The 70,182-nt window shown below is 44.1% G+C and overlaps 3 protein-coding genes and 1 pseudogene across 12 annotated transcripts in view; all 4 read left to right on the top strand.

Moving 5' to 3' along the window:
- The first annotated feature begins 15,486 nt into the window (after positions 1-15,486).
- LOC122676690 (glutathione S-transferase Mu 1-like) lies at positions 15,487-24,799 on the top strand. Of its 8 annotated transcripts, none has more exons than XM_043876263.1 (8): positions 15,487-15,618; positions 15,890-15,965; positions 16,530-16,594; positions 17,171-17,252; positions 17,350-17,450; positions 18,109-18,204; positions 18,293-18,403; positions 24,289-24,799. In XM_043876263.1, exons 1-8 carry the CDS (start codon positions 15,583-15,585, stop codon positions 24,376-24,378), a joined length of 657 nt encoding a protein of 218 aa, XP_043732198.1. In that variant the 5' UTR covers positions 15,487-15,582; the 3' UTR covers positions 24,379-24,799. The 8 variants fall into 8 exon arrangements, with proteins under 8 accessions (XP_043732198.1, XP_043732200.1, XP_043732196.1 ...); XM_043876265.1 differs by having other exon boundaries at positions 17,123-17,252; positions 18,293-18,354; XM_043876261.1 differs by having other exon boundaries at positions 17,123-17,252.
- A 284-nt stretch (positions 24,800-25,083) lies between these two features.
- On the top strand, positions 25,084-35,783 carry LOC122676691 (glutathione S-transferase Mu 1). Of its 2 annotated transcripts, XM_043876269.1 has the most exons (9): positions 25,084-25,386; positions 25,691-25,766; positions 26,172-26,236; positions 26,539-26,620; positions 26,718-26,818; positions 27,537-27,632; positions 27,720-27,830; positions 34,817-34,860; positions 35,256-35,783. In XM_043876269.1, exons 1-8 carry the CDS (start codon positions 25,351-25,353, stop codon positions 34,820-34,822), a joined length of 573 nt encoding a protein of 190 aa, XP_043732204.1. In that variant the 5' UTR covers positions 25,084-25,350; the 3' UTR covers positions 34,823-34,860; positions 35,256-35,783. The 2 variants fall into 2 exon arrangements, with proteins under 2 accessions (XP_043732204.1, XP_043732203.1); XM_043876268.1 differs by lacking the exon at positions 34,817-34,860.
- Positions 35,784-41,278: 5,495 nt separating this feature from the next.
- LOC122676694 lies at positions 41,279-51,390 on the top strand (annotated as a pseudogene). The gene is made up of 8 exons (XR_006335631.1): positions 41,279-41,341; positions 41,645-41,720; positions 42,126-42,190; positions 42,494-42,595; positions 42,686-42,772; positions 43,503-43,598; positions 43,686-43,796; positions 50,878-51,390. The product of XR_006335631.1 is annotated as a glutathione S-transferase Mu 1-like (transcript).
- A 4,810-nt stretch (positions 51,391-56,200) lies between these two features.
- LOC122676693 (glutathione S-transferase Mu 1-like) overlaps positions 56,201-70,182 on the top strand; it is a 23,460-nt gene continuing 9,478 nt past the window's right edge. Inside the window, exons 1-7 of the mRNA XM_043876271.1 lie at positions 56,201-56,533; positions 56,834-56,909; positions 57,327-57,391; positions 57,700-57,781; positions 57,869-57,969; positions 58,756-58,851; positions 58,938-59,048. Coding sequence (XP_043732206.1) covers positions 56,498-56,533; positions 56,834-56,909; positions 57,327-57,391; positions 57,700-57,781; positions 57,869-57,969; positions 58,756-58,851; positions 58,938-59,048 — 567 coding nt within the window. The 5' untranslated portion in view covers positions 56,201-56,497. The remainder of the gene's footprint in view (positions 56,534-56,833; positions 56,910-57,326; positions 57,392-57,699; positions 57,782-57,868; positions 57,970-58,755; positions 58,852-58,937; positions 59,049-70,182) is intronic.

The following is a 70,182-nucleotide window of genomic DNA, read 5'->3' as shown; positions in this document are numbered from 1 at the left end:
CCAATGACTATTCAGGACTGATCTCCTTTAGGATGGACTGGTTGGATCTCCTTGCAGCCCAAGGGACTCTCAAGAGTCTTCTCCTGCACCACAGTTCAAAAGCATCAATTCTTTGGCACTCAGCTTTCTTTAGTCCAACTCTCACATCCATACATGACTACTGGAAAAATCATAGCTTTGACTATATGGACCTTCGTTGACAAAGTAATATCTCTGCTTTTTAATATGCTGTCTAGGTTGGTCATAGCTTTTCTTTCAAGTAGCAAGCGTCTTTCATTTCATGGCTGCAGTCACCATCTGCAGTGATTTTGGAGCCCCTCAAAATAAAGTCTCTCACTGTTTCCATTGCTTCCCCATCTATTTGCCATGAAGTGATGGGACTAGATGTCATGATCTTAGTTTTCTGAATGTTGAGTTTTAAGCCAACTTTTAAACTCTCCTCTTTCACTTTCATTAAGGCATTTTAGTTCTTCTTTGCTTTCTGCCATAAGAGTGGTGTCATCTGCATATCTGAGGTTATTGATATTTCTCCCAGCAATCTTGATTCCAGCTTGTGCTTCTTCCAGCCCAGCATTTCTCATGCTGTAATTTGCATATAAGTTAAATAAGCAGAGTGACAATATATAGCCTTGACATACTCCTTTCCCAATTTGGAACCAGTCTGTTGTTCCATGTCCAGTTCTAACTGTTGCTCTTGACCTGCATACAGATTTCTCAGGCGGCAGATAAGATGGGTCTGGTATTCCCATCTCTTGAAGAATTTTCCACAGTTTGTTGTGATCCACACAGTCAAAGGCTTTGGCACAGTCAATAAAGCAGAAATAGATGTTTTTCTGGAATTCTCTTGCTTTTTTGATGATACAACGGATGTTGGCAATTTAATCTCTGGTTCCTCTGACTTTTCTAAATCCAGCTTGAACATCTGGAAGTTCACGGTTCACGTACTGTTGAAGCCTGGCTTGGAGAAATTGAGCATTACTTTGCCAGTGTGTGAGATGAGTGCAACTGTGTGGTAGTTTGAGCTTTCTTTGGCATTGCCTTTCTTTGGGATTGGAATGAAAACTGACCTTTTCCAGTCCTGTGGCCACTGCTGAGTTTTCCAAATTTGTTTGCATATTGAGTGCAGCACTTTCACAGCATCATCTTTTAGGATTTTAAATAGCTCAACTGGAATTCCATCACCTCCACTAACTTTGTAGTGACGCTTCCTAAGGCCTACTTGACTTCGTATTACAGGATGTCTGGCTCTAGATGAGTGATCACACTATTGTGATTATCTGGGTCATGAAGATCTTTTTTGTATAGTTCTTCTGTGTAATTTTCCCACCTCTTTTTCATACCTTCTGCTTCTGTTAGGTCCATATCATTTCTGTCCTTTATTGTGCCCATCTTTGCATGAAATATTCCCTTGGTATCTCTAATTTTCTTGAAGAGATCTCTAGTCTTCCCCATTCTATTGTTTTCCTCTATTTCTTTGCATTGATCACTTAGGAAGGCTTTCAGAAACACAATTTTGACAGACTTTAGAAACACAATTTCTCATTTTCTTATAAAGTACAAATCTTTTCAATTTTAAGCCACATTAAAAGAAAAAAGTCAGCCAGATCAATTCATTCCAAGGCTCATTCTAGACTTTTCCTGTCTCTGGATTCCTTCTAGTTTCCTGCTAAGAAATCACTTCTAGGTCCTTGCCTAGTAAATCACTCCATATTTTTTTTCTAGGCTCTTCTGCTTAGGGATTCCTAGGCTTATTTCACTGAGGAAATGTGCGAAAAATTTCTTTTAGACCTTTCCTGCCTATAAATTCCTCATAGGTTACTTTGATCTAGGAAATGTACTGCTGCTGCTGCTGCTAAGTTGCTTCAGCTGTGTCCAACTCTGTGCGATCCCATAGACGGCAGCCCACCAGGCTCCCCTCCTGGGATTCTCTAGGCAAGAACACTGGAGTGGGTTGCCATTTCCTTCTCCAGTGCATGAAAGTGAAGACGCTCAGTCGTGTCCGACTCTTAGCGACCCCATGGACTGCAGCCTACCAGGCTCCTCCATCCATGGGATTTTCCAGGCAAGAGTACTGGAGTGGGTTACCATTGCCTTCTCCGAGGAAATGTACTAGTACCCTATCAAGACTTCATGTTTTGGGAATTCCCTGGCAGTCCAGTGGTTAGGACTTGACGTTTTCATTGCTATGGCCCAAGTTTGATCCCTGGTCAAGGAACTAAGATCCTGCAAGCCACAAAGCTCAGACAAAACAAAGCAGAACTTAAAGACTTCAAGTCTTAATATCCTAAGATTTCAAATAATAATCCTTATTAAGTGAAATTATCCTAAGATTTCAAATAAAATTACCATAAGGAGGTCCAGATATCAGGAAGAGCTCTCAGAAGCACCTGAAGTGTTCTATAAGGCTAAGGGAAGGGGGACTCAGAAGGCTGAAGCTTAGTACTGGGCACTGTACCAAGTGCTGTACTAAGTCTACCACATAGACTCCAAGTGCCCTCAGGTAGATTTTCACTTATCTTGCTGACTATGCCAAGCAATGTCTGTGGAAATAGTCAACAATCCAATCTATAATGGAAAAGTGTTTTCTTTGAGGCAAACTGAGAAATTTAGCCCAGGAAGCACGGATTCAAGAGGCACTTGAATTGTGTTCCTTTAAACTACAAAATAGGGGAGGCTTATAAAGGCAAAACCCCCCCACAAAATTATGTAAGTTGTTTGTGAAGAATTATAATTGAAGTTGGCAAGAAGTAAGGGTGCTTGTTAAGCAAGGATTGACTGGGGTCCAGAATGGTTGCATAGTTATGAGGCGAGACCTTGAGAACATAAGGTTGCAGCTGGCAGGGCTAGTGTCCTAGAGTCTGATCTTGCTCAGAGAAAAAGTTCTCAGGAGCACAGGAACATATCTGAAATTATATCCACAATGGCCATCAGGCTCTGTTTTGGATGCCTGAACCACAGTTACTGCATTTTGATCTGTAGATGCATTCTTTTCTTTAAAGATTAAAGCAGATATACAATCCATGTTTGACAGATCACAAAATAGTCTGTTCTACTGACATAACGTGTAAGTCATAAAAGCCAGGATGACTTTCTCTAACCTTAACAGGTGAAACATTTTTCCATTACACCCTTCCATGAATATTTTAAGCACAAGTTTTCTCCACCATGATTTACCTGTCACCGTTCATCTCTCTGCATTGCATCCACTGGAAGGAACTTCAAATCACACTGCCCAGTGGTCTGCTTAAGAGGAAGTTTCTAGTATCTCAGGAGTCCCCAAACTGTCCTACCACACGTAAGTAGCTGCTGCTTTTGTGGGTATGGTATTCAGGCAACACTCAGTTGGGAGAAAACATTGCAAATCAACAAAGGACATTTATCTAAAAATATAATCCAGTGAAAAAAGGTCCATGTCTTGAATGGGCATTTCCAAAAGAGAATATCCAGAAGGCCAATAAGCATATGAAGTGGTGTTTAACATCATTAGATACTGGAGAAGTTAAGAAGTCATATCTTATTACATACCTACATAGACAAAAATTAGAAGAACAGAAAAGAGTGCTTTTTTTTAATTTAATTTTTTAGGTTGAAGTATAGTTGATTTTCCCCTTCTTGGATCACAGCCTTATCATGGTAAAGAGGCTTGTGTAACTCAGTGAAGCTATCAGCCATGCTGTTCAGGGCCACCCAAGACTGATGGGTCCTAGTGGAGAGTTCTGACAAAACATGGTCCACTGGAGTAGGGAATGACAGACAACCACAGTATTCTTTCTGTGAGAACGCCATAGACAGTACAAAAAGGCAAAAAGATATGACACTGGAAGATGAGCCTCCCAGTTCAGAAGGTGTCCAATATGCCACTGGGGAAGAGCAGAGGGGAACTACCAATAGCTCCAGAAAGAATGAAGCAGCTGGGCCAAAGTGGAAAGGATGCTCAGGTGTGGATGTGTCTGGTGGTGAAAGTAAAGTCCGATGATGTAAGGAACAATATTACGTAGGAATCTGGAATCTTAGGTCCATAAATCAAGGTAAATTGGACCTGGTCAAGCAGGAGATGTCAAGATTGAACATCAACATCTTAGGTATCGGTAAAGTGAAATAGATGGGAATGGGAGAATTTAATTCAGATGACCATTGTATCTACTGTGGGGAACAATCCCTTAGAAGAAATGGAGTAGCCTTCAAAATGCAGCACTTGGGTGCAATCTCAAAAATGACTGAAAGATCTTGGCTCGTTTCCAAAGCAAACCATTCAACATCACAGTAATCTAACTAATCTATGCCCCAATCACTGATGCCAAAGAAGTTGAAGTTGACTGGTTCTATGAAGACCTACAACACTTTCTAGACCTAACACCAAAAAAACAAAACAAAAAACAAAATGTCGTTTTCATCATAGGGGACTGGAATGCAAAAGTAGGAAGTCAAGAGATACTTGGAGTAACAGGCAAGTTTGACCTTGGAGTACAAAATGAAGCAGGGCCAAGGCTAACAGAGTTTTGTCAAGAGAACATGATGGTCATAGCAAACACCCTATTCCAACCACATAAGAGACAACTTGACAACTTTACACAGATGGTCAATACTGGAATCTGATAGGTTATAATCTTAGGAGCTGAAGATGGAGAAGCTCTATACAATCAGCAAAAACAAGACCGGGAGCTGACTATGGCTCAGACCATGAACTCCTGATTGCAAAATTCAGACTTAAATTGAAGTAGGGAAAACCACTAGACCATTCAGATATGACCTAAATCAAATCCCTTATGATTAACAGTGGAGGCGACAAGCAGATTCAGTGCCTGAAGAACTATGGACAGAGGTTTGTAACACTGTACAGGAAGCAGTGACCAAAACTATCCCAAAGAAAAAGAAATGCAAGAAGGCAAAGTGGTTGTCTGGGGAGGCTTTATAAACAGCTGAGGAAAGAAGAGAAGTGAAAAGCACAGGAGAAAGGGAAAGATATACCCAACTGAATACAAACTTCCAGAGAATAGCAAGGAGAGATAAGGCCTTCTTAAATGAACGATGCAAAGAAGTAGAGGAAAGCAACAGAATGGGAAGGACTAGAGATCTATTCATGAAAATTGGAGAGATCAAGGGAACATTTCATGCAAGGATGGGCATGATAGAGGACAGGAATGCTAAGGACCTAACAGAAGCAGAAGAGATAAAGAAGAGGTGGCAAGAATACACAAAACTATACAAACAAGGTTTTAATGACCAGGATAACCACGATGGTGTGGTCACTTACCTAGAATCAGACAACCTAGAATGTGAAGTCAAGCGGGCCTTAGAAAGCATTACTGAGAATAAAGCCAGTGGAGGTGATGGAATTCCAGTTCAGTAATTTAAAATCCTGAAAGATGATGCTGCAAAAGTGCTGCACTCAATATGTCAGCAAATTTGGAAAACTCAGCAGTGGCTACAGGAGTAGAAAAGATAAGTTTTCATTCCAATCCCAAAGAAGGGAAATCCCAAAGAATGTTCCAGCTACTGTGCAGTTGCCTTCATTTCACATGCTAGTAAGGTTATGCTCAAAATCCTTCAAGCTAGGCTTCAGGAGTATGTGAATTGAGAACTTCCAGATGTACAGGCTGGTTTTAGAAAAGGCAGAGGAACCAGAGATCAAATTGCCAACATTTGTTGGATCATAGGGATGGCAAGGAGATTCCAGAAAAACATCTACTTCTGCTTCATTGATTACTTCAAAGCCTTTGACTATGTGGATCACAACAAACTATGAAAAATTCTTAAAGAGATGGAAATACCAGACCATCTTATCTGTCTCCTGAGAAACCTGTATTTGGGTCAAGAAGAAATGGTTAGAACCTTAGATGGGACAACTGACTGGTTCAAAATTGGGAAAGGAGTAACACAAGGCTGTATATTGTCACCTTGTTTATATAACTTATATGCAGAGTATATCGTGAGAAATGCCAGGCTGGATGTCAAGATTGCCAGGAGAAATACCAACAACCTCAGATATGCAGATGATACCACTCTAATGGCAGAAAGTAAGGAGGAACTTAAAGAGCCTCTGGAAAAGGTGAAAGAGGTGGGTGAAAAAGCTGGCTTAAAACTCAACATTCAAACACTAAGATCATGGCATCCAGTCCCATCACTTCATGACAAATAGGAGAAGAAAAAGTGGAAGCAGTGGCAGATTTTTTCTTGGGCTCCAAAATCACTGTGGATAGTGACTGCAGCCATGAAATTAAAAGATGCTTGCTCTTTGGAAAGAAAGCTGTGACAAAGCTAGGCAGCGTATTAAAAAGCAGAGACATCACTTTGCCAACAAAGCTCCCTATAGTCAAAGCCATGGTTTTTTTCAGTAGTCATATATGGATGTAGAGTTGGACCATAAAGAAGTCAGAGCACTGAAGAAGTGATGCTTTTAAATTGTGGTGCTGGAGAAGACTCTTGAGAGTCCCTTGGACTTTAAGGAAATCAGCCCATCCTAAAGGAAATCAACCCTGAATATTCATTGGAAGGACTGATGCTGAAGCTGAAGCTCCAGTACTATGACCACCTGATGTGAAGAGCCAATCATTGGAAAAGACCTTGATTTTGGAAAAGATTGAAAGCAAAGGAGAAGAGAGCAGCAGAGGACGAGGTGGTTAGATAGCATCATGACTCAATGGACATGAGTCTGAACCAGCTCCAGGAGATGGAGAAGGACAGGGAAGCCTGGCGTGCTGCAGTCCATGGGGTCACAAGGAGTCGGACACGACTGAGCGACGGAACAACAACAGCAATAGTTGATTTACAGAGTTGTTCCAGTCTCTACCGTATAGCAATGTGACTCAACTATACATAACCTAGTTATGTAAAAAACAGTCTTTTTTTTTTTAGAGATTCTTTTCCATTATTGTTTATCACAAGGGATATCAAGTATGACTGCCTGTGCTATGCAATAGCACAGGCCCTTGTTTTTTATCTATTGTATATATGGCAGTTTACATCTGCTAATCCCACACTCCCAGTCCTTCCCTCCTCCCATCTCACGCTGTTGGCAACAAGTCTGTTCTCTGTGTCCATGAGTGTTTCTGTTTTATAGATAGATTCATTTGTGCCATATTTTATATACCACATGTGGTATTAGTTTTTCTCTTTCTGACTTGTTTCACTTAGTATGCTAATCTCTATGTTCATCCATGTTGCTGCAAATGGCATTATTTTATTTTCCCCATCCTCATCCCAGCGTCTTCCTCCCATTTGCTTGTGGCTGGTCCCAGGTTACAGAGGTGCAGTACCACGGTGAGATTCTCAAATGCTATTAGTTTTTACTAGGGATTTTGAAACTATTGTGGCCCACTTTGGACAGCTCCCTATCATGGCTTGAAAGAGGAAATCCAGAGTTGCCTCGGGGCCCCTGGCCTCCTGTTTGAGTGGGGCTCGTTCCCTGGGGTTGGCTGGGCAGTGAGGCCGGCTCCCCAAGTGTCTGAAACAGGCTGAAGGGGTTCTGAGCCCTGTCTACAGGAAGCAGAGGACCCACACCCCTCCAGGGACATGCCAAGACCCTGTTGAGGTGGCCCAGAAAAGCTGTGTTGTTTACAAGCTCAGCACAGTTGTTATTTTAAGATGTTGATGGAGGGCAGTGTGAGGCATGAGACCCCCGGTTGGGATGGGACTGGGGGGGAGTTGCTAGGCACACCGGAGGGGCAGACTGCCACAACTCTTTTCAAAATATAGGTTCCATAAGGCCTTAGCCAGAGCATGGACCTCAGAGTGGAGTTTTTCTTCCTCCTAGCCCTAGGCAGAGGCCTAGGTATAATATGTATGTGGAATACATATATACACACACATCTTATTTATTCATTTTTCTGTTGATGGACATTTGGGTTATTTCCATACTTTAGTTATGTGAACAGTGCTGCTATGAACATGGAGTGAAGGTGTCCTTTTAAATTACAGTTTTATCCAGATGCATGCCCAGGAATGGTATTGTTGTATCATAGAGTAGCTCTTTGTTTGATTTTCTGAGGAAACTCCACCCTGTTTTCCATAGTGGCTGCACCAACTTAAATTCCCACCAACAGTGTGGGTGGGTTCCCTTTTCTCCACACCTTCTCCAGCATGTATTATTATTTTTTCTTTTTTTTTCCATTTGTTTTTTGTAGACTTTTTAATGGTGGCCATTCTCACTGGTGTGAGATGGTACCTCACTGTAGCTTGGATTTGCAACTTTCTAATAATTTTTCATGTTGAGAATCTTTTCATGTACCTACTGGCCATCTGTATGTCTTATTTGGAGAAATGTCTGTTAAGGTATTCTGCCCATGTTTTGATCGGGTTATTTGGTTTTTTTGTTGCTGAGTTGTATGAACTATTTGTATATTTTGGATATTAAGCCCTTATCTGTTGCACCATTTGCAAATATTTTCTCCCATTCTGTAGGCTGTCTTTTCACTTTTTAATGGTTTCCTTTGCTGTGCAAAAGCTTGTAAGTTTGATTAGGTTCCATTTGTTTATTTTTGTTTTTATTTCTATTGCCTTGGGAGATTGACCTAAGAAAATGTTGGTATGATTTATGTCAGAGGATGTTTTGTCTATGTTCACTTCTACCTGTGTACATATATCCTTAGCTGCTTCTTCTTTTCCTTTACCATTTCCCTTTAAATCTATACCTATTGACCATATGCTTGTCCACATACTACTAAGTATTTACTGGATGTGTTTCATTCTTTCCAACAGATAAAGTGCAATTTGCCTTGTCAGTCGCACACTATTGGACATGTGGGGTTTTCTAATTTTTTACCTTTTTTTTTTTACCACACTATAGGATTATCTTAAACTGATGTTTTCCTTTGTCTTATTTCCTTATTTGGTAGATCCCCAAGAAGATACTAGAAGGCAAAGGGTGAGAACGGTTTAAAGCTTTGATAGTAGACTATTTTATTGCTCTGCAGAGAGAGTACTTTACATGATGTGCCCCCAGCAAGGCACGTGGACCTCTTTCTGCAGTGTCTTAGGCAGCTGGGGTGTCACGATTCCATCTTATGCTAGTTTTATGGGCTCATAATCATACCTTATGGTTTTCCACCTTTACCTTTTGGCGTTTATTGGCTGTGCTTGTTTCCAGCTGATGAGTGAATCCCTATGAATCTCCCTGTGTCCAGCGCTGTTTGACTTTGTTCATCCATGACTTATTTAATTCTGGATCATAGTTAAAAGATGAGGTGGCAGCAGTCACAACCTTTTTTCATAGGCAAAGCGGAACTAATTGTGGTTTTATTTTGCACTTCTTACCACATAGCAAATAAATGTATAAACTAATTATATTAACCAATGAATCTGTTTGTAAAATTAATCATAAAATGAAAAGCTAAAGCACCCCTTTTTTTGAAGTCTCCACTATCAAACTGACTGGCTGAGATGTCTTATAATAGAACTCTAAGGAGGTTTGGAGAGAAGAGGTCCTTTTTTTTCTACTGGTCAGTCTCCTCGATCATAGGGACTGCTTTAAAGCCTTTAAAGAGCAAGTCACAAACATGTCTTCTTGCATGTTTTGCCCACCTGATGTGTGTGCGTCAGTGTCTCTAGGAGGCCTTGAGTGGTATGTAAAATATGGAAAAGGAGCTGTTTCTATGGTTACTTCCATCACTGATATCCATTAGATGCTGACATATTCAACTGTGGTCACCCTATGAGGGTGTTAAAAACAGAGAGGATCCCGGCCTAGACATCGTGAGTTGCCAGTGTCATCCTTAATAGAAATAACCCCCAGAGAAAAATGGATATCTTGAAGCAAAAGGACAGCTTTATTCTCAAGGTTTGCAAACTGAGGATAGTCAGACTTCGGCTGGAATGGAAAATATGTTGGGAGGCAGGGCGCAGGGAGAGGGAGTGAGTGATTTTTGTAAACAAAAAACACAGAAACCATGGTTTGAGAGACTTATAATGGGACCGGATGGTCCTTGCAGCCACAAATTCTGGCTGAGTGATGGCAAGATTGTTTTCAATGATTGGCTGTCATTGGAGGTTCCTGTTAGGGTGTTTGTTGTTTTTTTTTGTAAGATAGGACCCTCCGCAGAAACAGGCATCCTTGTAGATTTTGCTTGTGGTTCTCTAAGAAAACAGAGCACATGACTGAAACCCAGGTCCATTATAACTGCCTAGCTTCATTTTATTTTGGGTCCTCATTAGCCACAGGGGTCCATTTTCTATGTTTTCCTCTGTGGATTTTTCTTCATTTTCCTTTCCTTAGGGGATATTATTTTATATTTAAAGCAGTAACTTGTAAGAATTTTCAGTACGTCCTTCTCAGTCATGTGGACAGTTTTTTTTTTTCCTTTAACTTTTTCCCTTTCTCCTCAGGGCCAGGCCAGTTCCCAGCAGGGCCCCCAGAAACTTGTGTGGTCAATCTCAGCCCTTCACCTTTGGTGTAATGGGGTTGCTCCACCTCTGTTGAAGGGCCACCCGACTGGCCCAGGGGCTGGAAGATGGCCTGCAGACTGTCACAGGAGCTGTGGACCCCAGCGCCTGGCTGTGGGGAGCATGGCTGTCCAGGCTTCTGAGCACGCCACTGCTTTTCAGACAGGGGTGTCCTGACGACCGCCTGACCCAGCTCCCCCAGTCTAAGCGGGACTGTGCTATGACAGCCACACCAAAGACCTTCCCCAAACTTGCCCCTTGGTGGACACGGTGTAACAATCCATTCAGTTCTTCCCATGCAGCCATGTCAGCAGCTCCTGGAGAATTAACTGTCCTGGCGGAGGGCAGCGCTGCGGCCCTGGAATGAACCTTGGGGAGCTCCGCATGAGCCCACTGTCTGACACCCAGAGCGACCCCACACCACACTCTGCACCTGGGAGGCCCAGGCTGCCAGCCCAGCACCACATTCTCTGCCCCGCTCTCCTGCTCTTGTCCTGATCTGTTGCCCGGTGCCTGCGGAGACAGCCCCCAGAGCAGGACAGTTTCCGGTCGTCCCTGCAGACAGCCCTCCCTGCTGTTGGTCTGTGACCAGGCTCGTGGGTGCTCTGGCTCCTCCTGCCAGGGCAGTAGGAGGAAAACCAGCTGCAGGTTTTGACCTATGGCCGTAGACTAGAATATCTTAACCTCAGCACCAGACAGTTTAGATGGCGTAATTCTAGATTGTGGGGGACTGTCTTACACATATTGAGGTTTTTTGCAGTATCCCAACTCCTCACCCATTAGATGCCAATAGCACTTCCCAGTCGTGACAATCATAAGTGTCCATAGACACTGAAAATGTCCCTTGAGGGAAAGAATCACCCCCTGTCCCAAAGGAAGACAAATGATGTAGTGAATGGAGGCTAACATTTAAAAAGAAAGGAAAGTCAGACTTCCTGGAGGTGCAGTGAATAAGAATCCACCTGCCTATGCAGGGGACATGGGTTCAATCCCTGGTCAGGGAAGATTCTACGTGCTGAGAAGCAGCTAAGCCCGTGTGCCACAACTACTAAAGCGTACACACTCCAGGGTCTGAGAGCCACAACCACAGAGCCTGCGTACTGTAGCTACTGAGGCCCGAGCTCCTAGAGCCTGTGCCCTGCAACAGGAGAAGCCACCACAGTGAGAAGCTCACCGCAGTGAGAAGCTCTGCAACGAGAGAAAGCCCGCAGCAGCAACGAAGACCCAGTGCAGCCAGAAGTAAATAAAATAAAAAATACATAAATATAGAAGTGTATATATATCGAGACATAATAAAAATAAATTTTAAAAAAAGAAGAAAGGAAAATCAGAATGCCACACGTTGATAAGATCAGTCTTCCTTGATGAAACTTCTATTTTGATTAATAATATATCCATGTATGTCCTAGATCATCTGGTAAACTTTTTTTAAGCTTTGACATTTCAGACTTCTAGAAAATTTTCGAAAGTACAAAGAACTTATGTAGACCCCGATACTAACTTTCCACACTTGATTTCTCCGCCTTCTCCCCTCCTCCTTCCGTCTTCTCTCTGTTTCTCAAATGCTCCCTATGAGCACAGGGGCCTTTTATACCAAAACACCACCCTCTGTGCTCTAAGTTGTCATTGCTAATGTTTGGGTTTAGGTTCATAAGTGACAGTGATTTATAATTGTCTTCACCTGTGTTGTCCTTTCTAGGGTATTCTATGTGTCCTTTCAGGCCACACTTGTCTACAGTTTGTGACAATTTCTGTATTGCATTTCTGTTTAGAAAGCTTTGAAAAATTACCAAAAAAATTCCCAAGGACCAAGTGTTCTTTTGGGTTATTATTTTTCTTTATAATGCTATTATTCATTCAGAATCTTTGTTTCTTTAGCACATATTTTGATGTGTGTATGTTTGTTCCATTTGTTTGTAACATTAATTAGCCATTACCTGAGAGAGATTTCCCCCACCTTTAGAAATTGTTTGACTAATTTTTAGGTATCTTCCTCAGTCCTGATTTTTACTATCATGTAAAACTTTTTGTTTTTGCTGTTAGCCTACTGTTGTATTGATTTACTAGTGTTTTCAGACAATTAACTAAGGGTTTTATAAGCATTTGTTTAAATGTGGAATTTTTGTTCTTAGCATTGTTTCTTATTTTCCATAATTTTCACCTTGAACTTGGTTCCTTTTCTAAATTCCTGAAAACTGAGTTCATCTGTCTTTCGTTATTGAAAAGAATATAAGCAAGTAGTAAAAATTTGTCAAACATACAATTTGGTGGTAAATTGTCACTGGGTTTTTAATTTTGTTATTTTCAGGTTAAAAAATGTTCTTTATATCTTGGATATTCTAAGCTTACACAGACTATTTCCAAGTCTTAAAAGAAATTAACAAGTAGTGCACATTTTAATTCTATTGTTTGTATGCACTTACACTGTATAATTTAGTATTCTGAGGCTATTTCACATACAGTTTCTGTTAATTCGCTAGAGAATTCAAAAGGTCAATAGTAGAATTGGAGGGAATTATGGAAGGCCATGCAGGAGACCAGAAGCTGGAGTTCTTGACTGGATACCGGACACTATATGTTTTGATGTCCTGAACAATGTTCTCTAAAATATTAGAACTTGTCAACATGTTACAGTCAAGCAAGAGCATATGTAAATTCAGAAGACATAGCTACACTGACACTGAATATCAGCGAGACAACCACTGGCTGGCTGCATTAGGCCCTTCAGCCCCCTCTCCAGTTTCCCAAGTCCCCACTGCCCCCTACGGCCTTCCACACACCCACTGCCCCCACCAATGGGACCCCTGGGCCCGGTGGCTGAGTCTGAGAGCCTTCTCCGCCAGCCCTCTTCTTCCTCCTGCAAAACTGACATCTTCTTCCTGATGGGGCCACCTGTGCTTGGGGCCCATCCCTGTCCTCAGTTCTTTGCCCTAGCAGACTCTGCCTCTTTCTCCTGCCTTCAACCTCCCTCCCTCTCAGTGCCCCTCGGTGTTTGAACACTGAAAATCTCTTCTATACTTAAAAATTTCTCCCAGCTGACATCCAGCCTTTATTACCCAGGATTGTCTTACTCTTTTGGCTACTATATGACGGGATCACAATGATTGTTTTTTGCAAAAAAGGAATGAAGGATAGATGAATAAATTACATTATATTACAGTATCAGTTTTACCTAGTTTAAAAGTTATTATTCTCTTTGTTAATTTGAAACAGCCATTTTCTTCGTGGAATCTAGTCAGGTTTCTGTTCTAAGCTCAAAATGTGTAAAACCCAGAATGGCAACTCCTTACATTAAGGAAACATATAATTATCAAGAGGGCCAGCACTTCTGTGTTTGCATGGCCACCATCGTCTCCCTGTGGACAAACCAGACCAGGGTATCCACCTGACCTGAGCCACATCCTGAGTCTGCATCAAGAGCTGAGCCCTGAAGACTGGCAGGGTAGGGACTAGAGGAACATAGAGGGACTGAGCTCTGCTGGTCTCTGCTGACACACTCTCCCTTCTCCCCAACTTAGCAGAGATGTGCACACTCTGTGATTTAATGTGAATTAGATAAAATCTATCTGTATCCTCAACCCCTTGGTGGTTTGAAACTTTTATTGAATACCTGGTTCACATTAGTTTAATCTGAACAAAGTGTTACCTAGTTTAACTTATTTTTCTAGTGCATCAACCTTGAATTATTTAAAAAAATATTTATTCATTTATTCATCTGCGCTGGGTCTTAGTTGTGGCATGGGGGATCTTTGATCTTCCTTGTGGCCTGTGGGATCTTTTTTTTTTTAGTTGTGGCATGCAAACTCCTAGTTTTGGCATGCAGGATCTAGTTCCCCAACCAGGGATTGAACCTTGGCCCCTTGCATTGGGAGCATGCAGTCTTAGCCACTGGATCATCCAGGAAGTCCCTCAACCTTGTGTTTTAACTTGTAGACCCATTTGTTTTCAAATGTTCTTCTCATCTGTTTTCATATATCCGCTAATTTGTAATACTCTTTAAACAAAGAAGAGGAAACACAGGCCAACTTATGTCCTATTCTCCTAAATTTGAAATAGCCTTCAAACTTCCAAGAAGAACACTGACAGGTAGAAGCTGGTTTTCTGGAGGTTATATCACAGAGTGAATTTAAAGGACACTTGAACCATCCTCTCATACACAGAATCACACAGGGGTCAGGAGGCAGGATGAGGGCTGGAATCTGTGGACCTGGGCAGCTGAGGGTGTGCTGGGCCCACTCTGACTGCGGTCCTGTGCACCGTCCTTCAGGTTCCTGACTGCCATCCCTCCTGGCAACTCTCTGCTACAAGAGAGGAGACTGACTGTTCTGAGGACAGCTCTTCCCCTTTCAGTCACATTCCTTCTGTGACCACCATTCTCCCCATCACTGTATCATGTGAGGGGCATCTAGCTGGCTTTCAGGATATTTCTGGACTGCACTTTGACATCTTTGCTGGGCCTGGTTCTGGATTTAGATTCACAATCCAAACCATAAACTAGTTGATTAATTTACATTTGATCAGTTTCACTCTTAGAACAGCAGGGAAGGGCGGGGTCCTCCATAGGCCCGGAAGAAAGGCACTGAGACACATTTTCTTGACCTGGGTGATTCTTCCTATCCCAGTGATAGGCTTTTCCTCCAAGACTTGAGGCTGTTAGGGATCGTAACTGATTGAGGAGCTTTAGGATTGCCTGGAGTCCTGTTCTTCCTGTGACAGGTGCCAATTAACCTCGCAATTTGAGGGGCACCTGCTCTTGGCCTAAACTTGGTGGTCAGAGTTTCCCAGAGCTCGTGGGATCTCTGAAGCCCAAGGGCAAACCTATGCGGTTCCTGAGAGGCAAGGGAAGGCAGAAGAGCCTTGCTGCTGTTGATTCCGGTTTGTTTCCTGAGCGTCCCGCCAACTCCACCGACTTAGCAGAGATCTGACTGGGATCAGGAACCAGGTGAGCCCGACCCGGGGGTTCTTGGCATCTCTGAGCCCACACCATGTCTCTGGACACCCCTTGGCTCTGAGGCGGAAATAGGTCTCATTTTCGCTTGCCTAGGGCTGCATCTAGGAAAGGCCTCGCCGAGTTGGGGGTCGCGCTGGGGGTGGGGCCTAGAAGAGGGGCGGGTGCTTCCGGTCCCGCCTTCACCGCCGGGTCAGAGGATAAATTTCTAGCCCAGCCCCTGTGAAGTGTCTCCACTCAGCACGGAAACCAGCCCCATGGCCATGATCCTGGGTTACTGGGACATCCGCGGAGTGAGCTGGGGTCACCAAGGCGGGAAGGATGGAGGCCGGCAGGGTAGGGAGGGTTGGGGGTGGGAAATGCTGTGCAACGGGGATTGATTTCACTAGAATATTCCTGTTCAGAGCTTGGTGGAGCCAAGCCCAAAGTCCTATCCCTCTGCCCTTTTTTCTCAAGCGGGGCTTGTGTGCGGGAGTGTGGGTGGGGGTTGGTGTTGAGGTTGTGGGAACACAGAAAGTCATATTAAGACCTGACATCTGCTCTCCCTCCGGCCGTCTCTCTCAGCTGGCCCACGCCATCCGCCTGCTCCTGGAGTACACAGACTCAAACTATGAGGAAAAGAAGTACACGATGGGGGACAGTAATGACATCCTTGTCATGTCCTGTCTTCTGTCCAACTCATGCTGATTTGGTGCCAAGCATCCCATGTTCTGACCCCTGTTGTTCACGTCTGTTGCCCTCCCCTCCAGCCCGCCCAGCTGGAGCAGGGACCTGCCCCTTCCCGAACCCTTTAGGGTGCAGCTGGCCTCCAAGGAAGGATATGAGAGCCCACAGCTGGGTCCTGTATCAACCATTGGCACAGGCTCCCCCTAGTGCTTACCTAAACCCTCTGTACCCATTCCAGGGTTCTTGCCTGGAGAATCCCAGGGACGGGGGAGCCTGGTGGGCTGCCGTCTATGGGGTCACACAGAGTCGGGCATGACTGAAGTGACTTAGCAGCAGCAAACCTTTGTAAGGATTACTCACCTAGTTTCAAGAAGTTTCTAAGTTGGTTTTTCCCCTGAAAGCTCCATGTGAGACTTAGTGGTTCAGATACCAGATTCACCAGTTCAGGGGGGGTCTTGCCTCTACTCCTTGCTGGGTCCTCCTGGAAAGGAGGGTTGGATTCGTGAGAGGTTGTTTCATTCCATCTTCTTTTTCACAGCTCCTGACTATAACAAAAGCCAGTGGCTGAATGAAAAATCCAAGCTGGGTCTGGACTTCCCCAATGTACGTACAGGCGCTGGGGTGCTGGGAGGGGGAGTGGACAGTGTCTCTATCCATCTTCTTCCCTGGCTTAGAGGTTTCAGGAACTGGTGCCTTCTGCTCTGCCTCTCAACTTCCTGGTTCTGTTTTCTACCTTTCCATGATGCTCTGTGTCCCACCTCATCCCTTCATTTTACAGCATATCATTTAGTGTCTGCCAGAGAAGGCAATGGCACCCCACTCCAGTACTCTTGCCTGGAAAATCCCATGGATGGAGGAGCCTGGTAGGCTGTAGTCCATGGGGTCACTAAGAGTCGGAAACGACTGAGCGACTTCACTTTCACTTTTCATTTTCATGCATTGGCATGAAATGGCAACCCACTCCAGTGTTCTTGCCTGGAGAATCCCAGTGATGGGGGAGCCTGGTGGGCTGCCATCTATGGGGTCGTTCAGAGTCGGACACGACTGAAGTGACTTAGCAGCAGCAGCATTTAATGTCTGCAGTGGACCATGCTCTGTGAGTGCCAGGTTTCATCTCTGCTCTTACTCAAGGACGGTGATGCAGGTGGCCCAAGTGACCAGGCCCTGTTGTTCTTCCAGCTGCCCTACTTAATTGATGGGACTCACAAGCTAACCCAGAGCAATGCCATCCTTCGCCACATCGCTCGCAAGCACAACATGTGTGAGTGGGCATGGGGTTGGGGGCAGGGGCACAGGTGGCCATGCCCTGGGCTGGACTGCAGTGGGATGCTGAGGGTGAGTCTGCTGTGTGGCCACAGGTGGGGAGACAGAGGAGGAGAAGATCCGAGTGGACTTACTGGAGAACCAGGTTATGGATGTCCGCTTGCACATGGCCAGGATCTGCTACAGCCCTGACTTTGTGAGTCCTTTCACATTGGACTGGACAGGGTTTGAAATGCTGGACACGGTCCTCTACACTGGAGAATCTTAGGAAAGACTCCAGCTTCCTCTGGGTGGAAATTCAGTTCCTAGACAGGTGTTTACGTTGTTAACCCAGTGTCTCCTCCTCGACATCTCTGGCATAAACACAGGTGCCTAGTAGGCAGCCCGGGGTCAGACTTTATTCCTCTCCCTCTTGTCTTTCAGCCTCTCAGATTCTCTCCAACTGTCCAGAAACTGCTCAGGCGTCTACACCATTTCTGACTCCCAGACTGGAACATAGGACTTTTTTCCTAGTCATTCTAGTGTTTATTGGCCTGAGGTCTGAGGCCCAAGCTCTGCCAGGTCTCAGAGCACTGCTGGTCTGACCCAGGGCAGGTGTCTGGAGCTGAGTGGTGACAGGTTCAGGAACAGTGTGGTTTTGCCCTTTGTCTTCCCATCGCCTCTCACAGATGGGAGGTGGTCCCCATAGGAATCTGATGAACACAGGTGGGTTGAATTGCAGCGTGGGCACTGACCCAGGTGCAGTCAGGGGACATGGCTGCTCACCTGATAGCTGGGATCAGACGCAGCCCTGGGAGGCCTGCTCTCTGCCAGGGAGTCTGTCTGAAGGCGGTGACAGCTGTTTTGTGTCTCAGGAGAAACTGAAACCTGGTTACTTGAAGGAAATTCCTGGAAGGATGAAGCTCTTCTCAGTTTTTCTGGGGAAGAGGTGTTGGTTTGCAGGGAACAAGGTAAGGGGGATGGCTTCTGGGGAGGGAGAGCTGTCATTTTTCCCCAGGTTCAGAGTTTGGTGCGCATTCATGCTTTGTCTTCCTGCAGCTCACCTATGTGGATTTCCTGGCTTATGACATCCTTGATTTGCAACGCATATTTGAGCCCAGGTGCTTGGATGAATTCCCAAACCTGAAAGATTTCCTCACACGTTTTGAGGTCATTCCCATGCTCCCCCTAGTATTTATGTCTCTTCTCCCACCTTTCCCTGATACTTTCCTGTGTGTATGCATGCTAAGTTGCTTCAGTCATGTCCAACTCTTCGTGACCCTACAAACTGTAGCCTGCCAGGCTCCTCTGTCCATGGGATTATCCAGGGAAGAATACTGGAGTGGGTTGCTATGCCCTCCTCTAGGGGATCTTCCCAGTCCAAAGATCGAACCTGCATCTCTTTCATCTCCTGCATTGGTAGATGAGTTCTTTATCACTAGTGCCACCTGAGAAGCCTGGATGATTTCCTAGTTGGAACTACAGTGAAGAATAGCATTTATGGAGAACTTGGTTTATGCCAGAATCTCTGCTCAGCAATGACATATATTGTGTCAAATTTAATCTTTATAACATTACTATATGGTAGAAAAATTATCCTCTTCATTTTACAGATAAGGAGTCAACCTGAAAGGACAAGTAATTTTTGCAGGTCACAGAACCAGTACAGGCTGTGCTGGGCTCCTAGTCAGAGCGTCTGACTTCCATGGGCAGCATCAGTGGCTCCTCATTTGCTGTAGGAATAAAACCCTCGGGTCCCTTTCATGACTGGCTCACAGCTCTGGAAAGTGTGGAGGAAGCAGAACCTTCAGGAGGTGATATTCAGCTGGCATTAGTAGAGTGAGACACAGTAGTAGTAATATCAAGGACTAAAAAGACAGACAATATTTTCTCCTCATCTCTAAAGGGCTTTGCAGCAACTGAGTCTCTGCCTGTTGTTCTGAGATTCTCAGAGCTGTAGTTGGTGGCTTCCCTGGTGACTCAGATGGTAAAAAATCTGCCTACACTGTGGGAGACCCCGGTTTGATCCCTTAGTTGGGAAGATACCCTGGAGAAGGGAATGGCTACCCACTCTAGTATTCTTGCCTGGAGAATTCCATGGACAGAGGAGCCTGGGGGGGGGGGGGGCTATAGTCTGTGGGGTTCCAAAGAGTCCCATATGACTGAGTGACTAACATAACATTTCTGCTAACATAATATAGATGTCCTGTGCAAGGATTTTATCTTGACTTCTCATTTGGTGGGTACTTTCCTTCCCTCCTCATCTCCCATCCTGTCTTCCTTCCCGTTACTCCAGATTCTGTCTGAAAGATGGGTTAGTATTTTCATTTTAAGTCACGTTCACTGATCTGATCCTCTCCCCTGTATGAGACACTGTGTCAGGCACAAGGGGGATACAGATGTTACACAGTCCTGGTGCCCTGCGTCTGGGGCTCAGTGCAGCTGGAGAACTATAGGAACCCTGAGCTGTGTGGTGTGTGTGGGGCCACCTTGGCTCTGGAGGAGCACAGCCTGACCTCACCTCCCAGCTCATCATTCACCCAACTGGAGAGCAACAGAGTCTGCTTTGTGATGGATATGGAAATTTGAAGCTCTTGTCCAAGAGGTTTTTCAGTCTACAATCTGTTTTGTATGCCCACTTCTATCATGAAATCTGCTTTCTCAGCTAGTTCTCATCAGCTCTGGTTTTGGTCCAAGGCTTGTTGCCTTGAAAATTTTGCAAGAGCTGGGGTGACTGCCCAGCAGGGAGGATGGGGACAGATGTGGCCTGCAGTGTGTGGCCTGTTGGGGCCTGGGCTGTGGGGTACAGGCAGCCCTAGATCTTGGAGTCCTGGGACCTCTTGGGCACTGTCTGTCTTGCGAAGATGGTGCACAGGTGCACCTGAGTGTTGCTGCCTGGCTGGCTGTAGCAGGACTGAGGATGAGGTAGGTTGAGGCCCCGTGAGAGTGGGCTCAGGTCCCAGTCCAGGCAATTGGTCTGTGTCTTTTAAGTGGAAAAATTAGAGTCTGGCCTAGCCTAGTCTTGTTGCTACAACCCTCCTATCATGTTTCATCCATGTTTTCCTGAATAATTGGGTGAAATGTGGTCTCTTCTGCAAGTTGCTTGGACACTTTCTGAGCACTTTTGTTTTGCTAGGGCCCATCTCTATGGAAACTCTTGCAACTAGGAACCTTTTCTGAGAAAGAGAATAATTTTGGAGAATGAGAAGAACAAATACTCTTATGACCAGATGTCAATTGGGAAAAAACCCTCACAACTTAAGAACAGTGTTGTTCAGTTGCTCAGTTGTGTCTAACTCTTTGCAATCCCATGAACTGCTGCACACCAGGCCTCCCTGTCCTTCACCATCTCCCAGAGTTTGCTCGAACTCATGTCCATTGAGTCGATGATGCCATCCAACCATCTCACCCTCTGTTGCCCTGTTCTCTTGCCCTCGATCTTTCCCAGCATCGGGGTCTTTCCCAATAAGTCAGCTCTTCCTATCAGGTGGCCAAAGTATTGGATCTTCAGCTTAAACATCAGTCCTTCCAATGAATACTCAAGGTTGATTTCCTTTAGGATTGACTGGTTTGATCTCCTTGCAGGTCAAGGGACTCTGAAGAGTCTTCTCCAGCACCACAGTTCAAAAACATCAATTCTTTGTCGATGAACCTTCTTTATGGTCCAACTCTCACATCCATATATGACTACTGGAAAAACCATAGCTGTGACCAAACAGACCTTTGTTGGCAAAGTGATGTCTCTGTTTTTTAATATGTTGTCTAGGTTTGTCATAGCTTTCTTTCCAAGAAGCAAGTGAAAGTGAAATTCACTCAGTCATGTCTGACTCTTTGTGACCCCATGGACTGTAGCCTGCCAGGCTCCTTTGTCCATAAAATTATCCAGGCAAGAATACTGGAGTGGGTGGCCTTTCCCTTCTCCAGGGAATCTTCCCAACCCAGGAATCAAACCCAGGTCTCCCACATTAGGCAAATTCTTTACCGTCTGAGCCACCAGGGAAGCCCTTCAAGGAGCAAACATCTTTTAATTTCATGGCTTCAGTCACCGTACACAGTGATTTTGGAGCCCAGGAAAGTAAAATCTGTCAGTGCTTCCATGTTTTCCCCTTCTATTTGCCCCTTCTATTTGCCATTAAGCAATGGAACTGGATGCCATGGTCTTATTTTTTTGAATGTTGAGTTTCAAGCCAGCTTTTTCACTCTCTCTTTCACCCTCATCAAGAGGCTCTTTAGTTCCTCTTCACTTTCTGCCATTAGAGTGGTATTATCTGCTTATTTGAGGTTGCTGATGTTTCTCCTGGCAATCTTGATTCCACCTTGTCATTCATCCAGGCCAGTATTTTGCATGATGTATTCTGCATGTAAGTTAAATAAGCAGGCTGACAGTATGTAGTCTTGTCTTACTCCTTTCCCATTTTTGAACCAGTCCATTGTTCCATCTAAGGTTCTAACTCTCCTACATACAGGTTTCTCAGGTGATAGATAAGTGGTCTAGTATTTCCACTTCTTTAAGAATTTTCCAGTTTGTTGTGATCCACGCAGTCAATGAAGCAGAAGTGAATGTCTGTCTGGAACCCCCTTGCTTTTTCCATGGTCCAACAAATGTTGGCAGTTTGATCTCTGGTTTCTCTGCCTTTTCTAGACAGCTTTTACATTGGAAGTTCTTGGTTCACGTACTGTTGAAGCCTAGCATGAAGGATTTTGGGCATAACCTTGCTAGTATGTGAAATAAGTGCAATTGTACAGTAGTTTGAACATTCTTTGGCATTGCTCTATTTTGGGATTGGAATGAAAACTGACCTCTTCCAGACTTGTGGCCACTGATCAGTTTTCCAAATTTATTGACATATTGAGTGCAACATTTTAACAGCATCATCTTTTAGAACTTTCAGTAGTTCAGGTGGAAGTCTGTCACCTCCACTAGCTTTGTTTGTAGTAATGTTTCTTAAGGCCCACTTGACTTCACACTCCAGGATGTCTGGCTCTAGGTGAGTGGCCACACCATTGTGGTTATCTGGGTCATTAAAACCTTTTTTTGTGTAGTTCTTCAGTGTATTCTTGCCACCTCTTCTTAATCTCTTCTGCTTCTATTATGTCCTTACCATTTGTCTTTTTTTTTTTTTGTTACCATTTGTCTTTTATTGTGCCCTTCCTTGCATGAAATGTTCCCTTGATGTCTCCAATTTTCTTGAAGAGATCTCTAGTCTTTCCCATTCTTTCCCATTCTATTGTTTTCCTCTACTTTGCATTGTTTGTTTAAGAAGGTCTTATCTCATTTAATAGATCTTGGTATACTCTCGGACTCTGCATTCAGTTGAGTATATCTTTCCCTTTCTCCTTTGCCTTTCACTTCTCCTTTTTCCTCAGCTATTTGTAAAACCTTCTCAGACAACCATTTTGCCTTCTTGCATTTCTTTTTCTTTCAGATGATTTCGGTCACTGCCTCTTGTCCAATGTTATGAACCGCCATCCATGTTCTTCAGGCACTCTGTCTACCAGACCTAATCTTTTGAATCTACTAATCACCTCCACTGTATAATCATCGGGGAATGGATTTAGGTGCTACCTGAATGGCCTAGTGGTTTTCCCTACATTCTTTAATTTAAGCCTAAATTTTGCAATAAGGAGCTGATGATCTGAGCCACAGTAAGCTCCAAGTTTTGTTTATACTGACTGTGTAGAGCTTCTCCATCTTTGACTGCAAAGAACATAATCAATCTGATTTTGGTATTGGCCATCTGGTGATGTCCTTGTATAGAGGACATACCTCTAACATACCTTTTGGTATGTTAGAAAAGGGTGTTTACTATGACCAGCTTGTTCTCTTGACAAAACTCTGTTAGCCTTTGCCCTGCTTCATTTATGTACTCCAAGGTCTAACTTGCCTGTTATTCCAGGTATCTCTTGACTTCATAGTTTTCCATTCCAATCCCCGATGATGAAAAAAGACTGCTTTGTTTTGATGTTAGTTCTAGAAGGTATTGTAGGTCTTCATAGAATTAGTCAACTTCAGCTTCTTTGGCATCAGTGGTGGGGGCATAGAGTTGGATTACTGTGATGTTGAATGGTTTGTCTTGGAAACGAACCAAAATCATTGTGTTGTTTTTGAGATTGCACCCAAGTACTGCATTTTGGAGTCTTGTTGACTATAAGGGCTATTCCATTTCTTCTAAGGGATTCTTCACCACAGTAGTAGATATAATGGTCATCTGAATTAAAATCTCCCTTTTCCATCCATTTTATTTCACCGATTCCTAAGATGATGTTTAATCTTGCCATCTCCTGCTTGACCACAACCCATTTACCTTGATTCATGGACCTATTGTTCCTGGTTCCTATGCAGTATTATTCTTAAAAGCATCAGACCTTGCTTTTACTACCAGATACATCCAAAACTGAGCATTATTTCTGCTTTGGCCCAGCCACTTCATTCTTTCTGGAGCTTATGCATCTTAATCTAGGGACCATGTATCCAAAACATAGAAAGTTTCATCTTGTTTTTTCCCATCATGAATTGCCTTGCAGGCACTGTTGGTGGGCAACTGGGCTGAGAGTCACTTAACTGTTTGTGTAAGTGGATGATGAGTGAGCCTCCTTGATTTCAGCTATGGGGGAGGGGATGCAGCAGAGAGACTCAGAATGGAGAGGGAGAACAGGCTGCATTCTAGCCATGTTACTTCTGTGCAGTGTGAGCATGAGGGAGGTGCTTATCTTCTGTGTGCCTCAATTTCCCTTCTGATAAATGGTCTCAGTAGAATCCACTTGGAAGGGAGTTGTGTAGAGATTCTGAACCTATGTCACCATGTCTAGTGGATTACAGCACCATTTAATACAGTATAAAGTCTCTGTATGTGATAAGTCTGGATGTCAAATGAATTACAGGAAATTGGAAGAGTTAGCTTTCCAGAGCTGGGGACCCGAGAAGACTATCTTTTGCCCCAACATTTGACTCCCACATGGAAGGGCTGTACCCCAGGTCCCAAACGTGGGGAGAGCTGCCTGGGTTCCAGTGGGGCAGCAGACCTGAGGCCTGGTGTTCTTTTTCCCACCCTCAGGGCCTGAAGAAGATCTCTGCCTACATGCAGTCCAGCCGCTTCCTCCCAGGCCCTCTCTTCCTGAAGCTTGCCGTGTGGGGCAACAAGTAGTGCGTGCAACCAGGAGACGGGCGCGAGGAGCCAGGGCCCCGGAGACCAGGCGGACCTTCCTGCACACAGAACCTTTGGTGTTTTTCTTTCTCTTTCTGTTCACTCTAGAGGGCTGCTTGGCCCCCTTATCTCCCTCCCACACCCCTTTCCATCCCTACTTTAAAGATTGTTTCCCACTATTTTTGAGCAAAGTTCCTCCCCCACCCCACATTATCCCTGCTGCATTAAAGCCACCCAGACTATTCTTCCCTTCCATGATTACTTCTGCTGTGAGCAGCCCAGCCAGACTCCTGGCCTTGGAGCTGTGTTCTGAGCTCCCAGCACTACCTTGAAGACCAGACCTGGCCTGGTATGCACGCCCTGCTTCCCAGTGTTTCCTGCCCAGCCTGTCTGATCCCCAGTAAAGCCTTATCACACTTGCTGTGTCTTGTCTTATTTGTTCAGGGCTTCCTGGAGTCATGACTGACTGTGTTGGGTATGTGGGGGTGTGTATTTTCCCCTCTGTTGTCCCTTCAGGGCTCCATGGATGGGTATGGGTGTGTGTGGGATGGGGTGGAGCTGGAAGACCGCAGCTCTCATGGGTTATATTAATAAATCATGGGGGAGTGTTAGGATTGCCTGGGGTTCTCATCTTCCTGTAAGACAGGCCGATTTAATGTTATAATTCAGGCTTGTTTCCCAAGGGCACTGGCAACTCCTCCCGGGTAGCTGACGTCTAACTGGTCGGGAACCAGGCGAGCCCGACCTCGGGGGCCTTTGATCTCTAGGCGCCCAGGGATTGGCTCCCAAAGGAATCTGCTGAGACAAGAGTAGACCCCGTTCTGCCCGCCGCGGGGATGAGTCAGGGGCTGGGCTGGGGGCGGGGCCGAGAAGAGGGGCGGGTGCTTCCGGCCCGCTTTCTCCCGGATTCAGAAGACGTTTCAAGCCTAACTGCGCTGGAGCTTCTGCACTCTGAGCGTCATAACCTGCACCATGCCCATGATCCTGGGTTACTGGGACATCCGCGGGGTGAGCGGGGGTCCCCCAGGGCGGGGAAAGTGGAGGGCGGGTGGGGAAATGCTGTGCCACGCTGGGAAAATGCTGCAAAGCTGAGGCCGGTTCAAACCAGAAACTTCCAGAGGACTTGCTGCAGCGGAGCCCCTCTCCCCTCAGCCCGATCATCTTATCTGGGTGTTGGCATGTGTGTGTGTGGCGTGGGTGGGCTGGTGCAGGTGATGGTGCTGAGGGAGTTGGAGGTGTGGAAGTGACCTGGCACAGTGAGAGTTTTGCAGTCGAGACTGACGTCTGCCCTCTGTCCCACCGTCTCTCCCAGCTGGCCCATGCCATCCGCCTTCTCCTGGAGTACACAGACACAAACTATGAGGAGAGACAGTACTCGATGGGAGATGGTAATGGAATCCTTCTCCTATTCTGACTTCTGCCCTTCTCATGCTGATTTGTTGCCAAGCAACTCATATTCCGCTCTTGTTACTCCCATCCCTTAACTCCACCAGCTGGAAAAGGGACTTGCCCCTTCCCAAACCCTTTGGGGGTGCAGCTGTCCCCCAAAGCAGGACATGAGAGCCCCTTGGGCTCCACTTAGTGCTTGCATTAGCTCTCTGTAAGCCTCAACTCAGGGATGTTCCAAATCCTTCTAAGTGTGCTTTCCTCTAAAGCTCGATGTGAGATTAGAATCCAGTTCAGATTCCAGATCCAGTAATTTAGAGGGTCTTGCCTCTGATTCCTTGGTAGGTTCCCTGGGAAGGAGGGTTGGATTTGTGGGAAGTTGTTTCACTGCATCTTCTTTTTCTCAGCTCCCGAATATGACAGAAGCCAGTGGCTGAATGAAAAATTCAAGCTGGGCCTGGACTTCCCCAATGTAGGTGCAGGGGCTGGGATGCTGGGAGGGGGAGTGGACAGTTCTCCATCCATCTCCTTTCCTGGCTTAGAGGTTTCAGGAGCAGGTGCCTTCTGCTCTGTCTCTCAGCTTCCTGGTTCTCTCCCCTGCTCTTTCATGATGCTCTGTGTCCCAGCTCATCCCTCCATTTTACAGCATATTATTTAGTGCCCACCATAGTATTTAGGCTCTGTGAGGGCCAGGTTTCATCTCTGCCCTTGGTCAACGGAGGGGGTACAGGGGAGTCTGGTGGCCCAAATAACCAGACCCTGTTGTTCTTGCAGCTGCCCTACTTAATCGATGGGACTCACAAGCTCACCCAGAGCAACGCCATCCTTCGATACATTGCTCGCAAGCACAACATGTGTGAGTGGGTCTGGGGTTGGGGCAGGGGTGCAGATCATCATGCCTTGGGCTGGCCTGGAGGGGATACTGAGGTTGAGTCTCTGTTGTGTGGCCACAGGTGGGGAGACAGAGGAGGAGATGATTCGTGTGGACATTTTGGAGAACCAAGTTATGGATGTCCGCTTTGCCATGGCCAGGATCTGCTACAGCCCTGACTTTGTGAGTCCTGGCGGGACAGGGTGTGAGATGCTTGTCAGGATCTCATCTACTGGTCTTTTAGATTTTTATTTCCTTAGAGCTACTTATCCACCAAGACATTTTCCTGAAAACTCTGATTCAGTTCCCACCAATAAGAAGAGTCCGGCTTCTCCTGGATGGAAATTCACTTCCTAGACAGGATATTTTCCTCCTTACTCCAGCACCTCCTCTCCGCATCTAAGGCCTAAACACATGTGTCCAGTGGGCAGCCCAGGGTTAACCGTTATTCCTCTCCCTCCTTCCTTTCAGCTTCCAGTTCTCTCCAACTGTCCAGAAACTGCCCAGGTGTCCACACCATTCTAGTCTCCTGTACTGGAACATAGGACTTCTTTCCTAGTCATTTTAGTGTTGATCAGCCTGAGGTCTGAGGACCAAGCTCCACCAGGTCTCACAGCACTGCTGGTCTGACCCAGGGCAGGTGTCTGGAGCTGAGTGGTGACAGGTTCAGGAACGGTGTGGTTTTGCCCTTTGTCTTCCCATCACCTCTCACAGATGGGAGGTGGTACCCATAGGAGTCTGGTGAACACAGGTGGGTTAAATTGCCCCTGGGCCCTGACTCATGTACAGTCAAGGGACATGAGTGCTCACCTGACAGCTGGGATCAGACACAGCCCTGGGAGGACTGCTCTCTGCCAGGGAGTCTGTGTGTGAGGGTGGTGACAGCTGTTTTGTGTCTCAGGAGAAACTGAAGCCTGGTTTCTTGAAGGAGATCCCTGAAAAAATCAAGCTGTTCTCAGAGTTTCTGGGGAAGAGGCCTTGGTTTGCAGGGGACAAGGTAAGTTGGACGGCTTTGGGGGCAGGATAGCTGTCATTTTTCCCAGGTTCAGAGTTAGGTCCGCATTCATGCTTTGTTTTTCTGCAGCTCACCTATGTGGATTTCTTGGTTTACGACGTCCTTGACATGCACCGCGTATTTGAGCCCAAGTGCCTGGATGCATTCCCAAACCTGAAAGACTTCATTGCTCGTTTTGAGGTGATTCCCCTGAACTCCTTAGTATTTACATCTTTCTTCTCTTTCTTATTCTCCCTGATTTCCTAGTTGGAAATATGATGAAGAATAGCATTTATGGAGAATTTTGTTTACCAGAATCTCTCCTCAGTTACTGACGTGTATTGTGTCACTTTTAATCTTTATAACATTCCTACATGTAGAACAATTATCCTCTCCATTTTACAGATAAGGAATTAAGCTGAAAGGATAAGTAATTTCTGAAGGTCACACAACCAGTACAGGCTGTACTGGGCTCCCAGTCAGACCGTCTGGCTTCTATGGGCAGCAGTCAATGCCTCTCCATTTCCTGTACTGAAATGAAAAGCTCAGGTCTTTTTATTGTCTGTGTTCACAGTTCTGGAAAGTGTGGAGGAAGCAGAATATTCAGGAGATGGTATGCAGCTGGCATTCGTAGAATGAGACACAATAGGATTGATATCAAGTAGTAAAAACACAGACAATATTTTCTCCTGATCTTTAAAGGGCTCTGCAGCAATTGAGCCCTCACCTGTTGTTCTGAGATTCTCAGGGCTGTAGTTGGTGCTGGGATTTGGGTACATACAGAGGTGTCCTGTGCAAGGATTTCATCTTCACACCTCTTATGGTGGACAGTTCCTTCACTCCTCATCTCCTGTCCCTTTTTCCTTCATGTTAACTCCAGATTCCATCTCAGAGATGCGATAGTGCATTCATTTTAAGTCACGTTCACTGATCTGATCCTCTCCCCTGTATGAGACACTGTGTCAGGCACAGTGGGGTACAGAAGTCATGCAGTCCTGGCGCCCAGCCTCTTGGGCTCAGCGCAGCTGGAGAACTACAGGGACCCCAAGCCGTGTGGTGTGTGTGGGGCCACCTTGGTTCTGAAAGAGCACAGCCTGACCTCACCTCCCAGCTCATCATTCACCAACTGGAGAGCAACAGAGTCTGCTTTTTGACTGATATGAGAATTTGAAGCTATCGTCCAATAGGTTTTTTGGCCTACAATCTGTTTTGTATTCCTGCTCCCCATCATGAAATCTGCTTTCTCAGCTAGTTCTCATCAGCTCTGGTTTTGGTCCAAGACTTGTTGCCTTGAAAATTTTGCAAGAGCTGGGGTGACTGCCCAGCAGGGAGGATGGGGACAGATGTGGTCTGCAGTGTGGCCTGTTAGGCCCTGGGCTGTGGGGTACAGGCAGGCCTAGATCTTGGAGTGCTGGGAACTCTTGGGCACTGTCTTGGGAAAATGGTGCACAGGTACACCTGAGTGTCTCACTGTCTGGTTGGCTGTAGCGGGACTGAGGATGATGTGGGTTGAGGCCCAGTGAGAGTGGACTCAGGTCCCATGCCAGGCAGTTGGTCTGTGTCTTTTAAGTGGAATAATTAGAGTCCAGCCTGAGCTAGCCTTGCTGCTCCACACCCTCCTATCATGTTTCATCCATGTTTTCCTGAATAACTGGGTGAAATGTGGACTCTTGTTTATGTTGCCTGACCACTTTCTGAGCCCTTTTGTTTTGCTAGGCCCTTTTGTTTTTCGTCCCTTTGTGGGCAAACCCTGTGAACTAGGAGCCTTTTCTCAGGAAGAAATTATTTTTTGCTTGATGAGAAGAACAAATACTCCTATGATGAGATGTCGATGGAGAAACATTCGACACTACTTAAGAGCAGTGAGTTTTGACTTTATTTGGAGACCTCCAGTTTTGTTTGGAACCCAGGAGACAACTTCTCATAGAGCTCTGAAGATGTAGGGTAGGAGACAGTAGGTATATGAGTTTTTGGCTGGGATATACATGTAGCCAAGCATGCATCTTGGTAAAAGATTAGTGCTATTTATTGAAAAACAAACATCTCAAGTTAATGATCTTAGTGCTTTTCTCTGTGTAGGAAGATGGGTTAATCTGGAGTCATGAAAATTCTTTTTTTGAGATGCATCCTAACTGTCTGGGGGCCCCGTGTCTAAAACACAGAATGTTTCATTCTGGTCTTCTTCATCCTGAAATCTCCTCAGGGTGATTGTCTGTGGTTGACTGCAGTAGATTATAGCTTACCCCTTTCTATAACCAGTTAGGAGGGAATATCTTCAGGCTTTTTACTGTTCATGGAAACGACGTAAGATTTACATTCATTCTTTTATTTTCATAAATTTAAAAAAGTTATTTATTTGTTTTTGGCTGGGCTGGGTCTTCGTTGCTGGGCCTGGGCTTTCTCTAGTTGCAGGGAGCTCGGTCTGCTTTCTAGTTGCGGTGTTCTGGCTTCTAATGCAGTGGCTTTTCTTGTTGCAGAGCACCGGACTCTAGGCACTTGAGCTTCAGTAGTTGTGGCTCTCAGGCTCTAGAGCATAGGCTCAGTTGCCCCGGGGCATGTGAAATCTTCCCAGACCAGGGATTGAACCCATGTCCCCTGTTTTGGCAGGCAGATTCTCAACCACTGGACCGCCAGGGAAGTCCTTCATTCTTGACAAATCCTTTAAAAGGCTGTAAATTAGATTTTGGGTGAAGGAGCCTTTCCAACTGTTTGAGTTTAAAAACACCTCTTTTCCATTATTTCTTCTGTTTGGTGTTAGATTTATCTTATTAAGTTAATCAGGCTTAGTCTCAGGTCATTGTCTGCTATATTTGCATATCTGATATGAAGAGATTTTTAAAAATATGTAACTTTTTTGGGCTACATTGGGTGTTAGTTGTGTCATGTGAGATCTTCCACCATGGTGCTCAGGCTTCTTCTCCTTGTGGTGTGTGGGCCCCAGAGCACATGGGCTCAGTAGTTGTGGTGTGCGGGCTTAGTTGCCCCTGGGCCTGTGGGATCTTAGTTCCTTGACCAGGGATTGAACTGCCTTCACTGCACTGGAAGGCAGATTCCTAACAACTGGACCACCAGGGAAGTCCCCTGATACGTGGAGGTTTGCAGGACAAACACAGTTGCTTTCAATTCCCGGAAGAACTGGGCTGCTATCAAAATGATATCAAAAGATTGATTTGACCAACTACCTTTTTAAAAATTTTGCTTTTTTATATCAGTAGGAAAATTTCCAGCTAAACTGGAAATCAAAAGATTTCTATATTTTAGAACTTTAGGGATCAGTGTTATCGTGTCTTCAAATATTTGCAGAAGGCCCTCTTTCTGAGTGCACAAGTCAAACTCAGATCAATTTACCCTTGGTCAAAAACAAAACCAACCAACCAAACAAAACCTCCAAACCAAACTCCAATATTGCTTTTATTAGGCCCTGAATATTAGATTGCAATTTTAACCTTATGGTGTGTGGGCTCAGGTAACCCTATTGGTTTCCTCTGTTATATTTAATTAACGTTGCCTGAGAGGCAGATTATATGCCCTGTCTTATGCCAGGCAGGGGAGCATTCCCCAGTGAGACATGTTTGTATATCCCCACAGTATAATCAGGTAAAAGAGATATAACCATCTTACAGAAAGCCTGTTCAAATATACCACTTTTTAGTATGTTACTGAGTCCAAGCTTGGTCTGCTTGCTGCACAACAGGCCAATCATCTGAGAGATGAGGTGCAGACTGAGAAGATGGCAGACTAATGTCTCAAAATAACCATCTTATCTGGGTCTGGATGCCAGGTTCTTTTATAGAACAGAGATGGGGGAGGTGAGGAAGTAAAGTAAAAAGGTCATTAATCTTGCAAATATCTCCTGGAATTGCCAGCCTTGGGGAGGGGATGTGTTAATTTTTTCCTTCCTGTAGCCATCCACAGGTGGACAGGGCCCTGAACAAGGGCACTTTGGTCTAACATTCAGGCAGAGGGGCAGGGTTCCCCAAGGCAGGCCATTATTGTGGAGGGTATCCTTTTAGTGAACAAAAGCAATGGGAAGCAAAGTTTAAAGTAAAAGAAACAGATCTGGACTTCTCTGTTGGTACAGTGGATAAGAATCCGCCTGCCAGTGCAGGGGACATGTGTTCAATCCTTGTTCTGGGAAGATTCCACATGATGCAGAGCATCGAATCCTGCACCACAGCCAATGAGCCCGGCTCTGGGACCTGAAAGCCACAACTGCTAGTCTATGTGCTGCAACTACCTACCGCATCTCACGCGCCTAAGACTGTGCGCCACAACAAGAGAAGCTGCTGCAATGAGAAGACTGTGCATCATAATGAAGAGGAGCCCTCACTGGCTGCACTAGAGAAAGCCCAGGCTCATAATGAAGACCCAGTGCAGCCAAAAAAAAAAGAAAAGATACAAATCTTAAAAAAAAAAAAAGAAACAGATCCAACATGGAGGCAGATTTTGTTCTTCCCTGTAACAAAAAAACTTTCATCTCAATTCTATCAACTATTAATATTTTACCTTTAACCATAGCCCTTGTAAGGATCCTGTTAACAAGTCTTGGTCTTATAAGGAGTCCCAGAAACTTTCCTTTTTATTCCCTGGCCAATTTACCCAGTTCTGTCCCCAGTGAGGGGTTGAGCCAAGGGACCCAGGGTTTTTTGTCAGTCTTTATTGGATTGTTTGGCATATTGCCCTGAGCAATTGCTGGTGAATTTTTCTACCATCTTGCCTTTAAAATTTTCCTACACTGGGGTAAATAGAGTGGATTTGTGTGGGTCTCTTTAACATTTAAGGGGACTGATAAGGGGTCTTTTTGGCCTGTCCAAAACATCTTTTTTGGTAGTGTTGTATCAAAATCTTTGATTTTGTGCCATCAAAGTCTGTTTCATTTACCATACCTCTTAATAGCCATCTAAAGATTTTCATCCTATTGGGACCAGTTCCTTTAAAATTTCTACTTTGTAGGAAGAACTCATTTGACTTTCCTCTCAGTTTTTAACTATTCCCTTGTTAATTAACCTAATTAACTTTAGTTATTCTTTTGTTTTTATTAGCATCTGTAAGAGTCATTGAGGGGAAGCTGAGACCACAAAACTCTAGGAATAATTTTTGTTGGTTGGTTGATTGATTTGAAACTAAAGAAGTTCTTAAGGTTAACCACCATTATATATCTGTGTATCCACTCTTTAGTTTGATTTTTCCATAGGGATCAGCTAAACAAATGTTTTCAATGAGAGGTCTCTAAAAATTTACCAATTTAGCAGGTTTCCCAGTTTAAAGGATCCATTGTTAGAATTCTTAGTTATGATTCAAACTAATAAGAGGCAAGAGGAATCCCCACAAGAGAGTGCAAAAGATGCAGCCTTCTCAAGAACCAGGAAGTTTACTCCCAAATATAGTCTAAGAAAGTAAAGGCCTTTGTTGTACAAGGAGACACAAGGAGGGTTGAAACGACAGAGACCCTTTATGAACTGGGACCCCTAATGACACATTTACCTAATGCAACATAGCTGGACAAAAAGACTCTTGGAATCACAGTCTGTGCAACTTGCTGCCAACCATACACCATATGTACCTTCACAATTAGAGAGACTAAGCTTTCAAAGTACGCTGGAAGATGCCTAAGAAGATGAGGTAGAACTTTTATGTCTCAAAGATACAAGGAGATGATGCAAGTTCTTCCTAGAAGGACTTTTGTTTCCTTAAGGTCAGAATTGGAAAACAAAAGTTTTTCTGGCCAAAGTAATCACAATTTTACCAAGCCTTCTGAATCATTCAGTCTGTTTGATCTTATAACCCATTCCTCTAGCTGTGTACACAAAAAAACCCCTAATTTTGAATGTCAAAGAACCCTTTTTTGACCATTTTTAGGATGATATCTCCTTTGGTATAGTTTCCCCAATTAAGTAAGCATTTGCAAGTATAAACTCCGCATGTACCTGTAATTACATATGTAATGTACCTGAACCTGCCTGTAATGTCAGTCTTAGGTTGTCAATCTTTCACCCCTCTTTCTTTTGTTTATAAAGCTTTGTTTCCCATTTCACAGTATGTTTGTCAGGATAAATTTCTTTTGATAAGTGCGTGTGGTGGGCCCTTCTGCTGTTTGTGAGCTTAACTCTCCTTGTCGTCACCCTGTAGTCATTTCAGGTCTTTGATATGTCTCAGTTTCTTCTGACAGTCTGAGAACACCGTGGGCATTGGGAACACAGCTTGGCCAAACCTTTTGTGTGTGTCCCTGGATGAGCAAGTTTCTTTAAAAAGTGGGATTCCTTATGGGATTGCTGTGTGGTATGAGGACTTGCCTCCCATCACTCCTGCAAGTGTCTCAATTGCCTGAAAAAGCCTTGCTTGGCCAGGAGGAGCTCTGCTCCTTATCTATGGAGCTAAGAGATCTCATGTGGTATCTACACTATATTCCAACCAACTCTGGTAAATTAGTCAGTTCAAGGAAGTACACGAACCAGTCCCTGACCTATGCACCCAACCTGAGCCTTCCCAGTGTCTCAGCTGGGTACTTTCTCAGTATCTCTAAAATGAGATGACAGGAAGCTTTTTCATGTACCATTAAAGAAAACTCAGGATTGTCAACCAAGATGGTAAACTGAGATCATGAGAGATTCACCTAAATTCATATGATCATGGACAGAAGTGAACCAGCACAAGGGGCCTTGCTGGTACCAAGGCTCCAGCTCCTTGTAAGGTTCCAGTACCAGTAAGAAGTCTCATTTGGACTCCTTTGTGGTCACTGTAACTGTCCACTGGAAACAAAGCTCACACAATGTAAGAGCAGTGAGTTTCCCTTTTATTTGGAGACCTGTATGCTAGGAGACACCCTCTCAGATATCTCAGGGAAACTGCTTTCAGGAGGTGGAGGAGGAGGTCTGGGAAATAGGAGTAATCAATTATACATCTTGGTAAAGATTACTGCTAATTACCACAAGCTAGGGATCTCAAGTTACTGATTTTAGTGCTTTACTCTGCATAGAAAACTATACAAACCTAGGTTGATTAGAGTGCTTCTTTAGATGCATCTTAACTGTCTAGGGGCTATGTATCCAAAACAGAGAATGTTTCATTTGTTTTTTTCCCATCCTGAATTCCTCTGCGGGCACACTGTTGGTGGGAACTGCCAGGAGTGGTCACTTAACTGTTTGTATAAGTGGATGATGAGTGAGTCTCCTTGTTTTTTTTTTCAGCTGTGAGGAAGGGGGTGCAGCAGAGAGACCTCAGAATTGAGAGGGTGAGCAAGCAGGTTGCATTCTAGCCATATTACTTATGTGCAGCGTGAGCATGAGGGAGGTGCTTATCCTCTGTGTGCCTCAGTTTCCCTTCTGATAAATGGTCTCAGTAGAACCCATCTTGCAGGGTCATTTAGGGATTCTGAACCTATGTCATCATCTCTAGCAACAAGCGCTGGGTGGAGTCTCCATATGTCATGTTTTATCAAGATATCACTGGAATTACAAATAATTGGAAGAGTTAACTTTCCAGAGTTGGGGATACCAGGAGGATGGTATTTTGTCCCAATATTTGATTCCACATGGAAGGGCTATATCTAGGTTCCAAACTTAGGGAGAACTGCATGAACCGTAATGGAGCAGCAGACCTGAAGCCTGATCTTTTTCCCATCCTCAGGGCCTGAAGAAGATCTCTGCCTACATGCAGTCCAGCCGCTTCCTCCCAGGCCCTCTGTTCCTGAAGCTTGCCGTGTGGGGCAACAAGTAATGCCTCCAACCAGGAGATGGGCGTGAGGAGCCAGGGCCCCGGAGACCAGGCGGACCTTCCTGCACACAGAACCTTCGGTGTTTTTCTTTCTCCTTCTGTTCACTCTAGATGCTTCCTTGGCCCCCTTATCTCCCTCCCACCACCCTTTTCATCCATCCTTTAATTCAGTTTCCCACTTTTTTTTTTCATTTTTTTTTTTTGCAAAGGTCCTCCCTGACCCCACATTATCCCTCCTGCACTAAAGCCACCCAGACTATCCTTCCCTTCCATGGTTGCTTCTGCTGTGAGGAGCCCAGCCAGATCCCTGGCCCATGGAGCTCTGCTCCGAGCTCCCAGCACTGCCCTGAAGACCAGACCTGGCCTGGTGTGCAGGCCCTGCTTCCCAGTGTGGTTCCTGCCCAGCCTGTCTGATCCCCAGTAAAGCCTTATCACACCTGACCTGCTGTGTCTTGTCTTATTCCCTCCTGGCTTCCTGGAGTCATGACCGACGATGTTGGGTGTGTGGTGGTGTCCATTTTCCCTTCTGTTGTGCTCTGCAGGGCTGCATGGATGGGCGCGTGCACGCGCGCGCGTGTGCATGTGTGTGTGTGTGTGGTGGGAGGTTGGGCACAGGTGGGATCATACTATTGCTTGTTCATTTCTATCTCCACTTCATGCACCTCTGTTTCTTAGCATGAGGTCTCTACCGAAGGGGGGCCCTTCTGTGCCTGCTTTCCTCTAATTCAGCATTTATGGGATGCCTCCTGTCAGCTTGTAGTACTCTGTGTCATGGTTCAGGGGGCTCTTGGGTGCTGGTTAAGGGACCTGAGTAGTCTACTGATGGGTGTGGGATCCTGGTGTATTCGCTTCTGTCACCTTCTCCTGGAAGTTTTCTCTGCTTTAGATACCCTTCATCTGTGTTCTTACAACATATCTCAATAAAATTTGCCGCCACTGTATTATAATCATTGTTTTACTTGTTTTCTGTCTAACTTGGTCATAAAGACATTGAGGAAAGAATCCATTCTTATTCAACTTTATATCTCACATCTATTATACTGCCTCACACACAGTATATGTTCAATAACAGTTGGAAACGTGAAAGAAGTATCTCTAGTTAAAACCCTGGGAAATTCTCAGACAAAATTTTATGGATTTAGAGCTCTGCATATAGGTACCTAGCTTCCAGGTGGTAATAGTAAAGAACCCACCTGCCAATTCAGGAGATGTAAGAGATACAGGGCTCGATCCTTGGGTCAGGAAGATCTGCCGGAGGAGGGCATGGCAACCCACTTCAGTATCTTTGCCTGGAGAATCCCATGAACAGAGGAGCCTAGCAGGCTACATACCATGGGAATGCAAAGAGTCAGACTCAACTGAAGCGACTCAGCACTATAGTTTCCTGAGCCACTTAAGATAAGGAATCAACATCAGAAGTTTTGAAATCTCTATGTCTAGGGGAAAGCCATTAGGTCTCACTAACTTAAGCATTTAGTGGGCTATAGCTGGCCCTTGGATAACTTGACCTGAAATGAGCTGGGCTAGTGTGCTGGACCAAAGTGTAGCCACTCTGTGCAGTCAGGAGGGAGAGTGCCATTTTAGGTAAAGTGTAGGCCTCATCAGATAACAATAAAATTAGCAGGTCCTTCAAAGAGTGGCTAGATGGTGGAGTTGGGTTTGTTATAGCACCGCCTCGTCTTGACTTGGCCTCAAGTCATAGCCCTCAGGTGCTCTGGAGAAGAGTCCTGTTAGGTATTTGGCTGAGTGGTCATTTCTTGCAGTTATTAAGCAAAAAATATTAAGCAAAAGTAGGAATAATGTGAACTAAATGATTTTAAATAAATTATTATTTAAAAAACTAAAAATGCTAACATAAAAAAGTCCAGTAAACTAATAGTTAATGAAACTTATAAGTCAGTAAATATTTTTGGTTTTGCAGGCTAGATGGTCTCCGCCATCACAATTGTTCACCTTTATTACTGTAGTGTGAAAGCAGCCATGGGACATACATAAATGAATGGATGGGGCTGTATTTCAACAGAACTTCAAAAACAGATGAACTTATTTCTCTGACTCCAGATTTAAATGCTCAAATTAAAAGGGCAAAGCTAGTGTGGGAGGGAGGGTTAAGAGAGAGGGGAGATATGTATACCTATGGCTGATTCGTGTTGATTATATGACAGAAATCAACACAATATTATAAAGCAACTATCCTCCAAATAAAAAATAAATGGCTATCTTAAAACTTAAATCTTAGATTTGGATGTAAGAGGTGACCATCAAAAAAAACTAAACAACAAAATAATTCTTTAAAAAAATGAGGCAATATGTGATAATGAAGATAGTTGCAAATAAAGTTTGAACACATTTGTTTAAATGTGAAATATTTCTTAATAGCATTTCTTGTTTTCCATACTTTCTATCTTAAACTTGGTTCGTTTTGTAAATTCTTGCAATCCTAGTTTGCATTTTGTTATTCAAAATGTTATAAGCAAGTGGAAAATTTTTGTCTCATATATAATTTGTCAGTAGCTTGTCAATGGCTATTTCTACTATCTTATTTTCAGATTAAAAAATGTTCTCTATAACCTAAAGTTACACAGACAACACTTACAAACAAAAAATTAGCACGATGAAGACACATTTAGATTCTACTCTTTGTATTTATTATACTATTAATCTTGTGTTTCATATAGAAACACTGTTAATTCACTGAGAATTCAGAAGGTCAGAAGTAGAACTGGAGGGAATTAAGGAAGACCGTACAGAAGAAAGACCACAGGCTAGACTTCTCAACTGGATACTGGACACTGTATGTTTTGATGTCTTGCACAGTGTTCTCTAAAATATTAGAACCTGTCAGCATTTACAGTCAAGAGAGAGCGCATGTAAATCCAGAAGACGTGACCACACTGACACCTAATATCAGCGAGGCAACCACTGGCTGCCCCCTGTCCAGTTTCCCCAGTCCACCTGCCCCCTACTGCCTTCCACACACCCACTGCCCCCAGCGGTGGGACCCCTGGGTCTGGGGGCTGAGTCTGAGAGCCTGTTCAGCCAGTCCTCCTCCTCCTCCTGCAGAATTGACGTCTTCCTCCTGACGGGGCCACCTGTGCTCGGGGCCCATTCCTGTCCTCAGTTCCTTGTCCTAGCAGACTCTGCCTCTTTCTCCTGCCTTCAACCTCCCTCCCTCTCAGCGCCCCTTGGTGTTTGAACACTGAAAATCTCTTCCATATTTAAAAATTCCTCCCTGTATTTCCCAGAAGACTTCCAGCCTTTATTACCCAGGATGGTCTTACTTATGGTGCTGCTATATGTCAGAATTATAGTGATTGTTTTTTCATAAAGGTAAATGATAAATGGATGAATGAGATTACATTATGTTACAGCATCTGCTTTACCTATTTTAAATATTGCTATTGTGCTTAATGTAGCTTTGGAAAATAATTTTCTCAGTGTAATCTAGTGCTATTCCTGTAAGTTTAAGATGTAGAAAGGTCAGAATTGTAATTCCTTATTATGTTATGAAATGTGTTAACTATTGTGAAGGTCAGCACTTTTGGTGACCATAGTCTCCATCGCTTCTTTGTGGGCAAAAGGACAAGAGAATCCACTTGACCCTGAGCCACATCCTGAGTCTGGACCCAGAGCTGAGCCCTGAGGACAGGCAGGGTAGGAACGGCTGGGACCATCCATAGAAGGACTGAGCTCTGCTGGTCTCTACTGACACACTCTCTGCTTCCAAATTTAGCAGAGATGTACAAACTCTAAGTCTGTGATTTAACAGGGATTGGAGAAGGAAATGGCAACCCACTCCAGTATTCTTGCCTGGAGAATCCCAGAGACGGAGGAGCCTGGTGGGCTGTCTATGGGGTCGCACAGAGTCAGACACGAGTGAAGCGACTTAGCAGCAGCAGCAGCAGAAAAAGTCTGTCTTCCAAGCCCCACTCCATACTATACCATGGTGATCTGAATCTTCTTGAAACAATGGTTCATGCCTTTCTATTCTACAAAGTGGTGTGCTGTGCTGTGCTTAGTCGTGTTCGACTCTTTGGGACCCCACGGACCATAGCCCGCCAGGCTCCTCTGTCCTTAAGATTTCCTGGAGTGGGTTGCCATTTCCTCCTCTAGGGGATCTTCCAAACCCAGGGATCGAAACCATGGCTCCTGAGTCTCCTTCACTGGCAGGCATATTCTTTACCACTGAGCCATTTGGGAAGCTCTATTTTTTAAACATATATTTTTGTAGTATACCAACTTTGTGTTTTTGGAGAAAAGCATGGCAATCCACTCCAGTAGTCCTGCCTGGAGTATCCCATGGAAAGAGAGCCTGGGGGGCTTATAGTCCATGAGGTTGCAAAGAGTCAGACTTGACTGAAGCAACTTAGCATATAGCACAGAGCACAACTTTGTGTTTTAACTTACAAAATTTGTTTGTTTTTCAAAGTTCCTCTCATTTGTTTCCTACATCCACTACTTTGTAATATCCTTTCAATAAACAAAAGAAACCACAGCCCACCCAATGTCCTTTTCTCCTAATTTTGAAATAACCTTCTGCCTCAAAGAGGAAAGTTGGCAGGTAGGACATTGTCCTTGTGCAGTTTGTACCACAAGCGACAGATCACAGAGTAACTTCAAAGGACTCTGAGCCCACACACTACTATATATAAGAAAGATAATCAACGAGGACACACTATACAGTACAGGGAACTCTGGGCGTCCCTAGCGGCTCAGATGGTAGAGAACTCGCCTGCAGTGCATGAGACCCGGGTTCGATCCCTGGGTTGGGAAGATCCCCTGGAGGAGAGCATGGCAACCCACTCTAGTATTCTTGCCTGGAGAATCCCCATGGACAGAGGAGCCTGGTGGGCTACATAAAGTCCATGAGGTCACAAAGAGTCAGACACAACTGAGTGACTAAGGAAACAGGGAACTCTCCTCAGTAGTCTGTGATAACCTATATGAGAAGAGAATCTGAAAAAGAGTGAATGTATGCTTATGTGTAACAGAATCACATTGTTTTACACCTGAAATAAAGCAGGACTGTAAATCAAATATACTTCAATAAACATTTTTTTAAAGGCACAGATCACTCTCTTAAAATCACACTGAGTCAGGAGGCAGGGTGAGGGCTGGGATCTGTGGATCTAGGCAGCCAAGGGTGTCTGGGTCACTCTGACTCTGGTCCTGTGTGGACTCATCCACCCTTCTCAGGACACCCTCTGGAGCCACCCACTCAGAGGACAGGTCTTCTCCCCTGGGTCACATTCCTACCACACTCCCCGTCACTGTCCCATCAATGTGAGAGACATGGAGCTGTCAGGACATCTCTGGAGCTGCACCTGGGTACCCTCTCTGCTGTGCATGAATCTGGATTTAGATTCACAAGTGAGGCCATAAACTACTTGATTAATTTATGTTATATCTTTATTTTTAGGCACACGAGGAGGGCCGGGTCCTCCACAGTCCCTGAAAGGAAGACATGGAGGCCACATTTCCTTTCTCTGCCTCCTGTCTACTCTTCCTACCGCACTGATACTCATTTCTGGAAGACTGCAGCTATCATGGATTGTAAATCATGGGGGACCGTTAGGGTTACAAATCATGGGGGAGCGTTAGGATTGCCTGGGGTTCTCATCTTCCTGTAACACAGGCCGATTTAATGTTACGATTCAGGCTTGTTTCCCAGGGGCACTGGCAACTCCCCCCGGTGAGCTGACTTCTAACTGGGGTCCGGAACCAGGCGAGCCCGACCTCGGCGGCCTTTGATCTCTAGGCGCCCAGGGATTGGCTCCCAAAGGAATCTGCTGAGAGAAGAGTAGACCCTGTTCTGCCGGCCGGGGGCTGAGTCAGGGGCTGGGCTGGGGGCGGGGACCAGAAGAGGGGCGGGTGCTTACGAGCCCTCTTTCTCCTGGATTCAGAAGACGTTTCAAGCCTAACTGCGCTGGAGCTTCTGCACTCTGAGCGTCATAACCTGCACCATGTCCATGATCCTGGGTTCCTGGGACGTCCGCGGGGTGAGCGGGGGTCCTCCAGGGCGGGGAAAGTGGAGGCGGATGGAGAAATGCTGTGCCACGCTGGGAAAATGCTGCAAAGCTGAGGCCGCTTCAAACCAGAAACTCCCAGAGGACTTGCTGCAGCGGAGCCCCTCTCCCCTCAGCCCGATCATCTTATCTGGGTGTTGGCATGTGTGTGTGTGGCGTGGGTGGGCTGGTGCAGGTGATGGTGCTGAGGGAGTTGGAGGTGTGGAAGTGACCTGGCACAGTGAGAGTTTTGCAGTCAAGACTGACGTCTGCCCTCTGTCCCACCATCTCTCCCAGCTGGCCCATGCCATCCGCCTTCTCCTGGAGTACACAGACACAAACTATGAGGAGAGACAGTACTCGGTAGGAGATGGTAATGCAATCCGTTTCCTATTCTGACTTCTGCCCTTCTCATGCTGATTTGTTGCCAAGCAACCCATGTTCTGCCTTTGTTGCTCCCATCCCTTAACTCCACCAGCTGGAAAAGGGACTTGCCCCTTCCCAAACCCTTTGGGGGTGCAGCTGTCCCCCAAAGCAGGACATGAGAGCCCCTTGGGCTCCACTTAGTGCTTGCATTAGCTCTCTGTAAGCCTCAACTCAGGGATGTTCCAAGTCCTTCTAAGTGTGCTTTCCCCTAAAGCTCCATGTGAGGTTAGAACCCATTTCAGATTCCAGATCCACTAGTTTAGAGGGTCTTGCCTCTGATTCCTTGGTAGGTTCCCTGGGAAGGAGGGTTGGATTTGTGGGAAGTTGTTTCACTGCATCTTCTTTTTCTCAGCTCCCGAATATGACAGAAGCCAGTGGCTGAATGAAAAATTCAAGCTGGGCCTGGACTTCCCCAATGTAGGTGCAGGGGCTGGGATGCCGGGAGGGGGAGTGGACAGTGTCTCCATCCATCTCCTTTCCTGGCTTAGAGGTTTCAGGAGCAGGTGCCTTCTGCTCTGTCTCTCAGCTTCCTGGTTCTCTGCCCTGCCCTTCCATGATGCTCTGTGTCCCAGCTCATCCTTCCATTTTACAGCACATTATTTAGTGCCCACCATAGTATTTAGGCTCTGTGAGGGCCAGGTTTCATCTCTGCCCTTGGTCAACGGAGGGGGTACAAGGGAGTCTGGTGGCCCAAATAACCAGACCCTGTTGTTCTTGCAGCTGCCCTACTTAATCGATGGGACTCACAAGCTCACCCAGAGCAATGCCATCCTTCGATACATTGCTCGCAAGCACAACATGTGTGAGTAGGGCTGGAGTCGGGTTCAGGGTACAGGTGGCCATGCCCTGGGTTGGACTGGAATGGGATGCTGAGGTTGAGTCTCTGTTGTGTGGCCGCAGGTGGGGAAACAGGAGGAGATGATTCGTGTGGACATTTTGGAGAACCAAGTTATGGATGTCCGTTTTGCCATGGTCAGGATCTGCTATAGCCCTGACTTTGTGAGTCCTTCCCACTGAATTGTAGAGGGTGTAAGATGCATGTCAGGATCTCATCTACTGGTCTTTTAGATTTTGATCTTCTTGGAGCTAGTGATCCACCAAGACATTTCCTTGGAAGCTCTGACTCAGTATCCCACTAATCCTAAGAGGAGTCCAGCTCCCCTGGATAGAAATTCAATTCGTAAACAGAATGTTTTCCTCCTTACCACATAGCCTGCTTCTTGGCATCTCAGGGATCAGGACATGTGCCCAGTGAGCAGCTCAGGGTTAGACTTTATTCCTCTCCCTCCTTCCTTTCAGCTTCCAGTTCTCTCCAACTGTCCAGAAACTGCCCAGGTGTCCACACCATTCTAGTCTCCTGTACTGGAACATAGGACTTCTTTCCTAGTCATTTTAGTGTTGATCAGCCTGAGGTCTGAGGACCAAGCTCCACCAGGTCTCACAGCACTGCTGGTCTGACCCAGGGCAGGTGTCTGGAGCTGAGTGGTGACAGGTTCAGGAACGGTGTGGTTTTGCCCTTTGTCTTCCCATCACCTCTCACAGATGGGAGGTGGTACCCATAGGAGTCTGGTGAACACAGGTGGGTTAAATTGCCCCTGGGCCCTGACTCATGTACAGTCAAGGGACATGAGTGCTCACCTGACAGCTGGGATCAGACACAGCCCTGGGAGGACTGCTCTCTGCCAGGGAGTCTGTGTGTGAGGGTGGTGACAGCTGTTTTGTGTCTCAGGAGAAACTGAAGCCTGGTTTCTTGAAGGAGATCCCTGAAAAAATCAAGCTGTTCTCAGAGTTTCTGGGGAAGAGGCCTTGGTTTGCAGGGGACAAGGTAAGTTGGACGGCTTTGGGGGCGGGGTAGCTGTCATTTTCCCCAGGTTCAGAGTTAGGTCCGCATTCATGCTTTGTTTTTCTGCAGCTCACCTATGTGGATTTCTTGGTTTACGACGTCCTTGACATGCACCGCATATTTGAGCCCAAGTGCCTGGATGCATTCCCAAACCTGAAAGACTTCATTGCTCGTTTTGAGGTGATTCCCCTGAACTCCTTAGTATTTACATCTTTCTTCTCTTTCTTATTCTCCCTGATTTCCTAGTTGGAAATATGATGAAGAATAGCATTTATGGAGAACTTGGTTTATGCCAGAATATCTGCTCAGCAGCTGATATATATTGTGTCAAATTTAATCTTTATATAACATTGCTATTTGATAGAAGAATTATCCTCTCCATTTTACAGATAAGGAGTCAACCTGAAAGAACAAGTAGTTTCTGCAGGTCACAGAACCAGTACAAGCTGTGCTGGGCTCCCAGTCAGAGTGTCTAACTTCCACAGATAGCATCAGCGGCTCCTCATTTCCTATAGGAAAAAGAGACCTCAGATCCCTTTCATGACTGTGTTCACAGCTCTGGAAAGTGTGGAGGAAGCAGAACCTTCAGGAGATGGTATGAAGCTGGCATTAGTAGAGTGAGACACAGTAGGATTGATAACAAGTAGTAAAAACACAGACAATATTTTCTCCTGATCTCTAAAGGGCTCTGCAGCAATTGAGCCCTCACCTGTTGTTCTGAGATTCTCAGGGCTGTAGTTGGTGCTGGGATTTGGGTACATACAGAGGTGTCCTGTGCAAGGATTTCATCTTCACACCTCTTATGGTGGACAGTTCCTTCACTCCTCACCTCCTGTCCCTTTTTCCTTCATGTTAACTCCAGATTCCATCTCAGAGATGCGATAGTGCATTCATTTTAAGTCACGTTCACTGATCTGATCCTCTCCCCTGTATGAGACACTGTGTCAGGCACAGTGGGGTACAGAAGTCATGCAGTCTTGGTGCTCAGCCTCTTGGGCTCAGCGCAGCTGGAGAACTACAGGGACCCCAAGCCGTGTGGTATGGGTGGGGCCACCTTGGTTCTGGAGGAGCACAGCCTGACCTCACCTCCCAGCTCATCATTGTCACCCTCAGTCAACTAGTTTGAGAGCAAAGAAGTCTGCTTTGTGATGGATTGGGGAATTTGAGGCTCTAGTCCTAAAGGCTTTCAGCCTGCAATCTGTTTCGTATTCCCACTCCTCATCATGAAATCTGCTTTCTCAGCTAGTTCTCATCAGCTCTGGTTTTGGTCCAAGACTTGTTGCCTTGAGAATTTTGCAAGAGCTGGGGTGACTGCCCAGCAGGGAGGATGGGGACAGATGTGGCCTGCAGTGTGTGGCCTGTTGGGCCCTGGGCTGTGGGGTACAGGCAGGCCTAGATCTTGGAGTCCTGGGAACTCTTGGGCACTGTCTGTCTTGGGAAGGTGGTGCACAGGTGCACCTGAGTGTTGCTGCCTGGTCAGCTCCAGCGGGATTGGGGATGAGTTGTGTTGGGGCCCAGTGCGAGTGGACTCTGGTCCCATGCCAGGCAGTTGGTCTGTGTCCTTTCAGTGGAATAATTAGAGTGTTGCCTGGACTAGTCTTGGTGCCTCACACCCTCCTATCATGTTTCATCCATGTTTTGCTGAGTCATTGGGTGAGATGTGGTTCTGCAAGTTGCTTGGGCACTTTCTGAGCGCCTCTGCTTTGCTAGGGGCCCATCTGTCTATGCAAACCCTGGGAACCTAGGAGCCTTTTCTGAAGAAGAGAATATTTTTGCATAAAGAGAAGAACAAATACTCCTATATGAGATATTGATTGGAAAACAGAACTTAAGAGCAGCAAGTTACAGTTTTATTTGGAGACCTTACTGAGGACAAGAGACAGCCTCTCAAAGAACTCTGAAGATGTAGGGTAGGAGACAGAAGATATATGAATTTTTGACTAGGAAATACATATAGCCAAGCATGCATCTTGATAAAAGATTAGTGCTAATCCTTGAAACACCAACATCTCAAATTAATGAACTTAGTGCTTTTCTATGTGTAGGAAGATGCGTGAATCTTAGGTCACTATAATTCTTAGTTTGGGATGCATCCTAACTCTCTGTAGGATCCCATGTCCAAAGCACAGAATGTTTTATCCTGGTTTTCTTCATCCTGAGCTCTCCTCAGGGTAGCCTGTTTTTGAGTGACTGCAGTTGGTGGCAGCTTATCCCTTTTTATAACCAATAAAGAAGGAAAATCTTCAGGCTTTTTACTCCTCATGAAAAAGAATAAGATTTGTATTCATTCTTATTTTTTCATAGATTTTAAAAAATATGTATTTATTTTTGTCTCAGCTGGGGTCTTTGTTCCTGGGCACAGGTTTCTCTAGTTGCAGCTAGCTGGGGCTAATCTCTAGTGTGGTCATCCGGCTTCTATTGCAGTGGCTCCTCTTGTCATGAAGCATGGGCTCTAGGTATGCGGACTTCAGTAGTTGCTGCTCTGGCTATAGAGCCCAAGCACAGTAGCTGTGGTTCATGGGCCCAGTTGCGCTGGGGCATGTTGAAACTTCCCAGTCCAGGGTCAAACCCATGTCCCCTGCATTGGCAGGCAGATTTTCAACCACTGGACCACTAAGGAAGTCCTTGCACTCATTTTTGACAAACCCTTAAAGAGGCTGTTAAGTATATTGTGAGTGAAGAAGCCTTTCCAACCATTTGAGTTTAAAGAGGCCTCTTTGTTATTTCTTCCCGTTGGTGTCAGGTTCTACCTTATAAAGTTAATCCTGCTTAGTCTCAGGTCATTGTGAGCTGTATTTACATTTCTGGCATGTGGAGATTTTAAAAAAACATTTATTTGTTTGACTGCAACAGCGTGTTAGTTGCGTCATGCAGGATCTTTCATTGTGGTACTTGGGCTTTTTCCAGTTGTGGAGTGCAGGCTCTAGAGCTCGTGGGCTTCGTAGTTGTGGTGTGAGAGCTTCATTGCCCCAGGGCATGTGGGATCTTAGTTCCTCAACCAGCAATTGAACCTGAGTCTCTGCATTGGAAGGCAGATTCCTAACCACTGGACCACCAGGGAAGTCCCTTGATATGTGGAGATTTGCAAGACAAACACAGTTGCTTTTAATTCTCTGAAGAACTGGGCTGCCACCCAAATGATGTCAAAAGATTGATTTTCCCAACTACGTTTTCTTTCATTTGCTTTTTTATATCAGTAGGAAAATTTCCAACTAAACTGGAAACCAAAGATTTCTGTATTCTAGAACTATAGGGATCAATGTATCATGTCTTCCAATGTTTGCAGAAGGCCATCTTTCTGAATGCACAAGTCAAACTCAGGCCAATTTATCATAGGAACAAAGGTAAAACCAACCAACCAAGCAAACCCCCCAGACCAAACTCCATTATTGCTTCTATGAGGCCCTGAATATTAGACTGCAATTTTTATTTCATAGTTTGTAGGCTTAGGTAACCCTATTAGTTTCCTTTATTATGTTTAATTAACGTTGCCTGAGAGGCAGATTATATGCCCTGTCTTATGCCAGGCAGGGGAGCATTCCCCAGTGAGACATGTTTGTATATCCCCACAGTATAATCAGGTAAAAGAAATGTAACCATCTTACATAAAGCCTGTTCAAATATACCACTTGTAAATATGTTAGCAAGTCCAAGCTTGGTCTGCTTGCTGCACAACAGGCCAATAATCTGGGAGACAAGGTGCTGAGGGGGGGAATGTGGCTTTATTCAGAAAGCTGGTGGACTGAGAAGATGGCAGGCAAATGTCCCCAAATAACCAACTTATCAGGGTCTGGATGCCCATATGCCTCAGTTTTATAGAACTGAGAGTGGGTTGGTGAGAAAGTAAAGTAAAAAGGCCATTAATCTTGCAAATGTCTTCTGGAATGGCCAGCCTTGTGAAGGGGATATGTTAATTTCTTCTTTCCTGTAGCCATCCATAGGTAGCCAGGGTCTTGAACAAAGGTACTTTGGTTTAACATTCAGGCAGAGAGGGGCAGGGTTTCCCTCTGTAGGCTATTATGTATAGCCAGTGTCCTTTTAGTGAACAAAAGCAATGGGAAGCAATGCTTAAAGTAAAAGAAACAGATCCTATATGGCATCAGATTTTGTTTTTATCTGTAACAAATCTCAGTTCTATCAACTGTTATACCTTTAACTGTAGCCCTTGTCAGAACTCTGTTAGCAACTCTTGGTCTTATAAGGAGTCCTAGAAACTTCCCTTTTTATTTCCCAGGCCATTTTATACCCAGTCCTATATAAAAGGTTTTGGGCTCCAGTGATGGGATGAGCCAAGGGATCCAGGCCTTTTTGTCAGTCTTTAGCTGGATTGTTTGGTTTATTGCCCTGTGCAATTGCTGGTCAGGTATCTCAGTGTAATTTTTTTACCCTCTTACCTTTAAAATTTTTCTAAACTGGGGTAAGTAGAGTGGGCTTGTTTGGGTCCCTTTAATATTTGGGGGACTGATAAAGGGGTCTTTCTGGCCCATCGAAAACATCCCATTTGGTAGTGTTGTATCAAAACTTTTGTTTTCATGCCATCAAAGTCTGTTTCATTTATCTCATCTCTTAATAACCATATAAAGATTTTTATCCTATTGGGACCAGTCCCTTTAAAATTTCCTACTTGTAGGAAGAAATCACTTGATTTTCCCCTCAGCTTTTATCTATTCCCTAGTTTATTAACCTAAGTAACTTTAGTTATTCTATTGTTTTTATTAGCACCTATAAGATCAATTGAGGGGAAGTGTGAGACCACAAATAAGGCTCTATGAACAACTTTTGTTTGTTGATTGATTGATTTGAAACTAAGGAAGTTCTTAACGTTAGCAACGATTATATTTCTTTGTATCCATCTTTAATTAAATTTTTTTTAAATTTAAACTTTTAATTTTCTAATGGGATATAGCTGGTTATCAATATTGTGAATATCCACCTTTTAATTTTATCTTTCCATGGGTACCAATAAAACAACTATTTACAATGAGAGGTCTCTAAAAATTTACCAATTTAGACGTTTTTCCAGTTTAAAAGATCCATTGTTAGAATTCTTCGTTGTGATTCAAACCTGTAAGAGGCAAGAAGAATCCCCTCAAGAGAGTGCAAAGGGTGCAGCCTTCTCAAGAACCAGGAAGTTTACTCCCAAATATAGTCTAAGAAAGTAAAGGCCTTTGTTGTACAAGGAGACACAAGGAAGGTTGCAACAACAAAGACTGTTTATGAATTGGGACCCCTAATGACACATTTACCTAATTCTCACATAGCTGGACAAAAAGACTTGGAATCGCAGTCTATGCAGCGTGGTGTGCTGTGTTCACCATCTGTGTTCCTTTATAGTTACAGAGACTAATCTTTCAAAATGCACTAGAAGATGCCTAAGAAGATGCGGTAGAACATTGATGTCTCAAAGGCACAGGGAGATGAAGCAAGCTCCTTCTATAAGGTCTTTTGTTTCCTTAAGGTCAAAAAAAAAAGTTTTAAAAACTATTTTTGCCAAAATAGTCACAATTTTACCAAGTCGTCTGAATTATTGTTGCTTTTGTGGGAATTGATTTTGGTGTTATAAAAAGGAAGTTCAGAGAGAGTTGAATAGCATGAAGGAGAGCATTGCAGAATATACTTAGAGGAGCAGAGAGGAGCAGTAGAGAGCAGGGCCAGCTTCAGGGGCCTTTTAAAAATTCTGATAAAATTTCAAGCAATTTTTTGTTGGTTTTCTGAAAGAAGTTACTTTCTCATTTTCTTTTTTAGAAGTTTCTAAATACAAATTGAAACAGACCTTCTATTCAGTCTGTTGGATCTTATAGTCCATTTCTTTAGCTATGTACATGAAAAAACCCCCAATTTTGTGATGTCAAAGAACCCCACATTGGTGATTTTTAGGACAAGATCTTGTTTCGTATAGTTTAAGCTTCATATGTAATGTACCAAACCTGTTGGTGTTAGTCACTGGTTAGCAACCGGTCACCCCTCTTTCTTTTGCCTAGAAAGTGTGATTTCCCATTTCAGAGTCTGTCTGGACAAATTGCTATTGATAGCTGTATGTAGTGGGCCCTTCTGCTGTTTGTGAGCTTAACTCTCCTAGTTGTCACCCTATAGTCATTTCAGGTTTTATACATGTCTCAGTTTTTCCTTCTGACAGTCTAAAATCACTGTGAGCACTGGGAACACAGGATCACCAAACCTTTTGTGTGCGTCTCCCAGATGGGCGAGTTTCTTTCAAGAGTGGGTTTCCCTACGGGACTGCTGCATGGTATGAGGACTGGCCTCTACCTCTGCTACAAGTTTCTCAATTGCCTGGGAAAGCCTTGCTTAGCCAGGAGGAGCTCTGTTCCTTATCTAAAGAGCTAAGAGTTCTCCTGTAGTATCTATACTATATTCCTACCAACTCTAGTAAAGCGGTCAATTCTAGGAAAGACACCAGCCAACCCCTGATCTATTCATCCTGACCTGTTCTCTCCACTGGGTACTTTCTCAATATTTCTGAACTGAGAAGTCTGGTGCATTTTCATCTACCACTGAAGAAAACTCAAGATTGTCAACCAAGATGGTAAATCTGAGATCACTAGAGAATTCAGCCAAATTCGTATTCATATGTAGAGAAGTAGACCGGCACAAGGGGGCTTGTTGGTACCAATGTTCCTCCTCTTTGTAACCTTCCAGTGGGAGGAAAAGTCTTCTCTGGGCCCTGTGGGGGTCGCCAAACCTGTCTACCGGCAAGGAAAGCCCGCACAATGGAACAGCATGGTGGGCAACTGCCCTGAGGGTCACTTAACTGTTTGTGTAAGTGGATGATGAGTGAGCCTCCTTGATTTCAGCTATGGGGGAGGGGGTGCAGCAGAGAGACTCAGAATGGAGAGGGAGAACAGGCTGCATTCTAGCCATGTTACTTCTGTGCAGTGTGAGCATGAGGGAGGTGCTTATCTTCTGTGTGCCTCAGTTTCCCTTCTGATAAATAGTCTCAGTAGAACCCATCTTGCAGGGGAGTCATGTAGAGATTCTGAACCTATGTCGTCATGTCTAGTAGATACGTAGCACCTAATACAGTATAAAGTCTCTGTATGTGATAAGTCTGGATGTCAAATGAATTACAGGAAATTGGAAGAGTTAGCTTTCCAGAGCTGGGGACCCCAGAAGACTATCTTTTGCCCCAACATTTGACTCCCACATGGAAGGGCTGTACCCCAGGTCCCAAACGTGGGGAGAGCTGCCTGGGTTCCAGTGGGGCAGCAGACCTGAGGCCTGGTGTTCTTTTTCCCACCCTCAGGGCCTGAAGAAGATCTCTGCCTACATGCAGTCCAGCCGCTTCCTCCCAGGCCCTCTGTTCCTGAAGCTTGCCGTGTGGGGCAACAAGTAGTGCGTGCAACCAGGAGACGGGCGCGAGGAGCCAGGGCCCCGGAGACCAGGCGGACCTTTCTGCACACAGAACCTTTGGTGTTTTTCTTTCTCTTTCTGTTCACTCTAGAGGGCTGCTTGGCCCCCTTATCTCCCTCCCACACCCCTTTCCATCCCTACTTTAAAGATTGTTTCCCACTATTTTTGAGCAAAGTTCCTCCCCTACCCCACATTATCCCTGCTGCATTAAAGCCACCCAGACTATTCTTCCCTTCCATGATTACTTCTGCGGTGAGGAGCCCAGCCAGACCCCTGGCCCACGGGGTTCTGCTCTGAACTCCCAGCGCTGCAGGTCTGAAGACCAGACTTGGTCTGGTGTACAAGCCCTGCTTCCCTGTGTGTTTCCTGCCCAGCCTGTCTGATCCCCAATAAAGCCTTAATCACACCTGCTGTGTCTTGTCTTATTCTCTCGGGGCCTCCTGGAGTCATGACTGACTGTGTTGGGTGTGTAGGGGTATCTATTTTTCCTAGTGTTGTCCACTGCAGGGCCATATGGATGGGCATGCATGTGTGTGTGGTGGGAGGTTGGGCACAGGTGGGATTATGCTATTGCTTGTTCATTTCTATCTCCACTTCATGCACCTCTGTTCCTTAGCATTGGGTCTCTACCGAAGGGGGGCCCTTCTGTGCCTGGTTCCCTCTTTAATTCAGCATTCATGGGATGCCTCCTTAGCTTGTAGCACTCTGTGTCATGGTTTAGGGGGCTCTCGGGTGCTGGGGAAGGGGTCTGAGTAGTCTACTGATGGTGTGGGATCCTGGTGGACTCATTTCTGTCACCCTTTCCTAGAAGCTTTCCCTGCGTTCTTATAACATATCTCAATAAAACCTACCCCCACTGTATTATAATTGTTGTTTTACCTGTTTTCCTCTGTAACTTGACCATAAAGACACTAAGGAGATAATCAATATCTTATTTGACTTTAAATCTCATATCTATTACGCTGCCTGGCAAACAGCAAATAGTCATTAAAATTGTAAATATAAAAGAATTATCTCTAGTTAAAACCCTGGCAAACTCTACAGTCATTATATGGATTTACAGATCTGAATATGGTTATAGCCATTTGAGATAAAGAATACATTTCAGAAGATTTAAAATCTGTAGGTCTGGGGGAAAGACTTTAGGTCTCACTAACTTAAGCATTTATTAGGTTGTAACTGGGTCTTGGATAACTTGACCTGAAATGGGCAGGTCTAGTGTGCAGGGCCAAAGTGTAGCCTATCTGTGCAATCAGGAGGTGGTGTTCCATTTTATGTTAGGATACCTGCAAAGTGTAGGACTCATCAGATAACAGTATGATTAGCAGGCTCAAAGAGTGGCTGGATGGTGGAGTTGGACCTTGTTATGGCATGGCCTTAAGTCTTAACTTGGCCTGAAGTCTGATAGGCCTTGAGCTTTGGAGAAGAGTCCTGTTGGGTGTTCGTCTAGATGGTCATTTCTTGCAGTCACTGAATAAAAAGGTAGCAAAGGAATAATGTGAAATACATGATTATTTCACTGAATAAAAAGGTAGCAAAGGATAATGTGAAATACATGATTATTTTAAGAAATAAGAAACAAATGATTATTTAAAAAAGTGAAACTGCTAACAAAAAAGTCCAGTAAACTAAAAGCTAATGAAACTGATAAGTCAGTAAATGTTTTTGTCTTTGCAGGCCATGTGGTCTCCATTTTGGTCTCAAATTGTTCCATATGGTCTCAATTGCTCACCTTTATCTCTGTTGTGTGAAAGCAGCCATAGACCATACATAAATGAATGGATGGGGCTGCATGACAACAGAACTTCAAAAACAGATGGACTTATTTTCCTGACTCCAGATTTAGATGCTCAAGTTAAAAGGGCATAGCTATATTAGAACTTAAATCTTAGATTCAGTAAAAAGGTGACGCTCAAAACAAGGCAATATGTGTTAATGAAGACAGACGAAGTGTAAACACATTTCTTTAAATGTGAAATTTTTCTTCTTAGTATTCCTTGTTTTTCATGTTTCATCTTGAACTTGGTTCCTTTTCTAAATTCTTGAAACCTTAGTTTACCTCTTCTTGTTCAAAATATTATGTCAATGGAAAAATTTTGTCTCATATATAATTTTGTAGTATCTTGTGAGCAGTTAACTTCTATTATTTTTAGGTTAAAAAATATTCTTTATATCCTGAATATTTAAAACCTTAAAAAATTAACAAGATGAAGGACACATTTAAATTCTACTGTATTTATTTATACTATATAATTTTGCATTCTGAGGCTATTTCATATAGAAATTCTGTTAATTTATTTGAGAGTTCAGAATGTCAGCAGTAGAGCTGGAAGAATGGAGAGACAGAATTCTCAATTGGATGCTGGACACTATATGCTCTGATGTCCTGCGCAGTATTCTCTAAAATACTAGAACTTGTTAATATTTACAGTCAAGTGAGCGCATGTAAATCCAGAAGACGTGACCACACTGACACCGAATATCAGCGAGGCAACCACTGGCTGCATCATGCCCTTCAGTCCCCTGTCCAGTTTCTCGGGTCCCCCTGGCCCCTACTGCCTTCCACACACCCACTGCCCCCAGCGGTGGGACCCCTGGGTCTGGGGGCTGAGTCTGAGAGCCTGTTCAGCCAGTCCTCCTCCTCCTGCAGAATTGACGTCTTCCTCCTGACGGGGCCACCTGTGCTCGGGGCCCATTCCTGTCCTCAGTTCCTTGTCCTAGCAGACTCTGCCTCTTTCTCCTGCCTTCAAACTCCCTCCCTCTCAGCGCCCCTTGGTGTTTGAACACTGAAAATCTCTTGCATATTTAAAAACTCCTCCCTGTATTTCCCAGAAGACTTCCAGCCTTTATTATCCAGGATGGTCTTACTTATGGTGCTGCTATATGTCAGGATTATAGTGATTGTTTTTTCAAAAAAGGAATGAGGGATAGATGGATGAATTACATTATATTACAATACCGCTTTACCTGTTTTAAATATTATTATTCTGTTTAATGTAGCTTTTAAAATAATTTTCTCAGTGAAATCTAGTTGTGTTTCTGCTCAAAGTTCAAGATGTATAAAACTCAAAATGGCAGCTCCTTAATGTATTGTGAAATGTGTAACTATTGTATGAGCCAGCACTTTTGTGTGACACAGACACCATCACCTCCCTGTGGGCAAACGAAAGTAGTGATCTACCTGACCCTGAGCTGCATCCTGAGCCTGGCCCGGAGCTGAGCCCTGAGGACTGGCCAGGTGGGAATGGCTGGGACCATCCATGGAGGGACTGAGCTCTCCTGGTCTCTGCTGACACACTCTCCCTGCTCCCCAGCGAAGCAGAGATGAGCAGACTCTGAGTCTGTGATTTAAGAGGGATTAGAGAATGTCTATCTTTCTTTGAAACCCCACTCCATACCGTATCTTAGTTATTTCAATCTTTATTGAACACTGGTCCAGACCTTTCTATCTTAATAAAGTGTAACCTATTTTTAAACATGTTTTTTATCGTGTACCAACTTTGTATTTCAACTTATAAAATTCATTTGTTTTTTTAATGTTGCTCTCATGTTTCCTACAGGCGTTACTTTGTAATATCCTTTCAAAAAAGAAAAGCAATCACAGCCCACCCTATGTCCTATTCTCCTAATTTTGAAATAAATTTCTGCCTTCAAAGAGGAAAGTTGGCAGGTAGGACATTATTCTTGTGCATGTTGTACCACAGGTCACAGATCACAGAGTGACTTCAAAGAACATTGAGCCCACACGCTACTATATATAAGACAGGTAACCAGAAAAGACCTAGCGTACAGCCCAGGGAACTCTACTCAATATTCTGTGATAACCTGTATGAGAAGAGAATCTGAAAAAGAGTGAATATATATATATATATATATAAAACCGAATCACTTTGTTGTACACCTGAAACTAACACAAGAGTGTAAATCAACTATACTTCAATATAATTTTTTTTTAAGGCACAGATCACCTAAAATCACAATGGGTCAGGAGATGGGATGAGGGCTGGAATCTGTGGATCAAGGCAGTCAAGGGTGTCTGGGCCGCTCTGACTCATCCTGTGTGGAGTCGTCCAGGATGCCACCCCTCTCTGGCCACCCTCTCTAGCCATCTACACAGAGGACAGGTCTTCTCCCCTGGGTCACATTCCCACCACACTCTGCATCACTGTCCCATCAATGTGAGGAACATGGAGCTGTTTGTCAGGACATCTCTGAAGCTGCACCTGGGTGTCCTCTCTGCTGTGAGTGAATCTGGATTTTTCACAAGTAAGGCCATAAACTACTTGATTAATTATGTTGTATCATTACTTTCAGGCACATTAGGATGGCAGGGACACCCATAGTCCCTGAAAGGGAAACACAGAGACTGCATTTCCTTTTTCTGCCTCTTCACCTCTTCCTACCTTGGACTTCCCTGATAGCTCAGTTGGTAAAGAATCCGCCTGCAATACAGGAGACCCCGGTTTGATTCCTGGGCAGGAAGATCCCCTGGAGAAGGGATAGGCTACCCACTCCAATATTCTTGTGCTTCCCTTGTGGCTCAGCTGGTAAAGAATCCACCTGCAATGCAGGAGACCTGGGTTCAATCCCTGGGTTGGTAAGATGCCCTGGAGACGGGAAAGGCTACCCACTCCAGTACTCTGGCCTGGAGAATTCCATGGCTTGCATAGTCCATGGAGTTGCAAAGACTGAGCTACTTTCACTTTCACCTCTTCCTGTTACAGTGATATTCTGTTCTGGAAGACTGCAGCTATCATGGGTTATATTAATAAATCATGGGGGAGTATTAGAATGGCCTGGAGTCTTGATCTTCCTGTAACAGGAGCCAATTTTTAAAATATTTATTTATTTGGGCTTGCCAGTTCCTAGTTGAGGCACTGGTGATCTCAGATCTTTGTTGAGACATGCAGGCTGTTCGGCAGCCATGCAGAAACTCTCAGTTGTGGCTTGTGTGATCTAGTTCCCTGACCAGGGATCCAACCTCATTCCCCTGCACTGGGAGTGGGAAATCTTAGCCACTGGATGACCAGGAATGTCCCCAGGGACCGATTTAATGTCTCCATTTCAGGCGCATGACTCTTAGCCTAGACTTGGCAGTTAGAGCTGCCCAGAGCCCGCAGGAACTCTGCAGCCCAGACTTAAGGCTGAATTGAGCCAGAGAGGGGAGTGGAGAGGGAGGAGCCTTGCTCTTGTTATGATTCAGGCTTGTTTCCCAGAGGGCACTGCCATCTCCCCTGAAGAGTCAAGGGCTGACTCGAGGCAGGAACCAGGCGAGTCCGACCCAGGTGGCCCTAGTCTTCTCGGCGCCCAGAGCTTGGCTTCCAATTCCTTCTGCTAAGAGACAGGAATAGTCCTCGCTCTGCCTGTCTGGGCCTGGGTCAGGGTCTGTGCCAGGGGTGGGACCGAAAAGAGGGGCTGGTGCTGCCAGGCCCGCCTTGACCCCCGGGTCACAGGATAAGTTTCAAGTCCAGCTGTCCTGGAGCTTCTGCACTCTGAGCGTCATAACCTGCACCATGCCCATGATCCTGGGTTACTGGGACATCCGTGGGGTGAGCGGGGGTCCACAAGGGCTGGGAAGATGGAGGCGGGTGGGGAAATCCCGGGCAGTGGGGCTGGTTCAACCAGAAGCTTCCTCAGGGCTTGCTGCAGCAGAGCCCCTTTCCTTACCCCACCATCTCACCTGGGTGTTGGCATGTGTCTGTGGGTGTGGGTGGGTGGGTGGGGGGCGCCCATGCAGGGTTGGGGGTGGTGGTGAAGGGAGAGGCTTGGGAGTGTGGAAGCGACCTGGAGCAGCGAGAGTTTGGCAGTCAAGACCTGACGTCTGCCCTCTGTCCTGGCATCTCTCCCAGCTGGCCCACGCCATCCGCCTGCTCCTGGAGTACACAGACTCAAACTATGAGGAGAAGAAGTACACGATGGGGGACGGTAATGGCATCCTGTTCATGTCCTGACTTCTGGCCAAGTCATGCTGATTTGGTGCCAAGCTGCTCATATCCTTGTCCCTGTTGCCTCTGTTGCCCTCCACCAGCTGGAGCAGAGGCCTGCCCCTTCCCAAACCCTTTGAGGGTGCAGCTGGCCTCCAAGGAAGGACATGGGAGCCCATAGCTAGGCCCTGTATCAGTCATGGGCTCCTGTTAGTATTGCACTAACTCTCTGTAAGCCTCACTCAGGTAGGTTCCAAATCCTTACAAGTGTGCTTTCCCCCAAAGCTCCCTGTGAGATTGGTGATTCTGAATCCATATCCACCAATTCAGGGAGTTTTGCCTCTGACTCTTCAGTGGGTCCCCCAGGAAGGAGGGCTGGACTCAGGAAATTTGTTTCACTGTATGTTCTTTTTCACAGCTCCAGACTATGACAGAAGCCAGTGGCTGAATGAAAAATTCAAGCTGGGCCTGGACTTCCCCAATGTAGGTGCAGGAGCTGGGGTCTGTGGGAAGAAATGGACAGTGTCTCCATCCATTTCCTTTCCCGGCTTAGAGGTTTCAGAATCTGGTGCCTTCTGCTCTGTCTCTCAGCTCCCTGGTCCTCTCCCCTGCCCTTTTATGATGTTCTGTGTCCATTTTACAGCATATTATTTAGTGTCTACCATGGGCCAGGCTCTGTGAGTGCCAGGTTTCATCTCTACCCTTGGTCAAGGGAGGGGGTGCAGGGGAGTCTGGTGTTCCAAACACAGACTCCTGTGTGTTGCACAACAAAGGCCCTGTTGTTCTTCCAGTTGCCCTACTTAATTGATGGACCTCACAAGCTCACCCAGAGCAATGCCATCCTTCGCTACATCGCTCGCAAGCACAACATGTGTAAGTGGGGCTGGGGAACACATGCCCACTCCCCTGGGCTGGGCTGGAGTGGGATGCTGAGGGTGAGTCTCTGTTGTGTGGCCACAGGTGGGGAGACAGAGGAGGAGAAGATCCGTGTGGACATTTTGGAGAACCAGACTATGGACGTCCGCTTGCACATGGCCAGGATCTGTTACAGCCCTGACTTTGTGAGTCCCCTCCTACTGGGCTGGGTTGCCCAGAGTTTAAATGCAAGACAGGGTCCCATCTACACTGGTCCTTTTGCCATTTGAACCACTTGGTTCTTTTGATCCACCAAGCTTGTCCCTACAGAGTCCCAAGAGTGACTCTCAGAACCCCCAGAACATAAAATGCAAATTCTAATTCCCACCAATCTTAGGAAGAGTCCAGCCTCCCCTGGGTGGAAATTCAATTCCTAGATGGTATATACCTCCTTAGCCCAGGTCCTCCTTCTTGGCATCTCAGGGCTCCGGATGTGTGTCTTGTAGGCAGCCCAGGGCCAGACTTTGTTCCTCTCCCTCCTTCCCTTCAGGTTCTCAAATTGTCCCCAATTGTCCAGAAACTGTCCAGAAACTTCCCAGGTGTCCACACCATTCTTGGCTCCCACACTGGAATGTAGGACTTCTTTCCTAGTCATTTTAGTGTTGATTGGCCTAAGTTCTGAGGACCAAGCTCCACCAGGTCCCACAACACTGCTGATCTGACCCCGGGCAGGTGTTTGGAGCTGACTGGTGACAGGTTCAGGGAGAGTGTGGTTTTGCCCTTTGCTTTCCCATCACCTCTCACAGATGGGAGGTGGTACCCATAGGAGTTTAGTGAACACAGGTGGGTTGAATTGCAGCGTGGGCATGAACCCAGGTGCAGTCAGAGGCCGTTGCTGCTCACCCGCAGCTGGGATCAGACACCACTCTGGGAGGCCTGCATTCTGTCAGGGAGTCTGTGTCTGAGGGTGGTGACAGCTGTTTTTTGTCTAGGAGAAACTGAAGCCTGGTTACTTGAAGGAGATCCCTGAAAAGATGAAGCAGTTCTCAGAGTTTCTGGGGAAGAGGCCTTGGTTCGCAGGGGACAAGGTCAGTGGGATGGCTTCAGAGGAGGGAGAACTACTATTTTTTCTTACTCAGAGTTGGTTGCACATTCATGCATTGTCTTTCTGCAGCTCACCTTTGTGGATTTCCTGGTTTATGATGTCCTTGACCGGCACCGCATATTTGAACCCACATGTCTGGATGAATTTCCAAATTTGAAAGACTTCATTACCCGTTTTGAGGTAATTCCCCTGGTCCTCCTAGTATTTATATCTCTCTTCTCTTCCCTCTACTTTCTGATGCTTTCCTAGTTGAAACTTCAATGAGAAATAGAATTTATTGAGAACTTGGTTTATTCCAAGATCTCTGCTCAGCAGCTGACATACATTGTGTTAGATTTAACTTTTATAACATTCCTACAGGGTAGAATGATTATCCTCTCCATTTTACCGATAAGGAATTAAGCTGAAAGGATAAGTAATTTCTGAAGGTCGCAGAACCAGTACAGATTGTGCTGGGCTCCCAGTCAGAGTGTCTGGCTTCTAGCGGCAGCAGTCAGTGGCTCTCTGTTTCTTGTATGAAATTGAAAAAAAGCTCAGGTTCTTTTGTTGACTGGGTTCCCAGCTCTGGAAAGTGTGGATGAAGCAGAATCTTCAGGAGTTTGCATGCAGCTGGCATTTGCAGAGTTGCGACACAGGTCTTGATATGATATGAAGTAATAAAATGATTTGAAGTAGTAAAAACACAAACAGTATTTTCTCCTGCTCTCCAGAAGGCTCTGTGGCTATTGGCTCCCTCTCTAGGGGTGTACTGAGATTTCCGGGAATGTCATTGGTGCTGGGATTTTCTTCCATATGTAGGTGCCTTCTTGGGAAGATTTTATAAGGATGCCTCTTATGAAGGGCACTTTCCTTCCCTCCATGTCTTCCTTCTTTCTTCCTTCCACTTACCCAAGATTCCATCTCAGAGATGGGGTAGTGCGTCATTTTAAGTTATATTCACTGATCCGATCCTCCTCCCTGTATGAGGCCCTATGTCAGGCATAGGGGGATGCAGAAGTCACATAGTCCTGCCACCCAGCCTCTGGGGCTGAGTGCAGCTGGAGAACCATAGGAACCCCGAGCTGTGTGGTGTGGGTGGAGCCACCTTGGTTCTAGAGGAGCACAGTCTGCACCTCCCAGCTCATCATTCACCCTCAATCTACCAACCGGAGAGTAACAAAGTCTCTTTATGATGGATTTGGGAATTTGAAGCTCTAGTCCAATGTTTTTCAGCCTACAATCTTGTTTTGTATTCCCACCCCCATCATGAAATCTGCTTCCTCAGCCAGTTCTCTTCAGCTCTGGTTTAGGTCCAAGGCTTGTTGCCCTGAGATTTTTGCAAGAACCGGGATGACTGCCCAGCAGGGAGGATGTGGGACAGATGTGGGCTGCAGTATGTGGCCTGCTGGGGCCTGGGCTGTGGGGTACAGGCAGCCCTAGGTCTTTGGAATCCTGGGAACTCTCGGGCACTGTTTGTTTTGGGAAGATGGTGCACAGGTGCACCTGAGCGTCTCACCGCTTGGTTGGCTGCAGCAGGACTAGGGATGAGGGAGGTTGGGGCTCAGTGAGAGTGGGCTCAGGTCCTGGGCCAGGCAGTTGGTCTGTGTGGCCTGGCCTAGTCTTGCTGCTCCACACCTCCTGTCACCTTTCATCCATGATTTGCTGGATGAGATCTGGTGTCTCTTTCAAGCTGTTTATCTACTCTCTAAGCCCCTTTGTTGTGCTTGAGGTCCACCTGTGGTCAAGCCCTGGGAAGCCAAGAGCTTCCTTCTGACAAAGAGAATTGTTTTGCAGAATGAGAAGAAGTTGTTCTGTAGGGAGATGTCCCCTGGGGAGTGGGGGGAGGAGACAGTAAAAAACTACAATATAAATGCAGTGAGTTTCAGTCTTATTTGGGGGTCTTACTGAGGACTTGTAGCCTATGTGACAGCCTCTTGGAGAGCTCTGAGTAACTGCTATGAAGAGGTAAGGTAGAAGACAGTAGATATAAATTATCACCTTGAAAATACATATAGTTGAGAATGAAAAATTTGTCTGCCAAAGGCAGTAAACAAAGGATGTTGCAGCCATCAAGCCATTGCATTATAGTTGTTCCCTGTGGTGGGCCCTGAGGGAATTCAGGATGGAAACCCAATACCCACCACCTAGCCATCATCCACTGCAGCCGTACCCAGCAGTGTACCCAGCAGAGACTCAGGATGGGAAAATACAGGATACTGGCCTCAGATAGCTGAGGTACCTATCAAAGTAACGATTTCAGTGAGCCCAGACTTTTGTAGCTTCTTATACACAGAACAGTGCTAAATTCATTAACTTGAGATGTCTGATTTTCTTTAATTAACAGTAATCTTTTGATATTCCAACTACTTGGTTTTGTTACAAAGCTCCTATGTATCCTGGCTCCTTCCTTACCTCTTCAAGCCCAGGAAGCAGCCTCTCAGATAGCTGTAAGGGACTGCTCTGAAGTCCTCAGAGAATTACAGTATAAAACATAATTCTCAACTTTTAGGTTGTGCATTTTTTTCATGACATCATCAAATATACATGTTGGTAAAAGATTGCTGCTAATCATCAAAAAACCAACATCTCAAGTTAATGATCTTAATGCTTTTCTATGTGTAGGAAGATGGGTGAATCTCGGGTCTTTGTAATTCTTCATTCAAGATGCAACCTAACTCTCTAGGGGACCCTGTGTCCAAAACACAGAATGTTTCATTCTGGTTTTCTCCATCCTGAACTCCCCTGAAGGCACACAGTCTGTGAGTGATTGCTGTGGGTTGCAGCTTAGTCCTTTTCTTAACCAGGTAGTGAGTGAGACTCTATTCTTTTTGTTTACAGCTTCTTTAGGCCATAAATTTGACCAAGGTTTGGGAGGCATTTCATCACCAGTTTGTCCCATGGTGCTAGGAAGGCTCATTTCTAGGTCAGACAAGGACTTCATTGATAGGTCATTTCTACGCTACAGCTGGACACTGTTAATATACTAAAACTTCTCTGGATCATCTGTCTTACTAACTAGTCTATTATGACCCAGGATATGTTTCCCTTTGTCACTTCTTCCCGTATCTAGAGTCGCACCACTACAATGAATTTTATATAGAGCTGTGTGTGTGCTAAGTTGTTTCAATTGTGTCTGACTCTTTGTGAGCCCATGGACAGCAGCCTGCTAGGCTCCTCTGTCCATGGGGATTACTCAGGCAAGAATACTGGAGTGGGCTGTGAAGCCCTCCTTCAGGAGATCTTCCCAACTGAGGGATCGAACCTACACCTCTTATGTCTCCTGCACTGGCAGGCCAGTTCTTTACCACTAGGGCCACCTGAGAAACCAATATGGAGGTAGATATGCAATATATAGAGGTTTACCATCATTAATTTTATCAGAGACCTGGATGCACAGAAGGTAATGCAAGAGACAATAATCTTATAAAATAATTAAGGTATAAGTAATATAGCTAGTAACATTTTTAAGGTCACAGTACAGCAATGAAGGAAACAAAGCATGAATAATTTGAAAACAACAGAGAGAGAATAAATTAAAACAATGATTAATATAACTGGTTGCAGTGTAGATCACGAGAAGCCATCAAGTCCAGAGAGGGGCCAGCTGGAGAGGCCAAATGCTGGAGGGATTAGATAGAAAGAAAAAGATAAATACTCCATCTTTGTTTGCAAAGGTATACTTTCTCAACTTGCTGCAAGTTATAGTAGGCATAAGAGGAAATGTTTCCTCATATCCAGAGAACAAAGATTAAAAGCCAGCAATATTTCAAACAGCCATAAAATTATAAATTCAGTTCATTCAGTGCCATGGAATTAAACCTTGTTGACCTTGACTTTTTTTTGTTAGTAGTTTTATTAAGCCATCAGGTTTTCCATTTACAGTTTTGTAAATTTTTCACTCAGTTCAGTGGAATCATTTAAAAGTTACCAGAAATGTGTATTTGTAAAAACATCCTTTTTATGAATCTTCAAGATCTACATTCTTTTAAAAAGAATCAGAGTACAACAATCAGATCAGTTCAGTTCAGTTCAGTCGTTCAGTTGTGTCCAACTCTTTGCGACCCCATGAATTGCAGCATGCCAGGCCTCCCTGTCCATCACCAACTCCTGGAGTTTACTCAAACTCATGCCTATCGAGTTGGTAATGCCAGCCAGCCATCTCATCCTCTGTCATCCCCTTCTCCTCCTGCCCCCAATCCCTCCCAGCATCAGGGTCTTTTCCAATGAGTCAACTCTTCGCATGAGGTGGCCAAAGTATTGGAGTTTCAGCTTCAGCATCAGTCCTTCCAATGAACACCCAGGACTGATCTCCTTTAGGGTGGACTGGTTGGATCTCCTTGCAGTCCAAGGGAATACAACAATAACTGCCCATAAATGTCAAAAGACAAATGATCTGATTACAATATAACTGTCAGTGAAATTTGGTTATTTCTGTGACATACAAAATTTTAATACAATAACTAGAATTATGACACATAAGTCGCCAGGACACTTTTAGTAATTTTATATGATAATAATTACCTATATAGTATAATCTAGAAGTGTTAATTATAACTCATTTGACAACATTTCCCATGTTACTTAATATACTGAAAGGTGTAATTAATATCTCTTTTTGGGAGGTGGGAGGGGGGATCTGGGTGGGGAATACGTGTAAATCTATGGCTGATTCATATCAGTGTATGACAAAACCCACACACAAAAAAATACTGGATATAATAAAAACTTTCATTGATGCTGAATTCCAAAAAAAAAAAAAAAAAATCTCTTTTTGAGTTATTTTAGGGCCCTCTGAAGCATTCCAAGTGAGTTAGATGTCAAAAGAACTTCATTTAGAATTTACCTTGGGGAAGGTTTGTCAAAGATATCAAGTTTTTAAAGCACTTGATAAAGTAGGATCATAGGTCCCAGTAAATACTTATTCATTAACCAAAGAGACAGTAAAAGATTTTAAAGTCAAAATATGTGAAATTATAATAGATCACTTAAGAGGTAAAGAAACATTTGGTACATTGTTACCAAAAGATCAATATTTCAAGAAAACTTTGTCCTCTCAATGGAAAGAAAAATCAGATTCTAGTTTTGCACCACCTGACATTTAATACTGAGCTTTATTTACTTTGTTAAACTCATTCTAATCATAGCCAGACTGGACTGCACATAGAATTCCTTTCTAAAGTTATCTTTTCTTTCTCACAAGCCTTTTACAACTTTCTATATGCGTATTAGTTTGTCTCTCGTTTTCTTTCCCATTTAGAAAGAGCCAGCTTTTTTTAAAAAAAAGGAAAAAAAGAGAAATAATCAGCTTTAGCACAAAATCACTTTATTTTCTCTTAACAAAGTACATTTCCATTTTATTTTTAAATTGAAGTATATTTGATTCAAGTTTTGTACTGTTTCAAGTGTACTGCAAAATGTTTCAATTATATATAATTCAGAATATTCTTTTCCATCATAGTTTGTTACAAGATATTAAATATAGTCCCTGGTGATATACAGTAGGTCCTTGTTGTTTACTTTATATATGGTAGTGTGTATCTGTTAGTGGCAAGCTCCTAATCATTCCTCCCTTTTCCCCTTTGGTTACCATAAATTTATTTTCTATGTCTGTGAGTCTGTTTCCGTTATGGGAATAAGTTCATTTTTATCATAATTTTAGATTCCATATATAAATGATACATATGACATTTGTCTTTCTCTGTCTGACTTATTTCACTTAGTATTTTTATCTCTAGGTCCATCCATGTTGCTGCAAATGGCATTATTTCATTCTTTTCTATTCCTGAGTAGTATTCCATTGTGTGTACACACACACACACACACACACACACACCACATCTTCTTTATCCATTTATTTGTTGATGAACACTTAGGTTGGGTCCATGTCTCGGGTATTGTAAATCATGCTGCTGTGAACACAGGAGTGCATGTATCTTTTTGAATTAGATTTTTCTTTGGATCCATGACCAGGAGTGGGATTGCTGGATCATATGGCAACTCTATTTTTAGTTTTTTAAGGAACTTCGACATTGTTCTCCATAGCATCTGCACCATTTCATATTCCCACCCCACTGTAGGAGGGTTCTCTTTTCTCCATCCTCTATTATTATTTACAATTTATTGACCTTTTGATGATAGGCATTCTAACTTGTGTGCGGTGATGTGTCATTATAGTTTTGATTTGCATTTCTCTGATAATTAGCACTATTGAACATATTTTCATGTTCCTGTTGGTCATCTGTATGTATTTTTTGGAAATGTCTAGGTCTTCTGCCCATTTTTTAAAAACCTTTTATTTTATATTGGGGTATAGCTGATTAACAGTGTCATGATAGTTTCAAGTGAATAGCAAAGGGGCTCAGCCATACATATATATATATATCCATTCTCCCCCAAATTCCCCTCTCATCTAGGCTGCCACATAACATTTAGTAGAGTTCCATGTGCTATACAGTAGATCATTATTGGTTATGCCTTTTAAATATAGCAGTGTGTACATGTCCATCCCAAACTCCCTAACTATTCCATCCCCCCATCCTTCTCCCTGGCACCCCAAGTTCATTCTCTAAGTCTTTGAGTCTCTTTCTGTTTTGTAAGTAAGTTCATTTGTATCACTTCTTTTCAGATTCCACACATAACAGCTGTCATACTATATTTCTCCTTCTCTGTCTGACTTACTTCACCCAGTATGACACTCTCTAGGTCCATCCATGTTGCTGCAAATGGCCCTATTTCATTCTTTTTAATGGCTGAGTATTCCATTGTATGCATGTACCTCATCTTCTTGTTCATCTGTCAATGGACATTTAGGTTGCTTCCATGTCTTGGCTATTGTAGACAGTGCTGCAATGAATACTGGTGTGCATGAATCCCTACAGATCAAGTGTTTTTTTGTTTCTGGATACATGCCCAGGAATGGGATTGCAGGGTCATATAGTAGCTCTATTTTTACTTTTTAAGGTACTTGCATACTGTTCTCCATAATAGCTGTACCAGTTTACATTCCCACCAACAGCATAGGAGGAGTCCCTTTTCTCCACACCCTCTCTAGCATTTATTGTTTGGATTTTTTGATGATAGCCATTCTGACTGGTGTGAGGTGATATCTCATTGTAGTTTTGATTTTAATTTTTTAATAATTAGTTTTTCATGTGCCTCTTGGCCATCTGTACATCTTCTTTGGAGAAATGTCTATTTAGGTCCTCTGCCCATTTGTTGACTGAGTTGTTTGTTTTGATGTTGTTAAGCATTATGCACTGTTTATAAAATTTGGAGACTAATCGTTTGTCAGGTCACATCATTCACAAAATTTTCTCCCCATCTGTGGGTTGTCTTTTCATTTTGTTTATAGTTTCCTTTGCTGTGCAAAAGTTTTTAAGTTGGACTCATTTGTTTAATTTTTGTTTTTATTTACATTATTCTGGGAGTCAGATAAAGAAAGATGTTGCTGCAATTTATGTCAGAGTGTTCTGCCTATGTTTTCCTCTAGGAGTTTTATAGTGTCTAGTCTCACATTTATGTCTTTGGTTCTATTTTGAGTCTATTTTTGTGTATGGTATTAAAGAATGATCTAATTTCATTTTTTTTTTTACATGTAGCTGTCCAGTTTTCCCAGCACCATTTGTTGAAGAGACTGTTTTTCCAACATTGTGTAGTCTTGTCTACTTTGTCATATGTTAATTGATAGTAGGTGCCTGGGTTTATTTCTGGGTTTTCTATCCTGTTCCAGTGATCTATATTTTTACTTTTGTGTCAGTACCATACTGTTTTGATGACTGTAGCTTTGTAGTATAGTCTGAAGTCAAGGAACCTGATTTCTCTAGCTTCATTTTTCTTTCTCAAGATTCTTTTGGCTATTTGCGGTCTTTTGTGTCTCCATACAAATTTAAAGATTTTTTTTTGCTCTAGTTCTATGAAAAATGCCACTGGCAATTTGATAGAGGTTGCATTGAATCTGTAGCTTGCCTTGAGTAATATGGTCATTTGGACAATATTGATTTTTTTCAATCCAAGAACATGGTATATTTTTCCATCTGTTAGTGTCATCTTTGATTTCTTTCATCAGCATCTGATAGCTTTCCAAGTCCATGTGTTTTGCCTCTTTAGATATGTTTATCCCTAGATATTTTTGATATTCTTTTCAATGTGATGGCAAAAAAGGTTGTTTCCTTATTCTCTTTCTGATAGTTTATTGATAGTATATAGGAATGCAAGAGATTTCTGTTTATTAATTTTGTATCCTGCAACTTTACTGGCTTCTTTGATGAACTCTACTAGTTTTCTGATAGTGTCTTTAGGATTTTCTATGTATAGTAACAGTGACAGTTTTACTTCTTCCTTTCCAATTTGGATTCCTTTTATTTCTTGTCTGATTGCTTATGGCTAGTACTTTCAAAACTATATTGAATAAAAGTAGTGAGAGTGGGCATCCTTGTCTTGTTCCTGATGTTAGAGAGCATGCTTTCAGCTTCTCACCATTGAGTATTATGCTAGATGTGGGTTTGTTATACATAGCCTATGTTGAGGTATGTTCCCTCTATGCCCACTTTATGGAGAGTTTTTTTTTTTTTTTAAGAATGGTATCTCTTTAAAGATTGTTTATTTTTGGCTGTGTTGGGCCTCAATTGTAGCACATGGGCTTTCTTTAGTTGCAGTGAGTGGGGGCTACTCTTTGTTGCAGTACACAGGCTTCTCACTGTGGTGGCTTCTCTTGCTGTGGGGCACAGGCTCTAGGCACATGGGCTTCAGTAGTTGTGGCTCCGTCATTGCAGCTTGTAGGTTCTAGACTGCTGGCTCAGTAGTGTGGCACACAGGCTTAGTTGCTCCACGGCACGTGGAATCTTCCCAGACCAGGGATTAAACCTATGTCTCCTGCATTGGCAAGTGAATTCTTAACCACTAGACCACCATGGAATCTCTCTGCTTTTATTATTATTGTTTTTTTTTCCATAAATGGAATTTGAATTTCATCAGTAGCTTTTTCTACATCTGTTGAGGTGATCATATGGTTTTTATTCTTAATTTGTTGATATAGTGTTTGAATTGATTGATTTATGGATACTGAAAAATCCTTGTATCCCTGGATATCTCACTTATTCATGGTATATGATCCTTTTAATGTATTATTGGATTAGTTTGCTAGTATTTTGCTGAGAATTTTTACATATCTGTTCATCAGTTATATAGGCGTATACTTTTCTGTGTGATGTCTTTGTTTGGTTTTGGGATCAGGGTGATGATGGCCTCATAGAAAGAGTTCAGTAGTTCCTCTGAAATTTTCAGGAATAGTTTCAGAAGGATAGGTGTTAAGTCTTCTTTAAATGTTTAGTAGAATTCACCTGTGAAGTCATCTGGTCCTGGGTGTGTGTTTGTTGGGAGTTTTGTATTTATAGATTCAGTTTTAGTACCCATAATTGGTCTGTTCATAGTTTATCTTTCTTCCTGGTTCAGTTTAGGAGATGGTACCTTTCTAAGAATTTATTCATTTCCTCAGGTTGTCCATTTTATTGGTATATAGTTGTCATATTTTTATTCTTTATAATTCCCTCTTTGCCGAAAAGTTTTTTTCCTTATTTTAATAGTTTTAGTTACGTATATTAATTAGAATTCTTAACCTTTAATACCTTAGTTTCTAATGAAAACTAAGAAATAAGCAAGACTGGCACAATAAAGGACAGAAATGGTATGGACCTAACAGAAGCAGAAGATATTAAGAAGAGATGGCAAGAATACACAGAAGAACTATACAAAAAAGATTTTCATGACCCAGACAGTCATGATGGTGTGATCACTCACGTAGAGCCAGACATCCTGGAATGCAAAGCCAAGTGGGCCTAAGGAAGCATCACCACAAACAAAGCTAGTGGAGGTGATGAAATTCCAGCTGAGCTATTTCAAGTCCTAAAAGATGATGCTGTGAAAATGTTGCACTCAATATGCCAGCAAATTTGGAAAACTCAGCAGTGGTCACAGAACTGGAAAAGGCCAGTTTTTATTCCAATCCTAAAGAACGGCAATGCCAAAGAATGCTCAAACTACCACACTCATCACATAAACAATTGCACTCAGCTCACACACTAGCAAAGTAATTCTCAAAATTCTCCAAGCCAGACTTCCATAGTACGTGAACCGTGAATTTCCATTTGTTCAAGCTGAATTTAGAAAAGGCAGAGGAACCAGAGATCAAATTGCCAGCATCTGTTGGATCATCGAAAAAGCGAGAGAGTTCCAGAAAAACATCTGCTTCTGCTTTATTGACTATGCCAAAGCCTATGACTGTGTGGATCACAACAAACAGAGGAAAATTTTTCAAGAGATGGCAATACCAGACCATCTTACCTGCCTCCTGAAAAATCTGTATGCAGGTCAAGAAACAACAATTAGAACTAGACATGGAACAACAGATTGGCTTGAAATTGGGAATGGAGTACTGAACTGAACTGAACTGAACTGAACTGAAGAAATAAGCAATTATGAACTGTCTTTTATGTTAGTATTCTATATTAGTATTCTGTAGATTAGTATTCTGTAGATGGGCAAATTTATAAATACTATTTTTGGTTTCTAAAAACATGCACTTTTTCTGTATAAAAATTTGTCAGTGTGCTACCAAACATATTTATTAATAGTCCTAAATATCTTACAGTCAGTTCAATTCAGTTCAGTCACTCAGTCACATCCGACTCTTAGAGACCCTATGGACTGCACACACCTGTCCATCACCAACTCCTGGAGCTTACTCAAACTCATGTCCATTGAATTGATGATGCCATCTAACCATCTCATCCTCTTTTGTCCCCTTCTCCCACCTTCAATCTTTCCCAGCATCAGGGTCTTTTCTAGTGAGTCAGTTCTTTGCATCAGGTGACCAAAGTATTGGAGTTTCAGCTTCAGCATCAGTCCTTCCAATGAGTATCCAGGACTGATTTCCTTTAGGATTAACTAATTGGATCTCCTTGCAGTCCCAGGGACTCTCAAGAGTCTTCTCCAACACCGCACACAGTTAAAAAACATCAATTCTTCAGCTCTCAGCTTTCTTTATAGTCCAAGTCTCACATCCATACATGACTACTGGAAAAACTATAGCCTTCACTAGATGGACCTTTGTTGGCAAAGTAATGTTTCTGCTTTTTAATGTGCTGTTTAGGTTGGTCATAACTTTTCTTCCAAGGAACAGCATCTTTTAATTTCATGGCTGCAGTCACCATCTGCAGTGATTTTGGACCCCAAGAAAATAAAGTCTTTCACTGTTTCCATTGTTTCCCCATCTATTTGCCATTAAGTGATGGGACTGGATGCCATGATGTTTGTTTTCTGAATGTTGAGTTTTAAGCCA

The sequence above is a fragment of the Cervus elaphus genome, chromosome 20, assembly GCF_910594005.1.
Source record: "Cervus elaphus chromosome 20, mCerEla1.1, whole genome shotgun sequence".
NCBI lineage: Eukaryota > Metazoa > Chordata > Mammalia > Artiodactyla > Cervidae > Cervus > Cervus elaphus.
The sequence above is the reverse complement of the archived record's forward strand: the minus strand, read 5'-3'. Positions and strand labels throughout refer to the sequence as shown.

Excerpts from the sequence above, each read along its gene's own strand:
- LOC122676690 (XM_043876259.1), top strand. The coding sequence starts at position 15,583 with ATGGCCATGATCCTGGGTTACTGGGACATCCGCGGA. Across the intron at positions 15,619-15,889 it reads GTTACTGGGACATCCGCGGA|CTGGCCCACGCCATCCGCCT; the intron begins GTGAGCTGGGGT and ends CGTCTCTCTCAG. Across the intron at positions 15,966-16,529 it reads GAAGTACACGATGGGGGACA|CTCCTGACTATAACAAAAGC; the intron begins GTAATGACATCC and ends TCTTTTTCACAG.
- LOC122676691 (XM_043876268.1), top strand. The coding sequence starts at position 25,351 with ATGCCCATGATCCTGGGTTACTGGGACATCCGCGGG. Across the intron at positions 27,633-27,719 it reads CTTGGTTTGCAGGGGACAAG|CTCACCTATGTGGATTTCTT; the intron begins GTAAGTTGGACG and ends GTTTTTCTGCAG. Across the intron at positions 27,831-35,255 it reads ACTTCATTGCTCGTTTTGAG|GGCCTGAAGAAGATCTCTGC; the intron begins GTGATTCCCCTG and ends TCCCATCCTCAG.